The 72,089-nt window shown below is 39.0% G+C and overlaps 3 protein-coding genes across 4 annotated transcripts; all 3 read right to left on the bottom strand.

Moving 5' to 3' along the window:
• Positions 1-1,105: 1,105 nt before the first annotated feature.
• On the bottom strand, positions 1,106-43,343 carry LOC115232559 (probable beta-D-xylosidase 6). Its single transcript, XM_029802512.2, has 12 exons — positions 42,904-43,343; positions 31,109-31,268; positions 25,502-25,672; positions 22,218-22,309; positions 19,261-19,487; positions 16,430-16,680; positions 12,612-12,834; positions 9,829-9,918; positions 7,697-7,908; positions 6,310-6,510; positions 4,148-4,322; positions 1,106-1,382 (listed from the first exon to the last, which is right to left on the bottom strand). Exons 1-12 carry the CDS (start codon positions 43,233-43,235, stop codon positions 1,288-1,290), a joined length of 2,229 nt encoding a protein of 742 aa, XP_029658372.1. The 5' UTR covers positions 43,236-43,343; the 3' UTR covers positions 1,106-1,287.
• A 10,874-nt stretch (positions 43,344-54,217) lies between these two features.
• LOC115227305 (zinc finger protein 62 homolog) lies at positions 54,218-57,752 on the bottom strand. Its single transcript, XM_029798184.2, has 2 exons — positions 57,525-57,752; positions 54,218-57,171 (listed from the first exon to the last, which is right to left on the bottom strand). Exon 2 carries the CDS (start codon positions 55,873-55,875, stop codon positions 54,310-54,312), a length of 1,566 nt encoding a protein of 521 aa, XP_029654044.1. The 5' UTR covers positions 55,876-57,171; positions 57,525-57,752; the 3' UTR covers positions 54,218-54,309.
• A 7,693-nt stretch (positions 57,753-65,445) lies between these two features.
• On the bottom strand, positions 65,446-70,867 carry LOC118762181 (zinc finger protein 420-like). 2 transcript variants are annotated; one of them, XM_036500677.1, is made up of 4 exons: positions 70,781-70,867; positions 67,569-67,963; positions 66,081-67,259; positions 65,446-65,768 (listed from the first exon to the last, which is right to left on the bottom strand). In XM_036500677.1, the coding sequence occupies exon 3, from the start codon at positions 67,178-67,180 to the stop codon at positions 66,122-66,124; it is 1,059 nt and encodes a 352-aa protein (XP_036356570.1). In that variant the 5' UTR covers positions 67,181-67,259; positions 67,569-67,963; positions 70,781-70,867; the 3' UTR covers positions 65,446-65,768; positions 66,081-66,121. The 2 variants fall into 2 exon arrangements, with proteins under 2 accessions (XP_036356570.1, XP_036356569.1); XM_036500676.1 differs by lacking the exons at positions 65,446-65,768; positions 70,781-70,867 and adding an exon at positions 68,332-68,353 and having other exon boundaries at positions 65,970-67,259.
• Between the last annotated feature and the right edge of the window lie 1,222 nt (positions 70,868-72,089).

The raw sequence follows: 72,089 nt of genomic DNA on the forward strand, positions 1-72,089 counted from the left end.
GAGGGGAGAAAGATCAGGTGTAGTGTTGGCGAATCTAAGGAAGCATGGAAGTTTTGAAGGATGCAGTGCTCCGACAACTAACAACTGATGCTGGCAGTTTGTTCCATGCGTCAGCAACTCTTAGCGTGAAAAAAATGTTTCCGAAAGTCATGGGAGCTGTGCTGTTTTCTGACTTTGTAAACATGTTCACGGGTGTTAGACAGGTGGAGTTTGAAAAGGTGCTCAGAGTTATTGTTTGTAAGATGGTTAATAATTTTGAGTGTCTGCCAAGTCAGCTGCCAGACATTGGAGTTTCAATGTATCCATGCCCAGGGAAGTAAGGCGTTCAGAATATGGCAAATACATTTAGTACCCTATTTCCCCACCACCACCGCCACCATCATTATAATCATCATCAGTGTCTAAATACTTTCTTTGTGTCTTTGTTAACTGCCTAAAGCAATTTTTTACTATGTTTTGCTCATTCCTATCATTTGGCCATAAAATTTATTAATACCTACATTATACAACTGTGTGGGTTTCTTGTTTTTATAGCAAAATAGGCGCAGGAGTGGCTGTGTGGTAAGTAGCTTGTTTACCAACCACATGGTTCCAGGTTCAGTCCCACTGCGTGGCACCTTAGGCCAGTATCTTCTACTATAGCCTCGGGCCGACCAAAGCCTTGTGAGTGGATTTGGTAGACGGAAACTGAAAGAAGCCCATCATATATATGTATATATATATATATACATGTGTGTGTTTGTCCCCCTAGCATTGCTTGACAACCGATGCTGGTGTGTTTATGTCCCTGTTACTTAGCGGTTCGGCAAAAGAGACCGATAGAATAAGTACTTGGCTTACAAAAGAATAAGTCCCGGGGTCGAGTTGCTCGATTAAAGGCGGTGCTCCAGCATGGCCACAGTCAAATGACTGAAACAAGTAAAAGAGTAGAAGAGTAAAAGAGAGAGCCTCAGATTTTCTTAAGAGGAGTATCTGTTAAAACATTTCGCAGCAATTAGGGTATCATAAAGAAAGTCTGAACATCATATTTGTGAATTTAGATAAGATGACACTTGTCTTTGTCAATTGGTATTCTGAGCCCAAATGCAAAAATAACAGCATGAAATAACAGAAAATATAAGGCATTTAATGATAAAAATATATATTGTTACATATTTTTTTTTTATAAGTAAACAAATATAATGAAAAGAAACTCGAACATTGTGCAAATATGATTTCTTCGGCAATACTTCTTTTGCCCATCTTTTGACATTTTGCTTGAAATATGATAAAAACTGAAGTTTAGCCCTAAGCAACAATCTGTACAGATTTCTGGAGGATATTTGAACTAATTTTCCGGGCAGTATTTGGTTGTTGACCTCCAGCATATATAATTAGTTCACCTAGAAAATGAGAAATTAATCTTATTTTACTGAAGTCACAAAAATGGTTACATCACAACAACATAGCAACATATTGCACAGCATCTCACCTTGACCAGATTATGTCACATCCATGTTATGGTATTCCCCTTTATTATGACAATACACTAGCTGGTGAGTTTACAACAAATTTCTACCAATCTTTAGCCTTCAAGTGTCCTCACCAAATCAGTAGAATAATCATCTTCTCTTGACCTTCTGAATATATGCAGGCATTTTAAGTTTGTCCATGTTCCTGACAAGCAGCACTTCGGACAAAGGTCTTCTATCACAGCCTTAGATTGACCAAAGCTTTCTTAGTGAAATTTGACAGACAGAAACTGTGTAAAGGTGGCGAGCTGGTAGAAACATTAGCACGCCGGGCGAAATATTTAGTAGTAATTTGTCTGCCGCTACGTTCTAAGTTCAAATTCTGCCAAGGTCGACTTTGCCTTCCATCCTTTCAGGGTCAATAAATTAAGTGCCAGTTATGCACTGGTGTCAATATAATCGATTTAATCCATTTGTCTGTCCTTGTTTGTCCCCTCTGTGTGTATCCCCTTGTGGGCAATAAAGAAATAAGAAACTGTGTAAATGTATTAAAGGGACTGTTTCATTTCCCCATGGTAGATATAATATGTCACCCAGTTTTACACCACAGACTGGCCCTTGGCTGTATTTATCAGAGTCCACACTTTGCAAGCAATCAAGCTTCCTAGAAGCCCTGAATGAGCTCATAGATGATACCCTCTCTCCTAGATACATAGACAGAATGCTGAATGTACATTTTGCCAAAAGACAAGAAGCTGAATGGACACAATGCTGAAATGGACATAAAGCCAAAAAGATATACGGAAATTAAAATATATGATAAAATTGTCAAATTGGTGAATTGGTCATTAAACTATGTAGGTAGGAATGTTTTTTTTTTTTTTTTTTTTTTTTTTTTTTTTAAATATCATTGTGTCCATTTGGCTTCTTGTCTTTTGACAAAAGTGCATTCGCCATCCTGTCTGCACATGCTCTCTTATGTCTGAAGCCATTAAAAGCAAGTCGTATAGAAATAGCAGCTACAAACAGGTTACATAACAACAATTATTGTATAGCAAAGATATTTACACAAGTTATACCTATTTCTTTACTACCCACAAGGGGCTAAACATAGAGGGGACAAACAAGGACAGACATAGGTATTAAGCTGATTACATCAACCCCAGTGCGTAACTGGTACTTAATTTATCGACCCCCGAAAGGATGAAAGGCAAAGTCGACCTCGGTGGAATTTGAACTCAGAACCTAACGGCAGACGAAATACTTATTTCTTTACTACCCACAAGGGGCTAAACACAGATAGGACAGACATAGATATTAAGTCGATTACATCAACCCCAGTGTGTAACTGGTACTTAATTTATCGACCCCGAAAGGATGAAAGGTAAAGTCGACCTCGGCGGAATTTGAACTAAGAACGAAGCGGCAGACGAAATACCTATTTCTTTACTACCCACAAGGGGCTAAACACAGAGGAGACAAACAGGGACAGACAAACGGATTAAGTCAATTACATCGACCCCAGTGTGTAATAGGTATTTATCAACCCCGAAAGGATGAAAGGCAAAGTCGACCTCGGCGGAATTTGAACTCAGAACATAACGGCAGACGAAATACTGCTAAGCATTTCACCCGACGTCCTAACGTTTCTGCCAGCTCACCGTTTATACCACTATAGCAACAACAATGAATATACAATTGCAAAAGACCCATAGTAAAAACAAAGACATTCAAGGAAGTCAATGAGCCTGGGACTTTTTAGTAATGGAAGAAAACAGTCAGATATTATAAGAGGAAGATTCAGAACTGTCATGAGAAGTAAACTGAAATATTCAGCACAAATTCCTTGTTTAAAGCATTTAAGGGTCTTGTCCAAATATTTAGTCTTCCCTTCAAACAGCACATTGATATACCCAACATAGGAGTTTCTACTTTATCACAAGGCCTGCTGGAAATAGCAGCCTATTATTCCTCAAATCACATCCTACCATCTTGAAATATAGTCTCTTTAATGTAACCCTAGATATTAGATGGCTGAAAAAAATAATTGGATGGTCACAGCTGGAATATCTTTGGTCATACAATTACTTGATTGGGGTTAAAGAGCAACAACATCTCCATCTTTTGTTAAATCAGCTGACCAAATTAACTCTTTTCTTGAAAGAAAGAAAAGTAGATGTAAAAATTAATATATATGGAAATTGTAGTTGTGATACTTGTGCCGGTGGCACGTAAAAAGCACCAGCCGAACGTGGACGATGCCAGTGCCGCCTTGACTGGCTACTGTGCTGGTGGCACGTGACCTGCTGTGCTTGAGGAAACCTATTGAGTCAAGTACATCAACATCAAAAGAAATATCTAATGGAAATTGTAGTTGTGATACATGTGCCAGTGACACGTAAAAAGCACCATCTGAACGTGGCCGATGCCAGCGCCGCCTTGACTGGCTTCTGTGCTGGTGGCATGTAAAAAGCACCCACTACACTCACGGAATGGTTGGTGTTAGGAAGGGCATCCAGCTGTAGAAACACTGCCAGATCAGACTAGAGTCTGGTGTAGCCTCCTGGCTTCTCAGACCTCGGTCAAACCGTCCAACCCATGCTAGCATGGAAAACGGACGTTACATGATGATGATTATTATTAGTGATGTATTAAGTGATGTATTAGTGATGTATTAAGAATTAGAATTTGCTTACCTTCTTCAACGACAAATCCTCTTTTGCTGTCCCAAACTGCCATTTGATCTGGTTCGATAATGAAATTAATTTCAATTTGTTTCTTAACTGGGATGAAATTGCGACTGAATCCAGCTAATTGTAGCTTTGGCATCGGTACAGATGAATTGAGCCAGCAAATATAAATTTGGGTAACCTGTAAGAAATATTGATGAAATGTCTGAAATTATCTACAGAGTTATTGTTATAACAATTATAATCTTCACTGTACCTCAGAAATGTTCAACTCCCTTGAGTGACCCTACATGACAGAAATAACTACCAGATCGCTAGCTCTTCTGAAAATGTTATATGAAATAAACTAGTAGACTGTTAGAAGGTTTATCTTACTTCTGTTCAATGCACTGTCGTCTGGAAGCCGTTCAGCGATGTGCAACCAAGAGAATACCCTCCATCAGGCATTTGCCATATTCTGAACACCTTACTTCCCTGGGCATGGTTACATTGAAACTCCGACATCTGGCAGCTGACTTGGCAGAAACCCATAAAATTATTAACCATCTTACAAACAATAACTCTGAACACCTTTTCAAACTCCACCTGTCTAACACCCGTGGACATATTTACAAAGTCAGGAAACAGCACAGCTCCCATGACTTTCAGAAACATTTTTTCACACTAAGAGTTGCTGAAGCATGGAACAAACTGCCGGCATCAGTTGTTAGTTGTCGGAGCACTGCATCCTTCAAAACTTCCATGCTTCCTGAGATTCGCCAACACTACACCTGATTTTTCCCCCTCCATACACACACAGGCATGTATCTGACTCATACACTGTTCACTTCCCAGACATTTGTACATTACTGCATATGATTTATATGCACTTTTGACAAGTTGTGGTGCACCTGAGCACTGTATACAATAATATCATTATTATTATTATTATTATTATTATTATTATTATTAAAACTTCCATGCTTCCTGAGATTCGCCAACACTACACCTGATTCTCTCCCCTCCATACACAAGCAAGCATGTATCTGACTCATACACTGTTCACTTCCCAGACATTTGTACATTACTGCATATACTTTATATGCACTTTTGACAAGTTGTGGTGCACCTGAGCACTGTATACAATCATTTCATTATTATTATTATTATTATCACTTGAGAGCTTATGTACTTTTGAACAGTATACTCTCAAATTCCTATGACATAAAATATACCATCACCTCAACTTGCCTTCCTTTTTTCATAATGTATTTGATGTATTAACTCTTTTTCTCCCTCTGCCTTTATTCTTTCTGCAGTTGTCACTATACAATTATTTAGAAAGGGCATCAGTCTCATCAATCTCACTGGTCTTCAGAGACCTACAGCGGTCGTCAAGAATACAGCTCTTTCCTCTACATCATCATCATCATCATCATCGTTTAACGTCCGTTTTCCATGCTAGCACGGGTTGGACTGTTCGACCGGAATCTTGGAAGCCAGGAGGCTGCACCAGGCTCCAGTCTGATCTGGCAGTGTTTCTACAGCTGGATGCCCTTCCTAACGCCAACCACTCCGAGAGTGTAGTGGGTGCTTTTTACGTGCCACCGGCACAGGTGCCAGGCGAGGCTGGCAACGGCCACGATCGGATTGGTGCTTTTTATGTGCCACCAGCATGGAAGCCAGTCAAGGCGACGCTGGCATCGGCCACGTTCGGATGGTGCTTTTTACGTGCCACGGGCTCAGGGATCACAACTGCAGTTTCCATTGATTTTGATGTTGATGTACTTGACTCAATGGATCTCCTCAAGCAGAGGGTCGAAATGGTGTTTCTTCACTTGCCACCTGCACAGGAGTCAGTCCAGCGGTCCTGGCAACTGCCGGGTGCCAGTCATAGGATTGGTTCAATTTCGAATTCGCTTGCCTCAACAGGTCTTCGTGTGTCCAAGGAAGGAAAGGCATGCATAAGTGGGCTGGCTACATCCCTGGCAAGGGACACGGGATGGACTCACTTGTCCTGCCGGGTCTTTTCACGCACAGCATATTTCCAAAGGTCTCGGTCACTAGTCATTGTCTCGGTGAGGCCTAAAGTTCGAAAGATCATCTTATTCTTCAACTCCCTTGCACTGAGAATCTTACATACAAGTTAATGTTGCACATGAAATATTGCAGAATAACAATTTACTCACCTCATCCCCATCAAATGGTCCTTTGTTGCCCACGGTGACAGATAAATGGATAGGATTACCAACAGAAACTTTTCCTGGTACATTTAGCTGGGAGTAAGAAAACTCGGAATAAGAAAGACCATATCCGAAAGGATATAATGGTTCTCCATTAAAATAACGGTAAGTTCTACCATCCATGGAATAATTAATCATTGGAGGAACCTGAAACAGAAAAGACACAGATGTAGTTAATTGCAATAATTAACCTATAGTGTATTACAGGTATTTTTTCTTTATTAACTCAGGAGGGTTGAAAATCAAAAGTTAATCTCAATAACATTTAATTTTAAAAAGTTAAAATTTCTAATTAGCAAATACTCAAATTAAATAATTGAAAAAAAAGCATAATAGAATGCAAGCATGGGAAGTAGCATATTCCTCAATGTGGAAGCCCTGCTTCTAGAAGAATGTAAATGACAAATGTTGTGAAGTAAAAACATCATCTGGCCCCTGTGCCGGTGGCATGTAAAAAGCACCCACTACACTCACGGAGTGGTTGGCATTAGGAACGGCATCCAGCTGTAGAAACACTGCCAGACCAGACTGGAGCCTGGTGCAGCCTCCTGGCTTCCCAGACCCTGGTCAAACCGTCCAACCCGTGCTAGCACGGAGAACAGACGATGATGATGATGATGATGTGTCTTCTCAAGCACAGCAAACCACCTGATTTCCTTAACACAGTAGTCTCGTTAAAGACGTGATACTTTAGTCTTATCAAGGACATGACAACCTCTCAACCAGTATATTCTGTAAATTGGTTGGAGTAAGGAAGGGTATTCAACTGTAGAAACTGACTAGGAGGACAGTAAGTCTTGGTAAGGACTAACAGAGTTCATGATAACACATCTAAACCATCATCATCATCATCGTTTAACGTCCGTTTTCCATGCTAGCATGGGTTGGACGGTTCGACCGGGATCTGGGAAGCCAGGAGGCTGCACCAGGCTCCAGTCTGATCTGGCAGTGTTTCTACAGCTGGATGCCCTTCCTAACGCCAACCACTCCGTGAGTGTAGTGGGTGCTTTTTACGTGCCACCGGCACAGGTGCCAGGGGAGGCTGGCAGCAGCCACGATCGGTTGGTACTTTTTACATGCCACCGGCACAAAAGCCAGTCAAGGCGGCGCTGGCATCGACCACATACGGATGGTGCTTTTAATGTGCCAAGGGACGCTGGCAATGGCCACAATCGGTTGGTGACACGGAAGCCAGTCAAACCATATAAGCAAATAAAATAGATATAAAATGGTAAAGGAACAACGGAAGAAAACAGGAGTAATAGAACTTGAACCAGAAACTCAGTTGTTGCTTGTAGTCATACTGAGGATATGATAAAAAAAATAGACTTACTTGATTCATGGACGCAGGCCAAGTGATTGACAGGCGTCCTGCTGGATTAGAATCTGTTCCATTATGAGTGAGTATGTTGTAAATGGCTTGTCCACTGGTTTGTGCAGGAAAAAAACATTGAATCATGGCTGATACAAAGGGACTTTTATCAGCCCAAGAAACATCTAAGGGTCCAGCACTAAATAACAGCACCACAATTTGAGAGTATTTGGCTTTTGCAAAACAGAAAAGAAAAAAAAATTTTTCTATTACTTTATGAAGAATTTATACAAATTCTAATGTATTTTTTAATATGCTGGCCATTGATAAAATTTTTTTGGAAAAGAATTTCTTTCGAAAAAATTTTATCCTACATTAGATATAAATTTAAGCGTTCACTTCCGGACTCTTTCACTCTGTGAGAGCATCAGTTCAAATCGCACGTGTCTCGAATGGGCTAGAGTATTTCTATTTTGGATGTATTTGGAGTACTTAATTGTGCTCATGACTTAGTGTTTGCTTCTTCCATGGGTATGAGTGAGTATCTCATTTATTTCTTTTGCCACATGTATCACTGATGAAAGGAGGGCTGTTATAAGCTAACCCTGAAATCGGTCCGATATGGTAATAATGGAAATTTTTAGAAATTTCTGTCCACCTTTTTTCGAGTAGCGTGCGTGTTGTGAAAAAAATTATATGGTTAATGGACAATATGTCCAATTTTTCGGCATATTTGGCATAAGAAATTTTTTCGTTTGCCCTTATTTATGAATTGTTTACAAATTTTAATGTCTATAGAAAAATTGAGTTGGTACCAAAGTATACATTTTACAATATATTCTATATTCTTGTTATTTATCACTCACAATGTCTTCAAATTCCAGTACAAAAGATGCCTAACTTTATCCTGTAAGCAAATTTGGATAAATTAATATACTCTGGGAAGATGTGTCTACCGCTGTTCTTAGAGAGAGAAGAAATTAATTTAAAATACAAGTACTCTCATCTGCCTATAGATTACAAACCTGTCCAAATTTGCTAACTTCACTAAATATCTTTGCCAACACAGACCACCACTAGTTTCCTTAAAATCAGGTGTTTCAAAAGTTCTGTGAGGTCTTACTGTTGTTGAAGGATAGTCTAGAGGAGAAGGGTAGATATTAACAGTCATTATCAATACAAATGTAACAAAAGTGATATGTAACACAAGTCATCTTCATCATTGTTTAACGTCCGTTTTCCATGCTAGCATGGGTTGGACGGTTCGACAGGGGTCTGGGAAGCCAGGAGGCTGCGCTAGGCTCCTGTCTGATCTAACTTGTCTAATCCCTCACTTTATAAAACATTTAATACAATGTTGGCAACATCATTTTCCAAAGGTACCTCAGTTGTATATAACTGAATAAAGTTACTACAAATGTTTGAACACATCAGGAGCCACAAAGTACAGCCGTCAGACAAAGATGTAGTAATGTGGTGCAGATAGATATGAAAACATTCAAATGAAAGCTTGGCAAAATATAATTTAGAAATCGACTGGCATCCATGCCAGTGGCACATAAAAAGCACCATCCGATTGTGGCCGTTTGCCAGCCTAGCCTGGCCTCTGTGCCGGTGGCACGTAAAAAGAACCATCCAACCGTGACCGTTTCCAGCTTCATCTGGTCCCCGTGCCGGTGGCACATAAAAAGCACCATCCGATTGTGGCCGTTTGCCAGCCTCGCCTGGCCTCCGTGCCGGTGGCACATAAGAAGAACCATCCGACCGTGGCCGTTTGCCAGCTTCGTCTGGTCCCCGTGCCGGTGGCACATAAAAAGCACCATCCGATTGTGGCCGTTTGCCAGCTTCATCTGGTCCCCGTGCCGGTGGCACATAAAAAGCACCAACCGATCGTGGCCGTTTGCCAGCCTCCTCTGGCACCTGTGCCAGTGGCACGTAAAAAGCACCCACTACACTCATGGAGTGGTTGGCGTTAGGAAGGGCATCGGGCTGTAGAAACACTGCCAGATCTGACTGGGCCTGGTGCAGCCTTCTGGCTTCCCAGACCCCAGTTGAACCGTCCAACCCATGCTAGCATGGAAAGCGGATGCTAAACGATGATGATGATGATGAAAATATTAACTGGAAAGAAAATGGTCCTTGTAGAGACTTACCAAATTTTACAGCATCTTGAAGCAACTGCAACTGTTTTCCAGGTAGATCAAGGTTTTTCCTATCACATCCTTCTCGCTCCATTTGTTTACCTAAAACAGAAATCCAATTCTCTGAGACTAAATATTAACAATTAGGATCAGGTGTTGTACTACTGACAATAAAACCATTTGTTGAGTGGAAGCTGCTGTAACAGTTGTAACCTATTTCTTTACAACCCACAAGGGGCTAAACACAGAAGGGACAAATAAGGGCAGACAAATGGACCCCAGTGCATAATGGTACTTATTTAATCGACCCCTAAAGGACGAAAGGCAAAGTTGACCTTGGCGGAATTTGAACTCAGAACGTAGCGACAGACGAAATACTGCTAAGCATTTCACCCGGCATGCTAATGTTTCTGCTAGCTCGCCGCCTTCATAACAGTTGTAACCAACCATGGTGCAAGGTTCCAGTCTGCCAAGCTGAAAAATAAGAGTCACCTGCAGTTTGTTGCTGAGTGGTTAACAGTTATAAGACTTTCGTCTCCAACAATATCTGAAAGTCTAAATTAGTAAAAATCAATCTCATCGAGGTTATCACGGAATGATAATCACAAAGCAGAAATAAAAAGAGAAAACAAATGCAAAACCAGGATTTAAGCAATATCAGTTTGGAAGAAATAAAATAACTCAGATATGTTCCAGCCTCAAATCCAGTGGTATACTATCTTATTCTTCCTCTTCTCTCTCTCTCTCTTTCTCCTCATATATATATATATATATATTATATATATATATATCATTCAAAGAAATTCCAACTCTGTCTGTTTTTCATGTTTTATTTATATTCTTTATAATATTAATGTAGAATATAGAATATATAGTATAAATAATATATATACAGTAAAATGAAATGAAGTATTAATTGTCTTATTGAATAGAAGAAATGTTGAATATAAACACTCCTGTCACAACTTGGGACCTTGAAGACTGCTTTAATGCAAGAAATTATAATAGTCCCATAACATTTTATATTCAACATTTCATCTATTCAATAAGACAATCAATACTTCATTTCATTTTACTATATATATTATTTATACTATATATTCTATATTCTATATTAATATTATAAAGAATATAAAAAAAAACATAAAAAGCAGACAGAGTTGGAATTTCTTTGAATAACATATATCCCTCTATACACAATCATACAAACCACTTTTTATATACATATATATATATATATATATATATATATATATATTATATATATATATATATACATATATATATATACATATATATATATATTTTTTCTTCTAGTGCTACCATACTGGCTTCTACTCCTCGGAGCCTTCTGACCTCATACCACCCTGACTTAAGAACTTTCAGCTCACTTGTCCCTCTGCCTCTCTTCACTCCCATGTTGTATCCAAACATTCGGCTGTGTGGTAAGTAGCTTGCTAACCAGCCACATGGTTCCGGGTTCAGAACCACTGCGTGGCATCTTGGGCAAGTGTCTTCTGCTATAGCCCCGGGCCGACCAATGCCTTGTGAGTGGATTTGGTAGATGGAAACTGAAAGAAGCCTGTCGTATATATGTATATATATATATGTATATGTGTGTGTGTGTGTGTGTGTTTGTGAGTCTGTGTTTGTCCCCCTAGCATTGCTTGACAACCGATGCTGGTGTGTTTACATCCCCGTCACTTAGCGGTTCGGCAAAAGAGACCAATAGAATAAGTACTGGGCTTACAATGAATAAGTCCCAGGGTTGATTTGCTCGACTAAAGGCGGTGCTCCAGCATGGCTGCAGTCAAATGACTGAAACAAGTAAAAGAGAAAAGAGAAAGAGAACCCCTGAACTAAACAGAACCTTCTAGTCCTTCCTTCTCAAAATGTCATCATTCTTGAACACCTCCCTGCCCATATCCTTTTTGCAGGTAACAGCATGCCACATTTTAACCAGAACATTAACAGTATAATAATAATGAAATTATTGTATACAGTGCTCAGGTGCACCACAACTTGTCAAAAGTGCGTATAAAGTATATGCAGTAATGTACAAATGTCTGGGAAGTAAACAGTGTATGAATCAGATACATGCTTGCGTGTGTATGGAGGGGAGAAAATCAGGTGTAGTGTTGGCAAATCTCAGGAAGCATGGAAGCTTTGAAGGATGCAGTGCTCCGACAACTAACAACTGATGCTGGCAGCTGATAACTGATAACTGATCTGTCTCACCAACCTCAAAGCTTACTAGGGTCATGAGCACTATCTTTTCTTTCAGACTCAACAAGCAAAAAAATATATCTCTTTTTTACTCTCTTTTACTTGTTTCAGTCATTTGACTGTGGCCATGCTGGAGCACCGCCTTTAGTCGAGCAAATCGACCCCGGGACTTATTCTTCGTAAGCCCAGTACTTATTCTATCGGTCTCTTTTGCCGAACCGCTAAGTGACGGGAACGTAAACACACCAGCATCGGTTGTCAAGCAATGTTAGCGGGGACAAACACAGACACATAAACATATAAACACACACATACATATATATATATAAATATATATGACAGGCTTCTTTCAGTTTCCGTCTACCAAATCCACTCACAAGGCTTTGGTCGGCCCGAGGCTATAGCAGAAGACACTTGCCCAAGATGCCACACAGTGGGACTGAACCCGGAACCATGTGGTTGGTTAGCAAGCTACTTACCACACAGCCACTCCTGCGCCTATATAAATAAATTATGTGAAAAACTTATTTTTAAGGAAAACAAGGCCAAAAAACTGAAATAAAACTTACCAGTGCCAAGACAAACAATAACCAGTTCTGAAGATGAGACTGCATGTTCAATTTCAGAAGCATTGTAGGAAGTGCATTTATTTTCTTTACAACCAGCTGCATAGTTAACAGACTCAGCTAAAGCCTGTAAACCTTGAAGGGGAGTAGTTGTATATTTTGGATCAATTGTTGCACTATAATCACCAAACAGCTGATTTGTATTGTTAGCCATTGGACCAACAACCTGGAAGCATAATACATAATAGACATAGCACAAATTTAGAGGACTGTTACAGACATGTAAGAATGTAATATTTATCAAAGAGAAAAGCACTTCTTTTACATTACCACTTGTGAATAATGTCATTGGTTGCAGATTATTAAATGGGACAATCACTGGTTCATTGTAGTTCGGGTACCAGAGACAGTAGCAGTGTCTGTGTAACTCAATGTTGAACAAATATCAACAGGGGATTTCATCAAAGTGGACTGGTTTTTACTTATATACAAAGGTAAAAGACACACACACACACTTATGCATATATATATTTCTTTACTACCCACATGGGGCTAAACACAGAGGGGACAAACAAGGACAGACAAACGGATTAAGTCGATTACATCGACCCCAGTGCGCAACTGGTACTTATTTAATCAACCCTGAAAGGATGAAAGGCAAAATCAACCTCGGCAGAATTTGAACTCAGAACGTAACGGCAGACGAAATACCTATTTCTTTTACTACCCACAAGGGGCTAAACACAGAGAGAACAAACAAGGACAGACGTAGATATTAAGTCGATTACATCGACCCCAATGCATAACTGGTACTTATTTAATCGACCCCGAAAGGATGAAAGGCAAAGTCGACCTCGGCGGAATTTGAACTCAGAACGTAACGGCAGACGAAATACCTACTTCTTTTACTACCCACAAGGGGCTAAACACAGAGAGGACAAACATGGACAGACAAACGGATTACGTCGATTACATCGACCCCAGTGCACAACTGGTACTTATTTAATCAACCCCGAAAGGATGAAAGGCAAAATCGACCTTGGCGGAATTTGAACTCAGAACGTAACGGCAGACGAAATACCTACTTCTTTTACTACCCACAAGGGGCTAAACACAGAGAGAACAAACAAGGACAGACGTAGATATTAAGTCGATTACATCGACCCCAATGCATAACTGGTACTTATTTAATCGACCCCGAAAGGATGAAAGGCAAAATCAACCTCGGCGGAATTTGAACTCAGAACGTAACGGCAGACGAAATACCTACTTCTTTTACTACCCACATGGGGCTAAACACAGAGAGGACAAACATGGACAGACAAACGGATTACGTCGATTACATCGACCCCAGTGCGCAACTGGTACTTATTTAATCAACCCCGAAAGGATGAAAGGCAAAATCGACCTCGGCGGAATTTGAACTCAGAACGTAGCGGCAGACGAAATACCGCTAAGCATTACGCTCGGTGTGCTAATGCTTCTGCCAGCTCTCCGCCTTTGATAATGATAGTATATTTACATATGCATATACATATACAATCATTATCATCATCATTTAACATCCACTTTTCAATACTTGCATGGGTAGGACAAAATTTATTTGAGGCAGATTTTTTACAATCGATCACACTTTCCCGGTTACCTAGGGAGATTTACTTAGCTGGGGGGGGATGGAGGATATCTCTCTATATATAAACGGCAGTTTGTCTGTGTGTGTTTCTGTGTGTCTGTTAGGTTGTACCCTCACCCTGACCACGGCTTTCAACAGATTCTGATGAAACTTGACACACACATAGCCCAATGTCATAATTCAAAACTAACGCAGCGAAAATTTTGAAAAGTTCCCCCAGTTCTGAAAAAATCGATAAATTCGATATGGGGTCGAGAATCAGAAACACAAACCACAGACTGTCTAGGGGGCGCAACTCCACCTTTTTAACTCTCAAACAAAAATTTACCATAATTTTTTTCCATTTTTTGGCTATTTTTTGGCTATAACTCTCTAAAAATGCTTTATAGTTATTTCCCTTACAAACCCGAGCAACGCCGGGCGATACTGCTAGTTATGAAATATAGCAGCCAGATTAAGACCAAGCTGGGGAAAGTTCTGGGAGTTATTCTGCTCATGACATATTTTCTGTGAGAGTTAAAGGCAGAATATCTGAGGCTTTTGTACAAACTGCAACACTACACAGGAAAATTAAATCTGAAACCATATTGCTAGGAAACAAACTTCTCAACCACTATATATATATATATATATATATATATATATATGTACAAATATCCCGCCTTTTCAGTATGTGACCTCGTGAAGACCACTTGCATTTTTTTTCCCTCTGTCCTCCCACCTCGGGATCTTTCTTTCTCCTATGTTTCCGACGAAGAGCTCCGCTCGAAACGTTAAACCCTCCTTCTTCCCTTCTTTCCTGAGCGTCCAATAATACTTTATTTGTTCCACATCCTTGCGTTGTTGTCTTTTTGTTTTCTTGTTTGGATTAACTTTATATATATATGTATCTATATAAAGGATGGATGAACATAGAACAGGTCCATGACTATGTGTCAATAGCACAAGTCCTCAATAATTCTAGTTTGGTACCCAGCATACTGGAAGATCACTGGGAGTGAGGCATCTCTCAGCTTTTGCTAAAACATATCTCTAGGAGAAGGTCACTCAGATATAAAACCAGATATGCAGGGAATGGCATTAGCTGTTTGGGAGACCTTTGGTTTGTGCTTGAGATCACATTCCTCAGCCTCTAAAGCCCATACAGATGCAGAATATCCTCTACTCTGGCATGTCCCTGGATCATGTCAATAAAATGGATGGGGGTCTGTAAGGTACTGTATTTTGCATTTTCTTTATTGAAACTAAACTTAAATAAACATATATATATACCTATTTCTTTACTGCCCACAAGGGGCTAAACACAGAGAGGACAAACAAGGAGAGACAAACGGATTAAGTCGATTACGTCGACTCCAGTGCATAACTGGTACTTAATTTATCAACCCCGAAAGGATGAAAGGCAAAGTCGACCTCGGCGGAATTTGAACTCAGAACGTAGCGGCAGACGAAATACAGATACGCATTTCGCCTGGCGTGCAATAAACATATATATATACCGTGTCGCCTTACAAGCACTTGTGCTGGTGGCACGTGAAACATTCAAGTGAGGTCATCGCCAGTACCACTGGACTGGCTCCTGTACAGGTGGCACATAAAAAGCACCATTTGGGCGTGGCCGTTGCCAGTACCACCAGACTGGCCCTCGTGCCGGTGGCACGTAATAGCACCCACTAGACTCTCGGAGTGGTTGGCGTTAGGAAGGGCATCCAGCTGTAGAAACTATGCCAGATCAGATTGGAGTCTGGTGCAGCCATCTGGTTCACCAGCCCTCAGTCAAATCGTCCAACCCATGCTAGCATGGAAAGCGGACGTTAAATGATGATGATGATACACATACACATATATGTATCTCATAGAAAGGCAGCTAAATACAAGGAGACTTAATGCATATACTTACACAGAATATAAAGTATAGAGTGTTGAATAAACAATACAAAATAGGCAAAAGATGTTATATAATAATCTTATGTTGACAGCTTTTTACAGGCTAAACATTCTTCCTCTAAATTCATTCCCTAGTATTTTCTATTCTTTTACAAGCTGTCAACAAACCTATGTAAGCACACACAAACATGCACAAAAGCTAAGAATACTGCTTCTCCATCGCAAACTAAGCTTCTTTCTTAATGCTTTCAATTAAAAAAAAATAAAGAAAATGCAAAATATAAAGCACTTTGTACTCAACTGCAATTTTTTTGAAGTTTCTTCTGAGAGGTAAAATGTTGTGTGGATTCTTTAAAAGTACAAAAGTTTGCATGGCAGTTTTCAAAGACAGACGACGGTGTTCAGGGCTCTGAATGATGGAGAGATTTAAACTGGAATAAGGATTCATTGATGGCGGGTCAAACTCTCCAAGCTTCATTCGGGTGTAAAAGAGAGGTTTGACACTTTCAATTAAAGTTTCCTTAGTAACCAATCCTTGTTTGAGAGCATCAGCTAAAATATAAAAACAATGGTAAAATATATTATTTTAACTTTTTAACTTTTATTAAATCATCATCATCATCATCATCGTTTAGGATCCATTTTCCATGCTAGCATGGGTTGGACGGTTCAACTGGGGTCTGTGAAGCCAGAAGGCTTCATCAGGCCTAGTCAGATCTGGCAGTGTTTCTACGGCTGGATGCCCTTCCTATCGCCAACCACTCCGTGAGTGTAGTGGGTGCTTTTTGCGTGCCACCCGCACAGGTGCCAGACAGAGCTGGCAAACGGCCATGAACGGATGGTGATTTTTACGTGCCAGCGGCACGAGGCCAGTCGGGGCAGCGCTGGCAACGGTCACGAACAGATGGTTCTCTTACATGCCACCGGCACTGGTAACACATCTGCAATTTCCAAAATGATATTTTAAAATGAAAGCAACTAAATACCTCCTAGTGAAAACATGCCAGATCTTTAATTCTTTTGACACCAACCCATCCAAAACATGGCCTAGTGGTTAGAGCAGCGGACTCACAATCGAGGGATCGCCGGTTTGAATCTCAGACCGGATGATGTGTGTGTTTATGAGCGAAACACCTAAGCTCCACACAGAAGGTAATAGCGAACTTCTGCTGACTCTTTCGCCACAATTTCTCTCACTCTTTCCTCCTGCATCTTGCAGCTCACCTGTGACGGACCGACGTCCCGTCCAGGTGGGGAACCTATACACCAAGAAACCGGGAAAACCGGCCCTTAGGAGCCAGGCATGGCTCGAGAAGGAACAAACAAAAACATCCAAGACTACCCTGGGTTTTATAATACAAACATTTTGTTTTAAACTAATCTCAATTAAAACCATCCATTATTAAAATTTAATATTAATTTATGTTCCAATATCATATTACTAATGGCAAAGTTATTTTACTCAATTATAAACAGAAATGAAAGCAGTGAATTAAAAAATTGATAATAGTAACAAAAGGGCTTTAAATTTTAGCGGTTGAGGGAACCTGTGGAAGAGGCAGACCCAGGAAAACCTGGTACAAGGTGGTGAAGCACAACCTTGAACTTTAGGTCTCACTGAGGAAATGACTAGAGACCGAGACCTTTGGAAGTATGCTGTATGTGAGAAGACCCGGCAGGACAAGTGAGACCATAACCCATGGCCTCTACCTGGGATGTAGCCAGCCCACTTATGTATACCTTTCCTTCTTGGGACACAAAACTATACTTGTAAAGACCTGTTGAGGCAAGTGAGAACCGAAATCAATCAACATCAATGGAAATTGCAGCAGTGATACCAGTGCCGGTGGCACGTAAGAGAACCATCCAAACGTGACTGTTGCCAGCGCCGCCCCGACTGGCCTCATGCCAGTGGCACGTAAAAAGCACCATCCGTTTGTGGCCGTTGCCAGCCTCGCCTGGCCCCCATGCCGGTGGCACATAAAAAGCACCATCCGATCGTGGCCGTTTGCCAGCCTCGTCTGGCACCTGTGCCGGTGGCACATAAAAAGCACCCACTACACTCATGGAGTCGTTGGCATTAGGAAGGGCATCCAGCCATAGAAACATTGCCAGATCAGACTGGGCCTGGTGCAACCTTCTGGCTTCCCAGACCCCAGTTGAACCATCCAAGCCATGCTAGCATGGAAAACGGACGCTAAACGATGATGATGATGATGAATATCAGTGTATTTGCTATTGTTATCTCTGACATTCGATGTTCTATCTACATTGCCGTTACCATCTGTAACACATTGGTTTTCTACATATCAAACTATCCTAATCATAGAATTGTGATTTTGACTTCAATTTCACCAGCTTTGAACATTGGTCTCAACAACTGCACCAACAAATAATTTTCGGTAGATACTAACTCAGGGCATTCTTTCAATCACATTAAACAACTTTACTGAGAGAACATGTATAGTTCCATCAATACCAAAGCTAATGTGGCCCAATAAGGTAGAAACCATGATCCTTTGACTGCATAACTTTTATATTTTCTGTATATGTTATAACTTCAACTTTGTTAATCATAATAATAATAATAATAATTAATAATAATAATAATATAATAATAATGAAATTATTGTATACAGTGTTCAGGTGCACCACAACTTGTCAAAAGTGCCTATGAAGCATATGCAGTAATGTATAAATGTCTGGGAAGCGAACAGTGCATGAGTCAGATACATGCTTGCGTGTGTATGGAGGGGAGAAAGATCAGGTGTAGTGTTGGTGAATCTCAGGAAGCATGGAAGTTTTGAAGGATGCAGTGCTCCGACAACTAACAACTGATGCTGGCAGTTTGTTCCATGCGTCAGCAACTCTTAGCGTGAAAAAAATGTTTCCGAAAGTCATGGGAGCTGTGCTGTTTTCTGACTTTGTAAACATGTCCACGGGTGTTGTTAGACAGGTGGAGTTTGAAATGGTGCTCAGAGTTATTGTTTGCAAGATGGTTAATAATTTTATGTCTAACACTTTTTGATATGAAGTAAATAAGAATGAAATAAAAAACGGAAGAAAGAAAAGTAAAACTAGAGAAGGGAGGAAGAATTTTAAAAATTGAAACAATAATAGAAAATTCTTTACCAAGGTAATAATAGAATGGTTGTTTTAATGCTGGTGATAACTCGAGGTTACAACCAGCATTAATACTGGCAGCAGCAATCTCTACAGGACTCGTTTTATACATATGCCATACCAACATATATTCAATGGCACCTTCATCACTGATCACATATCCCTTGAAACCCCATTCTTTACGCAAAATATCAGTCAACAATCTTTTGTGGGCACATGCAGGGACACCGTTTACACTACAACAGGAAAAAGAAGATACAAAGAGAGATTTATTTAGATGATATATCATAATGTTCAAAATTTAGAAATCATAACCCATATATATATATATATATATATATATATATATATATATAATAACAATTTAACAAATAAAACATATGCATACACACATATATGTACATACCTACATCTATATGTATATATACATGCATATATGAGTACAGGACACCACAAATAAACGTCGAACACAACGAGAAACGAAAACATAAAAGCAAGCAAGGAAACGGACTTTTTTTAACAATGAAAACACAGAGAACAAGACCCCCTTCATCATTTTAACATTATATATATATAATGTTAAAATCTACAAATTTTAATGTAAATAAAGTTAAACATCTAGAAATTATAATATACTAATTATATAATGGTTTCAATTATTAAACTAAATTATATATCATAAATATAGCATGTAATATAATATGAAACTATAGACTTATTAATTATTAAATAATTATATTATAAATATATAGTATATATATATTAGACAATATATAAAATATTCTAAATATGATACAAAATATTCAATTATAACGCACAGGCATCGCTGTGTGATATGAAGCTTCCTTCCCAACCATATGGTTTCAAGTTTAGCCCCACTGCAATGGCACTTAGGGCAAGTATCTTCTACTATAGCCCCAAGTCAATCAAAGCCTTGTGAAAGGATTTGGCACACAGAAACAGAAAGAAGACCATCATATTTGGCTATTAGGAAATATGACCATTGCTTGGCAAAAAGTGAAGGTTGGTGATAGGAAGGGTATTTGGCTATAGAAAATCTGTCTCAACCAATTTCATCTAACCCATGCAGTCATGAAAAAGTGAATGTGTGTATCTTTGTATTTGTACCCCTACAGCTTGACAAACCTGTTGGTTTCTTCACATCCCCATAATTTAGTATCCCAGTATGACTGGTGACTGAAACAAGTATACGATAAAACCATAAATTTACCAGTTAATGGTTAAGGGACATTTCAGTCTGAGAAGGAAGCAGCAGTGCCCACATCCTTCAGGGGCCCACTCAGGATCTGATAACTTGCAATACAAAGTTCAACTATTGATGTGTTTAGAAGACACAAAAGGGTGAAAGATAAAGTTACCAACCATACAAATCATACCAGAGCAAAATCTCCTCCCTCCGACAAGTCATCCAAACGAGACGTCTGCTTTGGCTGGGTCATGCCTTCCGTCGTCAACCAGGAGAATTCATCTACGAAGCAATTGCCCCAGCTCCCCTTCAGGGTTGGCAAAAGCGATGTGGTGGACAACGAAAAAAACCTGGCTGATGACAGTCAAGGCTGATCTGGAATCCAACCTAGGCCCCCATGTCTGGACAGTAGTAGACAACAGCTGCCATAACTTCCACACAGTGAAACTGAACCCAAGACCACATGCTTAGGAATCAAGACAAGAACTTCACTGGATGTAAATACCATCACTCTCATTTATCAGCTGGAATTCCAGGTGGCCATGGGTTGGATGGGTCATATAACACCTTGCAGCTTTTTGTATGGCCTGTAGAGTCTACATCATTTCCATTTGTTATTTCCTTCCTCCTTTGGTTCACATGATTTTTACAGATGGATGCACTTCCAGTTGCCACCTACTGCACAGCACGGACTGTGTGCATTTTATCATGCCACCAGTATCTGCAGCATTTATTTAACATTCACTTTTTCATGACTGCATGGGTTAGATGCAATTGGCTGAGACAGATTTTCTATTGCCAAATGCCCTTCCTACCACCAACCTTTATTTTTTCCCAAGCAATGGTCATATTTCCTAATAGCCAAATATGATTTCCTTGGGAGACTGGAAACAAACAACATCACTTGTATGATGGTGATGCTTGCTTGCAACCACATAGTTACATATAACAGGCTTCTTTCAGTTACCATCTACCAAATCTGTTCACAAGGCTTTGGTCAGCCCTGGACAGTAGTAGACAACACCTACCATAACTTCCACACAGCGTAACTGAACCCAAGACCACATGCTTGGGAATCAAGCTTTGCAACCACATAGCCACACCTTTACCCTCAAGTATATGGTAACTTGATCTGCTTAAAACAGCTGCCAAATCTCCCTCAGGAATTACAACTGTGTTTCGTGGTCTGCTACCACAACAGCTCCTTTATAGGATCCAGTTATCTCAAGACATCATCAGGAGGAACCATGTCCAGTTTCGGCCCCTACTCCTCTAGCGTTTTGACGTGGAGCCCCCCACCCCTTTCGGAGGTGTCTTCAGCTCTGGTGTTGGGTGCATGTCTTCTTTCTTCTGTTCCCTGGCCTCTTCGGAGTAGCGTTAGCAAGTGTCAGCCGGTGACTGACTGTCTTGTCGAATTTTTCCCTTTAAATACCTGCCACAAGGCTCCAGCAGGCAGCCCCAGCAAGTTGTCACGTGACACTGTCTCACCTTAACTGACTAGTGAAGGCACATAGTTTTAGCCCAAGCTTTTTCTAAATGACCATCACCTGTCAGCAGGCAGCCCCAGCAAGTTGTCACATTCATTTTTAAAAAGAAAAGGAGAACACATTAGATAATGCAGTTCTAAGAACACTGTGTCTAAAGAAGATGGGATAGTCATAGATGAGATATTTGTGATCATAGGTCTGCCCAATCAGAATGACCTATGGCTAAAAAAAACAACAACAACAACACAATGTTATAGAACCAATACACTAACCTGTTGTAGCTACACATTATGTTATATGTTCCAGCTTCAACACACTTCTTGAAAGCAGGAAGGTAAGTAAGACGAAGATCTCGCTCTGGAACCTAATGATAAAAATAATAATAATAAGGGTTTCAAGCTTTGGTACAGGACCAGCAGTTTTTGTGGTGAGGGAACTAGTCGATTACATCAACCCCCAGTAATTAACTGGTACTTATTTTATCAACCTCAAAAGGGTGAAAGATAAAGTTAGCAATCATATCTATCATACCTATTTCTTTACTACCCACAAGGGGCTAAACACAGAGAAGACAAACAAGGACAGACAAAGGGATTAAGTCGATTACATCGATCCCAGTGCGTAACTGGTACTTCTTTAATCGACCCCGAAAGGATGAAAGGTAAAGTCGACCTCGGCGGAATTTGAACTCAGAACGTAACGGCAGACAAAATACCGCAAAGCATTTTGCCCGGCGTGCTAACGATTCTGCCAGCTCGCCGCCAATCATATCAATCATACCAATGCAAAATCACCTCCCTCCGACAAGTCATCCTAACGAGACGCCTGCGTTGGCTGGGTCATGTCCTCCGTCGTCAACCAGGAGAATTCATCATCTACGAAGCAATTGCCCCAGCTCCCCTTCAGGGTTTGCAAAAGCGATGTGGTGGACAACAAAAACCTGGTTGATGACAGTCAAGGCTGATCTGGAACCCAACCTAGGCCCCCGTATCTACGGCGTTTGCCGCTGTAATAAGGAGTGGTTAGAGATCACGCGGTCGTTAACCTCAAATTGTCAGGCCTGGTCGGCGTTTGGGAGAGATGCAGCATTGAGGACAAATGAAGCCAGCTCAACCCACCCCGGGTGAATGCTGTCTCAAGCAAGCAAGCAAAGGTAAAGTTAACCTCAGCAAAATTTGTGCTTAGAACATAAAACTGGAAGAATGCTACTAAGTATTTTGTGTGGTATCTTAATGATTCTACCTGCTCACCACCTTTTTATTGTTATTAATAATAATAATAATAATATGCTTGATCATAATAATAGTCCTCTCTACTATAGGCACGAGGCCTGAAGTTTCTTTGCAGAGGTGGTTAAGTTGATTACATTGACCCCAGTGTGTAACTGGTACTTGAGCAAGGGCCTTCTACTACAGATTTATGAGTGGATTTGGTAGATAGACACTGAAAGAGGTTAATCGCAAATGTCTATATATATATGTGTGTGTGTGTGTGTGTGTTTGCATGCAATCTTTGTTTTGACATGTTGAAAATAAGTGTAAATAAGCATCACCATCATGATCTTCCTTTAACGTCCGTTTTCCATGCTGGCATGGGTTGGACAGTTTGGCCAAAGATGGCAAGAATTTGGACCTGGAGATCTCCATTTCCAGCGACTTCGAGGGGCCACCTCCCAGTGGTGTCAGGCGTCAATGAAGAGCCCTCGACTACAACAAGACGACCAAAGTTTTGATTTTTTATCCAAGGTCTGGGGTCTCATGCCCCTAAGCCCTAAGCCCTTGACCATCACCTAACCATCCTTACCCGTCTTGTTGCTTAACAACAACAGCAGGAAAGCTGCACCAAGTTCCAAGTTTCATTTGGCTTGGTTTCAACAGCTGGATGCCCTTCCTGATGCCAACCACTTTACAATGGGTGTTGGGTGCTTTTAACGTGGCACTGGCATGAGTGCCTTTTACGTGGCACTGACACAGGGGTCTTGAACATCAATCCTTTTCTTCAGTGGAAACAGCATTAACAGTTCTGCTGTGGAGGTCAGGTCTTCATGAGTATAGCTAACTGCCATCATACAAGTGATATTGTTATTTAAAAGCCTTCCATGAAAAATGTGTGCGGCCATGTTGAAATGTTGCCTTGCTTGGAAACAGGTGAGGGTTGGCAGCTGGAAAGGCATTCAGCTGGGGAAAACCTACCACAACAAATTCCATCTGATCCATGCAAGTATGAAAAAATTAACATTAAACAATGATGTTCTAACATCTGAAAAATATATCTAAAAGCATCATAGGGAAAATCATCATCATCATCATCATTTAACGTCCACTTTCCATGCTAGCAGGGTTGCACCAGGTTTCAATCTTGATCTGGCACAGTTTCTACAGTTGGATGCCCTTCCTAATGCCAACCACTCCAAGAGTATAGTGGGTGCGTTTACGTGCCACTGGCATGGGGGCCAGTCAGGCGGTACTGGTAATGACCTCGCTCAAATCTTTTATATATGCCACCGGCACAAGTGCCAGTAAGGCGACGTTGGTAACGATCATGCTCGAATGGTGCCCTTTTATGTGCTACCGGCATGGAGGCCAGATAGCTGCTCTGGCAATGATCATGCTCGGATTGTGCTCTTAATACCCTACTAGCATGGGGTTCGAGTGCCAGTTAGGCAACGCTGGTAACAATCATGCTCGAATGGTGTCTTTTAAGTGTCACTGGCATGGAAGCCGGTAGCCACTCTGTGAATGATCACACTCGTATGGTGCTCTTTGGAAAATGTCAGCCAATATTTATTAAGTGTTCAGTATGTAAACTTCTGTACTAACAACTGATTTTCTGATAAAGATCTAAAAAAACACTAGGAAAGAAATTATACTGATTGTAAAGTTAAGGTACTCGGCTCCAAGTCAATGTAAGCAAAAGTTCAGATCTTGCGACGGTCATTATGTTGTATCTTAATAAGGTACCTAATTGTATTTATTCTAGTTTCCATAACTGAATGTAAAGAAACGAGTTCCAGTCTTACTTCATTGATAAATGTTTAGAATTAAGAAAAGCACTCAGCTGTAAAAAAAGTGTTATATACAAAAAAGGAAAAAGAAAAATAAACTCTTCATTCATGCAAAAATGAGAAAAAATAGAGACAAGTTTAACCCTTTAGCATTCAGATTAATCTGTCAAATGTAAAACCTGTTTAATTACATTGTTTTAAATTAATTGTACAGCATCTTGTAACTCTGGGATATTGATGATGTCCCTGTTTATTCTTAGAATGACTTTGTAGGGTAGGTGTGAGAGGTCAGAGCTGGCTGGTTTGAGCATAAAACAGGAAGACAATTTTGGCCTGGTATGGCCGGTTTAAACACTAAAGGGTAAAAAAGGAAAAAGTGGTGGTCATTTTAGCAATATATGTATCAGGGTACAATATACGACTGCCTCTGAAAATAGAAAATATACAGTAGTCAACAATAAGAAGAAGAAGGCCAAGGGAATTTTCCTAGGTAGAATCAAATAATTTTAATTAGTAATTAGTAGAAGAAATTAATGACTTTAAATGATTTACTTTAGCATTAAATCCAAGTCGAGATACAGGAATATTTTCTGGTCCAGAATAAGCATCAAAATGTTTGCAACCTGAACTGGCCCTGATGTAACGGGGATGATTGCCTTGAAGCCCTTGCACGTAGCTGGTGGCATAACTGCTGGTCAAGTAGGGGTCTTCACCATAGGTTTCCTGCAAAAGCAATAACACTGAAATGTAGTTAAATGTAAGCAAACAAAATGAATGTCAGGCGCAGGAGTGGCTGTGTGGTAAGTAGCTTGTTTACCAACCACATGGTTCCGGGTTCAGTCCCACTGCATGGCACCTTCGGCAAGTGTTTTCTACTATAGCCTCGGGCCGACCAAAGCCTTGTCAGTGGATTTGGTAGACGGAAACTGAAAGAAGCCCGTCGTATATATGTATATATATGTATGTGCGTGTATGTTTGTGTGTCTGTGTTTGTCCCCCTAGCATTGCTTGACAACCGATGCTGGTGTGTTTATGTCCCCGTCACTTAGCGGTTCGGCAAAAGAGACCGGTAGAATAAGTCCTGGGCTTACAAAAGAATAAGTCCAGCATGGCCGCAGTCAAAATGACTGAAACAAGTAAAAAGAAAAAAAAGAAAAAGAAAGAAAGAAAGAATATGTTGAATTAAGATGAGAAAGCCCAGAAGCGTTAATCTTCAACAATACACACGTTTGCCTTTCAGGAAAATATTCTACACCACACATACAAGCATGACCTTCGTACGTTGAGTCTCACAGAGGCTATGACGAAAGACCAAGACCTCTGGAGATATGCTATGACTTCGAAGACCCGACAAATAAAGTGAGTCCATGGTTCGCAGGACAGTCTGCTGTGCTATCCTTGGATCGTAGAGTGACCCGCTGTTCTCGAGGAGACCTATTGAGTCAAGTACATTAACTCCAACATCAAAATGAGAATCAAATGGAAATTGTAGTTAAGATACCCATGCCGGTGACACATAAAAAGCACCGTCCGAACGTGGCAATTGCCAGCACCGCCTGACTAGCGTCCGTGTCAGTGACACGTAAAAGCATCAACTGATCATGGCTGTTTGCCAGCCTCACCTGGCCCCTGTGCCGGCGGCACGTAAAAAGTACCCACTACACTCACGGAGTGGTTGGCGTTAGGAAGGGCATCCAGCTGTAGAAACACTGCCAAATCAGACTAGAGCCTGGTGCAGCCTCCTGGCTTCCCAAACCCCGGTCGAACTGTCCAACCCATGCTAGCATGGAAAACGGACATTAAATGATGATGATGATGATACAAGGTCTGATCAATAAGTATCTAGACTGTTGCCATAGTAACAAAGCTAAAGCATGCAGAATGAAGCCGCTTGGCAGAGATTGACCTTGAACTTTGTGCATGCACATTAAGTTTTACAGTTCTAGCTCATTTCTGCTGTTTACAGCAGTGCTTGGAAGGAAGGTGTGTAGTGTGTAATTGTTCCATTGACCATAACAGAGAAATTTGTCACGGCAATACCTGCTCAGAGACCTACACAAAGTTGCAGAAAGCGTATGGAGAGGAGCATGTGAGCTGCATGCAAGTGTACAAGAGGTTCAGATGTTTCCAAGAAGGCCAAAATAATGTCAATATTGATGAACGTATGCGTTAGCTTCATTACTATGACAACAGTCCGGATACTTATTGATCAGACTCTCTCTTTCTCTTTTTCTTTTACTTGTTTCAGTCATTTGACTGCGGCCATGCTGGAGCACTGCCTTTTAGTCGAGCAAATCGACCCCGGGACTTATTCTTCGTAAGCCTAGTACTTATTCTATCGGTCTCCTTTGCCGAACCGCTAAGTGACAGGAACGTAAACACACCAGCATCGGTTGTCAAGCAATGCTAGGGGGACAAACACACACACACACACACACATATATATATATATATATATATATATATATATATTATATATACGACAGGCCTCTTTCAGTTTCCGTCTACCAAATCCACTCACAAGGCATTGGTTGGCCCGGGGCTTAGGCAGAAGACACTTGCCCAAGATGCCATGCAGTGGGACTGAACCCGGAACCATGTGGTTGGTTAGCAAGCTACTTACCACACAGCCACTCCTGCGCCTATATATTGGCCTCGTTGTCGAACTGCTAAGTTACGGAGATGTAAACATACCAGCATCGGTTGTCAAGCGATGTTGGGTGGGGGGGGGGGCAAATACACACACACACATATATATATATATATATATAATATAATATATATATATATATATATATACATACGGCGGGTTTCTTTCAGTTCCCGTCTACCAAATCCACTCACAAGGCATTTGGTCGGCCCGGGGCTATAGCAGAAGACACTTGCCCAAGATGCCATGCAGTGGGACTGAACCCGGAACCATGTGGTTGGTTAGCAAGCTACTTACCACACAGCCACTCCTGCGCCTGTATGATATACAGACTACGTATGATATATGAAAGAAATGTTGCATACAAGAACATATATATATATATAGGTGCAGGAGTGGCTATGTGGTAAAAAGCTTGCTTCCCAACCATATGGTTTCAGGTTCAGACCCTATTTACCAGCATGAACATCAGACTTCAAAAAGTAGTTAACCATTTAACGGTTTTAGTAAATTTATGCAAAAAAAGTAAGCATTTTAAAATCCAGTATAAATAAAAGTCAACTTCATCATAATTAAGTCATTATTTTTTCTCTAAAAACTTATTCTGACATTAAACGAGTCAACTTCCAGTACAAATGTTTACATTTTCTAAATCTATTTTCAAACAAAAAATTTCAAAATAATTCTGGAAACGATCTACCCATGTAATTTACGCAAAAAAAAAGTACGTAAAGTACATGGGTTTTTACAGTATATATATATGTGTCCCTGTTGAAAACAATTTCACCTCGCGAGTAAAAGTTATTTACTTGCTAAACTAAAATCAGAAACCAATTAGTCCAGGAAATTAGATGGTAAAATATTTTTATTTTTTCATTTCATTCCTGTCGAATTTTTTCCCTAATTTTGTGGTTATAGAACCTAGCTGTTCTTTCTAGCATGTTGAATCCCATGAGTGGATTCCTTATGTGTTTAAATGTACACTATATCGTATGACTAATACATAGTCTTTGGACTAAATTTTTACACGTTAGACCACTGGAAATGAAAATTTCTATTAATTTCTATTTCCCTTTGATATGATTAAACATATATATATATATATATATATATATATATATATATATATATATATATATACATATATAGAGAGAGAGAGAGCAGAAGCGAGAGAGAGAGAGAGAGAGAGAGAGAGAGATGGAGCGATCAATCAATTTTGAGGAAATACACACATCCACACACACATATATATTTCTATATTGGCTTATAAAACAAGTTTCCTTGCTATTAAATCCCTCAATGCCTTCAATTAATTACCATTACATCTCATAGCATTTTAGAGTCTTCTTTGCAAAAGTGCAGAAGTAGGAAGTTCATATCAAAATATATGAATAAGACACAGCATCATCTTCATCATCGTTTAACATCCATTTCCCGTGCTACCGTACGTGATTCTTTTTATATTCTACAAATTAAAAGAACTTATTTAGTAAGGAATTTTTTTTCAAATGTCACTGAACGATAAATTATAGTTTGTAATTTTATCTTACAGTTGTGGTGGACAGTTTTTGAAAATGGCCTGAAGTGCATAAATGTAAAAAGCCGACATCTGCAGTTACAGTAAGTTTTTACATGAATTGTTTGCCAGATATGGTATTACTGATACCATTGTGCCTGACAATGGAATTCAATTTACTTCAGACAAGTTCAAACAAGTTTGTAAAATGCTCATTATCAAACATGTGACCACTCTGCTGTCTCATCCGAGGTCAAATGGACAAGCAGGCCATTTTGTTGATACTTTTAAGAGAGTTTTAAAAAAGGCGAACAATGAAGTAATGGATGACCTTGCACTTCAACAATTTCTAAGAGTGTACTAAATGTGTACTAAACAAACTGCCGGCATCAGTTGTTAGTTGTCAGAGCACTGCATCCTTCAAAACTTCCATGCTTCCTGAGATTCGCCAACACTACACCTCATTTTCTCCCCTCCATACACACGCAAGCATGTATCTGACTCATACACTGTTCACTTTCCAGACATTTGTAAATTTCTGCATATGCTTTATACGCACTTTTGACAAGTTGTGGTGCACCTGAGCACTGTATACAATAATTTCATTATTATTATATTATATAAATAACACCCAATCTGAATACGCAGCCTGGAATGTCACCTGCAGAATTGATGTTTGCTAGAAAGATCAGATCCTTCTTTGAGAAGCTGGTACTGAGTGAAAATAGCAAAAAAAGGCAAACAACAAATATACTTCAAAATTCTTCCAGTTAGGTGACAAAGTTGTTTTTAAAACCTCTAGATATGGTAAAGGAAGCTAGTAGGACAGTAATTATTAAACAGATTGGAAGAATGTTATTCCTGGTAAAAGGAAAAAATGTTGAACATAACAGACATATCATCATCATCATCATCATCATCATCGTTTACCGTCCGTTTTCCATGCTAGCATGGGTTGAACAGTTCAACTGGGGTCTGGGAAGCCGGAAGGCTGCACCAGGCCCAGTCTGATCTGGCAATGTTTCTACGGCCGGATGCCCTTCCTAACGCCAACCACTCCATGAGTGTAGTGGGTGCTTTTTATGTGCCACCAGCACGAGGCCAGTCGGGGCGGCGCTGGCAACGGCCACGTTTGGATGGTTCTCTTACGTGCCACCAGCACTGGTATCTCAGCTGCAATTTCCATAGATCGATTTCGATTCTGATTCTGACTTGCCTCAACAGGTCTACACAAGTAGAGTTTTGTGTCCCAAGAAGGGAAGGTATGCATAGAAGGGAAAAAAGATTCACAAAAGAAACAGTCATGAGAGATGAAATTCCCATGGACACGTTTGAGGTACCAACACCCAAACAAATTGAAACTACATGTTCATGCACCAAAAAAAGGAGAAGAATGGAACAGTGGAATTAAACCCTAAGTGTAAGAGATATGAAAACTCTAAATGGAATTTAATTCTCCAAAAGGGGAGAGTAGATTAGAGAGCCTGGTTATGAACATTTTGAATGTAAAATGGGCAGAATACTTTGGCCAGATGCTACAGAAGTTATGGGAGGCTAACTCTCAAAAGGGGAGATGTTGTGGAAGGATTCCTACCACCCCCATGTGACTAAAAGTGAACTGACGCATTTCAATAAAATAAAGAATTGTTTGAGTTGACAGGAGCAATTGATTAGGAGCGACTGATTGTGAACAGTAACGAGAGAGTGTTGAGCCCCATGTAACGGTTATTGTAGTACATCGTGTGAACAGTTTCTTTCCCACCACTTTGATAAATTATTCATCCAACACCACAATATGAAACTTACTAATGTCAACAAGTACAATAATAATACAAGTTAATAATTATAGAAGTGGATATACTGGTATAAGTAGGCCATGAACAAAGCTGGTCTAAATTTAATAGAAAAATTGCAATAAATGGATGGTAAAATAAAACATTTTAATAAATAAACAAGAAGTTTTTTTAAAGAATTATTTGAAGTTTAATTTTACCTGTGTTCTTCCCCACAGTGGGTGCCTGACAATGTTGATGACGGGACTAAAGCAACTCATCCCGGTGTGTGTACCCATCTGATGTTTCCGCATGTAATCAATATGTTTGGCCCGCACTTCACTGCCAACAGCTTCAGCGACATCGTAGAGCAAATGGGTGCTACAATGACAGAGAGAGCATGAAAAGCAATCGCAGAAAAGCTTGATGACAAAATCATTGTTAAAAGGTGAAATCAAAGGAATACAATGAACTTGTAGGGTACCCTGAGTGTAACAACATATTAGTTGTTGTTGTTGTTGTTGTTTCAAATAAACCTTGATTGAGCAAAACCTATAATTGAAAGCGTTCCAGTTTCAACCATCCTAACTTTTTCGGTAGTATCTGCATCTATGTAATCTAATGTGTTTTTCAGTGCTTAAGACAAAGGGGTGATGTATGAAGGAGATTCTTCAGCATCTTTGAGTAAGCTAAGTAACCACCATGAAGAACCTTTATGAAAACAGAAGTGTTATACTGTATACATTGCTAAAATTGCCAAGAAGGCTGAGTGTGTCTTGGCATCACTTACCAAATCCTTTGTGAGCCACTCTCCGGCTATCTATCTGAGGATTTATATAGCTATGGTGCGGCCTCACCTGGAATTTGCATCACCTTTCTGGAGCCCCTATCTTGCCCAGGATATTAATCGTCTGGAAACTGCTCAGCGACATGCAACCAAGAGAATACCCACCATCGGGCATTTGCCATATTCTGAACGCCTTACTTCCCTGGGCGTGGACACATTGAAACTCCAACGTCTGGCAGCTGATTTGGCAGACACCCATAAAATTATCAACCATCTTACAAACAATAACTCTGAGTACCTTTTCAAACTCAACCTGTCTAACACCCGTGGACATGTTTACAAAGTTAGAAAACAGCACAGCTCCCATGACTTTCGGAAACATTTTTTCACTCTAAGAGTTGTTGAAGCATGGAACAAACTGCCGGCATCAGTTGTTAGTTGTCGGAGCACTGCATCCTTCAAAACTTCCATGCTTCCTGAGATTCGACAACACTACACCTGATTTTCTCCCTTCCATACACATGCAAGCATGTATCTGACTCATACACTGTTCACTTCCCAGACATTTGTACATTACTGCATATGCTTTATACGCACTTTCTGACAAGTTGTGGTGCACCTGAGCACTGTACACAATAATTTCATTATTATTTAAGAAGGTCCTTTAATCAGGCCAAGGACCTAACAACTTCCCTAGTGTTAGTGCTATGATTAACTGCACCCACTAAACTCTGTAAAGTGGTTGAGGTTAGAAAGGACAGCCAGTCATGGAATTAGAAACCATGCCAAAATAGAAGATACAAATGAAACATAGTCCTCCAACTGACATTCCCCCTTACACTGTGTGCTTCAGCATACACACATGTTTTACAAGGAGCACAAAAGGTTTTCAAAATAAATACTCTCTCTCTCTTTTACTCTTTTACTTGTTTCAGTCATTTGACTGCGGCCATGCCGGAGCACCACCTTTAATCGAGCAACTCAACCCCGAGACTTATTCTTTTGTAAGCCTAGTACTTATTCTATTGGTCTCTTTTGCCGAACCGCTAAGTAGCGAGGACATAAACACACTAGCATCGGTTGTCAAGCAATGCTAGGGGAACAAACACAAACACACACACGTACATATATATATATATATATACATATATACGACGGGCTTCTTTTAGTTTCCGTCTACCAAATCCACTCACAAGGCTTTGATCGGCCCGATGCTATATTAGAAGACACTTGCCCAAGGTGCCACGCAGTGGGACTGAACCCAGAACAATGTGGTTGGTAAGCAAGCTACTTACCACACAGCCACTCCTGCGCCTATATAAGTTGTTTTTTTCTCTTTGAAGAAATTAATCTTTTTTTATTTTTTATCTTTTACTTGTTTCACTCATTAGACTGTGGCCATGCTGCAGTAACACCTTGAAGAATTTCTAGTTGAATGAATTGACCCCAATACTTATTTTTTAAAAGCTTGGTACTCATTCTATCAATCTATTTTGCCAAATCGCCAAGTTATAGGGGTGTAAACCAACCAGCACTGGTTGTCAAGCAATTGTGTTAGGAGACTTCCTGTTGACCATTGTCTGAAAGCCAGAGCAGCATCCAAGCATTGCTGGAGCACCATCGGTGCACACTCCAACAATGACCAAACCCACATTTAAGAGCAATTTTCGAAGGGAATGCAAAACAAAAACTTTTACCTTGCGGTTACTGATGAGGATTCACCTCGCAAATTATTTTATTTCCTAAAGAAATCTGAAACCTTAGTATAACCATAAAAAAATAACAAGGTAAAAGTTTTTATTTTTCATTCCCTTCGAAAATTGCTCTTAAATGTGGTTTTGGTCGTTTTGACTGCTTCTTCTAGCGTGTGAAAATTACCTGTAAAAGGGCAGTTTTCTCTTGTGTTTAAATGTACACTATTTTATATTGAGAATATGTTGTCTATTGACTTTTTATACATGCTAGGTCACTGGTGGTGAAGTTTCTAAAAATATTCACCACCCTATATATATATATATATATATATACAAATTGAGATAGGGGTTGTAAATGCAACCCTTATGTGGTGATTTAATAAAGTATGTGATTGGGTATTATCTGGTAATTGATATTTGATTTGGATGTATTTCTCCATCTTCTTATTTTGTATATATATATATATATATATAAAAATGGGCGGGGGTTGTTTGTATACATTTATCTATATGCATGTGCTTGTAGATGTTCATATTTGAAGTTAGTATTTCTGTATAGAAGCATTAGTGTCATATCAGTTTATTAGCCAAAGAACTTTATCCTCTTTGTTGTTTATCACTATCAGTTTGACTATTTTCAGGACAGCTTTACCCAGGGTTAGGTGGACTTATGTTACTCGATTAAAAAATATAACAAACACTATTGTGTTTGTGTGGGTGTGTGAGCAAATTATTCTGTTGGACGTATGAACTCAAAGAGACACCCAAGTAGTTAAGACTGGTTCATGGCAATAATTTATTGGTTCTCTTTTTTTAGTTATTTTAGTTATTTTAAGAGATGAAAACACAAAATATAGATTAAGCTCTACATAACCAGTTTTATCTCCACAACTTGCAACTGCCAACAGATGAATTACAATAAATATTGATTCTTATCAGAGGTGCAAGGCCTCAACAGTTTAGGGAAGTATAGGCGGTCACTTTGACCGCAGTACTCAACTAGGTATTTTATTTTACTGATCTAGGAAAGATGAAAAGCAAAGCTAATCTTAGCTGTATTTGAACTATGATCGTAAGCAGTGAAATAGCTGGGTCATTAGAGTTTAGGATAAAATGTTTTGCTGTATTTGTTCTGACTCAGAACACTGAGTTCAAATTCAACTTAGGTCAGTTTTGTTTTTTGTGTGTTCAGGGTTGATAAAGTATCGGTTGAAGAAGGCAGAGGCATCGATTGACAAGAATTGTTAAAATTTTAGATAAATAGGCGCAGGAGTGGCTGTGTGGTAAGTAGCTTGCTAACCAACTACATGGTTCCAGGTTCAGTCCCACTGCATGGCATCTTGGGCAAGTGTCTTCTGCTATAGCACCGGGCCGACCAATGCCTTGTGAGTGGATTTTGTAGACGGAAACTGAAAGAAGCCTGTCGTATATATGTATATATATATATATATATATATATATGTATGTGTGTGTATATGTTTGTGTGTCTGTGTTTGTCCCCCTAGCATCGCTTGACAACCGATGCTGGTGTGTTTACGTCCCCGTCACTTAGCGGTTCGGCAAAAGAGACCGATAGAATAAGTACTGGGCTTACAAAGAATAAGTCCCAGGGTCGATTTGCTCGACTAAAGCCGGTGCTCCAGCATGGCCGCAGTCAAATGACTGAAACAAGTAAAAAGAGTAAAAAAAAAAAAAAAAAAAAAGGAGTAAATTGTCCTACAGTATCTTTTCTGGTTCTTTGTATTCTGAGGGTAATGCTTTTGATGGCACTGGTGCCAAGCTGTATTAACACTGGGAAAACCTTTCCCAGGTCTGCATCTTAGAGGAGAACTTTCCAGCTGCAGAAACCCATGATCAGCCAGGATTGAAGGAGTTCCCTGTTCGACAATGTTTGTTTTTCCTCACTACAGATATAGCCGTCACTAACTGAAGTTTTATTGCTTTCCACATTCAGTGTATTGGCACTTGTTTCCAAATGTATCAAAGTAGTTGTTTGCTGTAGATCTGATAATCTATTTGCATTTAAAAATGTTTTTCTTCATGTAATATTCAGAAGCTAAGTCAGCTTAGTGGAGCCCATCTTTCTCCATTTCTTGAAGGACTTGAACTCAGAACTGAAAGCTAATGAGACACTTGTAAATCTTTATATATAAAAGTAAGGTTGTGTGTCTGTCTCCTACGATTTAGATTCCTAACTACTCCCACATTTTGCGGTGCAGTTTAACCAAAACCAGGTATCTTATAGTCGTGATTCATATTGAGCCCTTCTGGGTACTAGCGCGCATCTACGATGAGTCTACGATTTAAAAAAAAATTTACCATCATTTTTTCCCATTTTAATGCATTTTTTTGCTATTACATAAGGGAAGAAACTCTCTAAAAATGTCTACGATGAGTCAACGATTTAAAAAAAAATTTACCATCATTTTTTTTCCATTTTTAATGCATTTATTTGCTATTTTTTGGCTATAACTCTCTAAAAATGCTTATATAGTTATTTCCCTTACAAACCCGAGCAACGCCGGGCGATACTGCTAGTTAATTATAAAGAAGTATTGCTCGACTACTGCCTTAGTTAAATTTACCTTGTAGCTTTGTGCCAATTAAGTACTAGTTGCAATTTAATTGACTACATGTTTCCTGTAAAGTCTGTGGCCTTGAGCCATTATTAGAAATAGGTTGCATTTCTGCTGCTGCTGCTGCTTACAATGGTGAGCGAGGTAGATTGAGTTAATGAGTTGTGTTGGTGTTATTGTTTAGCCCCAGGTTAACTCCAATTCAGCAGATCTATGATAAAATGTATTTCATATATGACCACCATGACCACCCTGTCTTTTTAAGGGAGATTTTGTGTTGTTTGACGAAAATCATCATCATCATCATCGTTTAACGTCTGTTTTCCGTGCTAGCATGGGTTGGACGGTTCAACTGGGGTCTGGGAAGCCTGGAGCCTGCACTAGGCTCCAGTCTGATCTGGAAGTGTTTCTACAGCTGGATGGTCTTCCTAACGCCAACCACTCCGTGAGTGTAGTGGGTGCTTTTTATGTGCCACCAGTACAGGTGCCTGGGGAAAACTTGGCTACTATTTCTAGTAGAACATGTGATTGTTTAAAGACATTCTTTGTAAAATACTGGGGAATAGATATCAACTGCTGATGCTTTAGCCTAAAGATTAACTCTGTTGCTTCTACTATCTGTGACTTAGTGAGAAAAAACATTTGTTAGATTAATAAGAATTATGTTCTCACATTTTACATAGTTATTCTAAGTATTTATCAAAAGCTTTCCAAATTTTTATTGTATTTTATAATCTAAAAGAAGAATCTTAACAGTTCAATGAATTTTGTAATCTCCATAATAAACTAGTTAAAAGTCTAAGTTGTTCTTAATCCTTTGACCCGTGAACCCTCTACCAGGTGTGCATGTAAAGAACAACAGTGATTAGCAACGTGGCAGAATGGAATCTAGTCTGGCAGGAAATGGTTAAAAAAAAAAGATCATTGTTTCTAGAACTTTCAGTTGGCAAGTCCAAAGGGTTAATAAGATTATTGTTTTGGGATTATTAACCACTAGCAGTATCGCCCGGCGTTGCTCGCGTTTGTAAGGGAAATAACTATATAAGCATTTTTAGAGATGTAAAGTATAATAGCCATCTCAATATGGTTAACCACAAAGGGGGGGGGGGGTGTTACTGTAGCTTTTTACGTTCTGAGATTTAATAATAAATCTTTAGAGAGTTACTTCCCTTATATATGCCAAAAATGCATTAAAAATGGGAAAAATTGATGGTAAATTTTTTTTTAAATCATTGACTCATCGTAGACATTTTTAGAGAGTTACTTCCCTTATATAATAGCGAAAAAATGCATTAAAATGGAAAAAAATGATAGTAAATTTTTTTTTAAATCGTAGACTCATCGTAGACGTGCGCTAATACCCAGAAGGGCTCGATATGAATCACGACTATAAGATACCCGGTTTTGGTTACACTGCACCGCAAAATGTGGGAGTAGTTAGGAATCTAAATCGTAGGAGACAGACACACAACCTTACTTTTATATATAAAGATTTGTGTCTATAAAAGAATTTGTGTGTCAACTGTTTAGTAGATAAGAGAATTAGTTTACAAATAAATGGTTCTAGTTTGAATCCAGTCTGATGCCATCTACATAACCTGATGAAGACTTGAAATCAAACCAGTTGAAACATAGTGAAGATGAAAGAACAAATTCTGAGTGATTCATGCAAACATGGAAATTTACTATTTACTCTTTTACTTGTTTCAGTCATTTGACTGCGGCCATGCTGGAGCACCGCCTTTAATCGAGCATCTCGACCCCGGGACTTATTCTTTTTGTAAGCCCTGTACTTATTCTATCGGCCTCTTTTGCCGAACCGCTAAATAATGGGGACATAAACACACCAGCATCGGTTGTCAAGCAATGCTAGGGGGACAAACACAGACACACAAACATACATGCACGCATATATATATATATATATACATATATACGACGGGCTTCTTTCAGTTTCCGTCTACTAAATCCACTCACAAGGCTTTGGTCGGCCCGAGGCTATAGTAGAAGACACTTGCCCAAGATGCCACGCAGTGGGACTGAACTCGGAATCATGTGGGTGGTAAACAAGCTACTTACCACACAGCCACTCCTGTGCCTATGTGGACCTTAAATAATGATGATGGTGATTTTCATCTAGAAAGATGAGATTAATAGTCTGAAAAATTACTATTTTATTCACAATAAAATATTCTTTAACTATAGCCGAGGATACAAAAGAATTGCAATGGTTTAAATGATGAAGGGGTATGAAAACTAGTAACAAATGACCCCAGAAACAATTTTTTACACTGGAAGTGGGGAATCCCTTCATAAACGGGAAAGTTTTTCTACATCCCAATACTTTAACAGCTAATTTTTACACACTTGAAGAAGCAGCCAAAACGCCCAAAACCACATTTAAGAGCAATTTTCGAAGGCAATAAAAAATAAAAACTTTTACCTTGTTATTTTTTTATGGTTATACCTAGGTTTCAGATTTCTTTAGCAAATAAAATAATTTGCTAGGCGAATCCTCATCAGTAACAGCAAGGTAAAAGTTTTTGCTTTGCATTCCCTTCGAAAATTGCTCTTAAATGTGGGTTTGGTCATTGTTGGAGTGTGCACCGATGGTGCTCCATCAATGCTTGGTTGCTGCTCTGGCTTTCAGACAATGGTGAATGGGAAGTCTCCTAACGCAACTGGTACACATTGTACACTTCATCGCCAAGCATTGATGGTTAAAACAATGCCCGACCATTTGAAGAATGTTTTGAATGGATGTAAATTTTATCAAAGCTAATTCTTTAAACTTGCCTCTTTTTGCTAACTTGTGCAAGAACAATGGCTCCAATTTTGAAATGCTTTTACTGTGAGGTGGTTATCTTGTATGTGAGGTGGTTATCCAAGTGGGGAGTACTGAAAAGAGTCTTCATTCAATGAGAGGAGATACACGAATTTCTTCGTGGTGCTAAAAAAAGAACTGCACACAAAATTCTCCAGTATTCAGTTCCTTAAAAGTCTCACCTTTTTGAATCAGTTAATTCTGTTAAGATAGCACTACAAAGAAAGGACATCATGATTGTCCATTGGCGTGAAAAAATGACTGCATTTAAATTGAAGCTCCATTTGTGGCATTCTAAATTGGAATGTGAGAATTTTGCACCATTTCCAAACTCCAATACTTTCCTTGATGAAGATGGCCTTCAAGTTGATGCTGATATCCTTGATATAATGAAAGAGCACGTCTTAATTCTTCTCACTGAAATTCATAGATACTCTGGCCTACAAAAATTAAAAAAAGTTCATTTCATCACCAATCCCTCTGCAATCTCTGTTGTTGACATTCCATCCAAAGATTACGTCATTCAAGAACAGTTCATCGACATGAATGATGGAGGTGCAAAAAACGCCTTCTGTCACATGTGTTGCAGTGAATTCTAGATTGAAATAATGCAATCTAATCCAGATGTCACCAAATTGGCCCTCAAATTCATCATTCCATTTGCAACAACATACAAATGTGAGATGGCTTTTGCAACTTTATTCGCAATTAAAACAAAGGCTTGCAATAAACTGGATGTTGCGCATGACATGAGGGTCGCATTATCAAAAATGCAGCCTAACATTGAGGACATATTATAGACCAAACAAGTCCACCAATCTCACTGAAATTTTTTATTTTATCAGTAAAATTTTATCTCATTTTGCTTTGTTCGTCTTCTCTGATTTTTTTTTACATTTTCATTTTGGGGCAGAGATGGGGAGGCCACGAAGCCTCGAAAAAATGGGAGGACAAAAATTTTGAAAAAGTTTGGGAACCAAGACGTTAAACTGTGTGGATGCAACCAGTTGCTGTGATAAAAAAATTCTTTAAAATTCCCCACAAATGGTTTCAATACAGTTTCAATACAAAGATTTGGAAGAATTAGATGAAAGGTAGAGGTTAAGGACATGGACCACACCCCCTTTGGGGTGTTTTGTGTTGGGGTTTTTTTTTCATATAGAAACAGGTTTTTTCGACTGCAGATTCCAAATCTGCAAAAAAAAAATCAGCATTTCAAAATTTTAATCCCCTCCACTACCTATGTTTCACTTTTTTTAGAAATTTTTTGGGAGAAATATGCAGAAAAATACGGAGATTATGATTCTGGAAAAAATTTAGTAAAATTTCAATTTTTTCAAAAATAAATAAATAAATAAACACCTCCCCCTCCGCCAGAGCATGCAACAGAAAATGAACATGTGGTTGAGGGTTATCTGGAATTAAGAGAGGTATGTGAAAATTAGCTTTTTGCACACACACACACACACACACACACACACACACACACAGAACTAAATGACATTTAACATTTTTTTTCCTTTTTTGGTAATTCGTATTTAGAAAGTGGATCTTCAGTTTGGCTGTTGTTTCTAGCTTGTCGGACTTTCCGGTTGCAGCATACTTAAAAATTGAAGATTTTGAAAAAACACCAAAAACACGTTTTCAAAATGTTTAGTTTCTCCCTCTCCACCCCTCTGGCAAAGAAAAAAAAGGGGTGGGAGAAATTTAAATTTTGGAAACGCGATTCGTTGTTTAGCTGCTGTTTCTACCATATCGAGTTTTCAGTTTAGATACTTTTTACGTCTGCTATTTTAGTAGAAAGGGAGGGGTATTTATTTACTCTTTTACTTGTTTCAGTCATTTGACTGTGGCCATGCTGGAGCACCGCCTTTTAGTCGAGCAAATCGACCCCAGGACTTATTCTTTGCAAGCCTAGTACTTATTCTATCAGTCTCTTTTGCCGAACCGCTAAGTAACGGGGACGTAAACACACCACCATCGGTTGTCAAGCGATGTTGAGGAGACACACAAACACACATACATATATATATACATACATACGATGGGCTTCTTTCAGTTTCCGTCTACCAAATCCAATCACAAGGCTTTGGTCAGCCCGAGGCTATAGTAGAAGACACTTGCCCAAGATGCCACGCAGTGGGACTGAACCCGGAACCATGTGGTTCGTAAGCAAGCTACTTACCACACAGCCACTCCCACGCCTTATTTATTTTTATTTTTCAAAAATTGAAATTTTAAAAAATTTTCTTTTTTTAGCATCACAATCTCCGCATCTTTCTACGTATTTCGCCCCTCCCCCCCCCAAAAAAAATTCTAAAATAAGTGAAAAACATGATGCGGGGGGGGGGCATTAAAGTTTTGAAATGACGATTCTTTTTTATTTTTTTTTTGGCAGATTCCGCAGTCGGAAAAGTGGGTGTCTGTAAGGGGCAAAAGGGTGGAGTGCGGTCCATGTCCTTTACCTCCGCCGAAAGTTCTTCGGTAATTTTTCTTCATATAAATAAATGTTTATGTGGTACTACTAGCGAACAGTGGTCCCGGTGCGCGCACTCGCGCATCCGCGCTAGCTAGTCGTAAGTAGTCGATCCTACAACGACTTGCGTGTATGTTTGTATTTTAAGGCTGAATACATATCAAAGAAAATTAAATAATATTTTTCGAACAAAGTAAATAAAACGTAAAGTAAATAATTTTTAAAACCAAGTAAATAAATTATTTTTTTAAAACAATGTATATAATTTTTTTACACAAATTAAATATTTTTCGAACAAAGTAAATAATTTTTTAAACTAAGTAAATAAATTATTTTTATAAACAAACTAAGGTTAGGGTTAGGGTTAAAAAGTCGTTGTAGGATCGACTACTTACGACTAATTAGCGCAGATGCGCGAGTGCGCGCGCTGGGACCACTGTTCGCTAGTAGTACCTATTTATGTTAATTTAAAAATTTGACAGCAAAATCTTATTAAAAAATGCTCTAAAAGATGTACATTACATATTCATATGTTATATATGGAAAAAAAATTCTTTATTAGCACTACATTATCCACAGTGTCTTGTCTTAGGGGAGAGATTTATTATAATAAAAAAACATATTTCTTTAAAGTAACAGGTGTCATTTGGGGGAGATTTGACTACGTTTTCTAGCAGGTCGAGCTTGAGGGTCCCGCCTCGTCGGCTTGGGTGTGTTGGGACAATGGAAGGACAGTAAAAGGAAGGAGTAACTTTATACTTCTGCAGACTGTTACAGTCTAAAGTTCGCAATTTGGAAGTAAAATACGTTAAAAAAAAAAAACCCAGGTCGGCAAGTTCAGTAGCAAGATGTTTCCAATACGACTTGAAAGGGTGAATGACGGACAATAAAAGGGAAGAGTGCTCTACGGCCAGTGAAAACTGTTGCTGAAATGCGGGAATATAATTCGTCAATATACCAATGTCTGAAAAGTGTCAGTAAATAAACAAATATTACTACCTAAAACCTTGTATTATGATAAAAGGAAGTATATAATCGCAATGGCTGTATTTTACGATATATATGAGCAATATATGTATATATTTTTTTTTGTTTAGCTCCAGAACTGCCCAGAGGGAGCAAACCTGTAAGGATATCTAGAATTATATAACCCAATGTGCCTTTGTAAGATAGGACATGGTAAAATGCGCTGCTATTTCTAGCAGGTCGTATTACCACATAAAGGTCCTTTGTTTATACACAAATATAAGAGAGTGTCCACTATGTGGTCGACTCTTGCGCTAAAAATAGATCCGCTATGGTTCAACCACCAAAAATTGTTTCCAAGGAGAATTAGCACAACTTATGGTCCTTTGTTTATATATATATTCATATGTGAAACAAGATTTTAGAGAAAAATAAAATGTGCTTTTGGAATGGTTTATAGGGATAGCTAGATTAATTTAATGAGGTCCTAGTAGTTCAAAGGTCATATATCACCGAGATCGAGTATCTTTTCGAGGGCGATAAATTACCAGTAGATGGGTAATGCTGAGAGAGCAGATAAAACCCCTCCTACCAAACTTGTGGAAATGTGCTTCTATTAAAAATGAAAGACGACGAAAACAAAATAGAAAAAAGAAGGGAGATGCAATAAGATATTAGATTAACGATACTTACTTAAAAGCTGCGGACAGTCCAATGGCTTGAGGGAAAGAAGTAGCCGGCCCTGCGTCAGCATCTCCACGGAGACATTCCGTGTCCCATTGATATGGTTTTATTCCAAGTCTGGGAATGGCAGGACCCGGATACACAGACCCACCCCTTGAAAGCTGCAAAATAGTTTCATTTATAGTTAAGCGACTGACTAAATCGTCCACCCGGGCGGAAAAACTCAAGGATGTGTTTTGGAATGGATATATTCCATTATGTTCGGCCAGCACGGGATATTTCCCACTGGGATCTAACAAAAGTAGGATGAATACAGAGATTATAACACTTGCTGTGTGCATCGTTGAAAGCTCTCACTGTTTGTGTCACATTTATTTTCCGCCAAATAGAGTTATCTGCCCATGTTTTGAAACTGCATTCGGGGGAGAAAGACTTCTTTGGCATTAAACAGTTTCAATTTCAAAATTCCTTCATCCTTCTTCTTGACTCGGTTTCCGCGTGACTTCTTGAAGGTTGTATTTTTTAAGGCGGCGAACTGGCAGAAACGTTAGCACGCCGGGCGAAATGCTTAGTGGTATTTCGTCTGCGTTACGTTGTGAGTTCAAATTCCGCCGAGGTCGACTTTGCCTTTCATCCTTTCGGGGTCGATAAATTAAGTACCAGTTACGAACTGAGGTCGATGTAATCGACTTAATACCTATGTCTGTCCTTGTTTGTCCTCTCTGTGTTTAGCCCCTTGTGGGTAATAAAGAAATAGGTTGTATTTTTTTTTTTTTTGATTCGAGAGTGTAGATTACAAATATGGGATCTTTTCGGTTTGAACGGCAGTTTTTTAAAAATAATTTCCACCTAAGTGGCTGTGTGGTAAGTAGCTTGCTAACCAACCACATGGTTACGGGTTCAGTCCCACTGCGTGGCATCTTGGGCAAGTGTCTTCTGCTATAGTCCCGGGCCGACCAATGCCTTGTGAGTGGATTTGGTAGACGGAAACTGAAAGAAGCCTGTCGTATATATGTATATATATATATATATGTGTGTGTGTGTGTGTGTGTTTGTGTGTCTGTGTTTGTCCCCCTAGCATTGCTTGACAACCGATGCTGGTGTGTTTACGTCCCCGTCACTTAGCGGTTCGGCAAAAGAGACCGATAGAATAATTACTGGGCTTACAAAGAATAAGTCCCGGGGTCGATTTGATCGACTAAAGGCGATGCTCCAGCATGGCCGCAGTCAAATGACTGAAACAAGTAAAAGAGTAAAGAGTAAGAGAGTAACTAAGCACTTTTAAACTTCGTATACTGGTAGAATGTGTTTATAAAACATCTTTTTTCTCTTGGCTTTATTGAGAAAATTCTATAGTTTGTAAGATATTTGTTGTTTTTTTTTTGTTCAATTTCTGCAGTTTCAACCAATCAATGACGTCTATTGAGGTAAGAAAAACATTCTGCGGCGTATGAATATGTCCCTCGTTTAAGAAACAGATTGGGTTTATTTACATTTCTGAAGAAAAAAGATACCCTTCTCCCCACCTCTAGCCCTAACCCTAAAACAGATTGAAATGCAATAGATCGATACTATGGTCATAATTACGGGTGACAATTTCATATGACACCACTACAAAAAACTGCCGTTCAAACTGTAAAGATTCCAAATATGTTAGTTTTTTTCTTTTTTTTTGGGGGGGGGGGGTTTCTAAAACACGTATTTTAAACATTTGGCAGAAATCTATTTTCCAAAGTGTGGATTACATAATATTGATGTTAGAAACATAAATCAGAAAATAAGAAAAATGTGGTTAGAAACTTGCTTCCCAACCTCATGATTCTGTGTTCAGTCCCACTGTGTAGCCTTGAACAACACAAGCTGACCAAAGCTTTGTGGGTAGATTTGGTGGTCGGAAACTGAAAGAAGTCCGTCGTATGGGTATGTGTGTGTGTGTGTTTGATTACCACCGCCACTTGACTTCAGGTGTATTGTGTGTTTACATTCTTGTAACCTAGCAGTTCAGCAAAAGTACCGGGCTTAAAGAAACATACACTTGACTACAAAGTTCTTTCCCACCCAGCTTATTCCCCCGACTACCACTTTTTCAAGCACCTTGATGGTTTCCCCAAGAGGAGTTCAAAATTCAAACTGATGCTGAAAGTGCATTCAAAAAGTCCATCGGCTCCAGAACTCCAGATTTTGATGTTACCGGAATAAACAAACTTGTAACTCATTGGCAAAAATGTGTTGATTGTAATGGTACTTGCTTTGATGAATAAAATTTCTACATTGTTGAAATAAATTGTGATGAATTTCATGTTTCAAAATGTTGCTCACTTTTTACTTAGCCTCATATATAAATATCATCATCATCATCATCATTTTAACATCCATTTTTCCATGTTCACATGGGTTGTTAAGGTGGGTTTTCAACAGCCAGATGCTCTTCCTGTCTCCAACCTTCTCCTGTTTCCAAGTAAGATATTTCCCTATGACCAGATATGTTTTTATATCATTATTATTATTATCTCTGTATGTATGCATTTGCATACATGTACAGTAATACCTCGCCATATTTCAGTTCACCTATCATGGTTTATTATTTAAGCTTACACCGATTCCTCCGTGGTGTTGTTTTGCATTTATAATAAAATAAATATAAACAAATTATAAAAATAATTCTATGAATATACAGTATTGTTTCTACTTCACAGATTTTCACAGCTAGTGCATCTTTAAGTGAAGGACATTCAGCCATAGAAACCAAGCCAAAATAGACTATGGAACCTGGTACAGCCCCTGGCCTTACCAGTTCTTGTCGAGCCATCCAACCCATGCCAGCATGGAAAACAGACTGTATACGTTGATGTTGATGATGATGAGGTTAACATTTACATCAGTGCTTTCAGTTAAACTCTACCCTACATTGAATTTGAATAGTTTAGACATGTTTTTCACAGACCTGGATCTCATTTTAAACCAAACTATAAAACACATAGGTTAAATGTTATATAGTTATGCTTAATAACATTAGTTTAAAAGTTGAAACAGGGTATAAGAAAATGCTTCTTATTTGTTTAAAAATCCTAATTTGGCTAATTGGAAATGATTAGCATTTTGGTATCTGTATACTAGTAATCTATATTGTCTAGAAAAAAATAAACATCATGCATGCACTGGCATTACATACCCAGCAAAGCGTACTAGCCTCATTTCTTACAAACCTACACATGTCCTCAGTGGACACAGCCCATGTTTCACTGACATGTAGCATGGCTGTTCACACACAGGTATTACACAATCTACCTTTCACTCTGAGAGAGGTCCTTTGTTACCAGCAGAGGTAGGAGCTTTCTGAACTTTGCCCAGCCTATTCTTATTCTAGCAGCTATGCACTCGGAGCATCTATCCTCACTACTGACTTGGTTACCTAGGTAACAGAAGCCATCAACTACTTCTCATAAATTTGAAATCCAAATATTCGGAATTGAAATCAAATTCGATGACTGGCATCCGTGCTAGTGGAGCATTAAGAGCACCATCTGAGTGTGATCGTTGCCAGAGTGGCTAACTGATGTTCGTGCCGGTGGCACATAAAAAGCACCATTCAAGCATGATCATTACCAGTGTTGCCGTACTGGCACTCGTGCCGGTGTGCAGGTGATACGTAAAAACAGAAAAAAAACATGATTTTCCATGACCGTTGCCAGTACCGCCTGACTGGACCTAGTGCTGGTGGCACATAAAAAGCACCCACTACACTCTCGAAGTGGTTGGTGTTAGGAAGGGCATCCAGCTGTAGAAACTCTGCCAGATCAAGACTGGAGCCTGGTGCAGCCATCTGGTTCACCAGTCCTCAGTCAAATCGTCCAACCCATGCTAGCATGGAAAGCGGACGTTAAACGATGATCATGATGATGATGAATATTATGTCTTTAAAACCATATATAGACATAATTTCTTGACTATTCCAAACTGCAATAGTCAATGACTTGCAATATTTGATAAGAAAAGAAAGGTTCAATGCCTTTTTAGCCATTCTATTATTCTATAATTTTTTTATTTTGTCTGTTTCAATCATTGAACTGCTCTACCTTCAAGGGTTTAATCACTACCTTCAAGTCAAATTTTGGCACAAGGCCAGCAATTTCAGGAGAGAGAGAGAGTAATCCGATTACACTGACTCCATTACTCAACTGGTGCTTTTTTTATCAACCCTGAAAGGATGAAAAATGAGGTCAGGTCAACCTCAGGGGAATTTGAATCCAAATGTGCAATCCTGATTAAAAACAATCAACAATGTAACAAATAAACTTGACCATAACAGCAACAAATAAAAAAGAAAGTATGCTACTCGACAAACCCCATCCAAATATGGATGTTATTATAAAGCAGGAGCGGCTGTGTGGTAAGTAGCTTGCTTACCAACCACATGGTTCTGGGTTCAGTCCCACTGCGTGACACCTTGGGCAAGTGTCTTCTACTATAGCCTTGGGCCGACCAAAGCCTTGTGAGTGGATTTGGTATATGGAAACTGAAAGAAGCCTGTCATATATATGTATATATATATATATACATGTATGTGTGTGTGTTTGTGTGTCTGTGTTTGTTCCCCTAGCATTGCTTGACAACCGATGCTGGTGTGTTTACATCCCCGTAACTTAGTGGTTCGGCAAAAGAGACCAATAGAATAAGTACTAGGCTTACAAAGAATAAGTCCTGGAGTCGATTTGCTCGACTAAAGGCGTTGCTCCAGCATGGCCCCAGTCAAATGACTGAAACAAGTAAAAGAGTAAAATGAGTATAACCTAGAAAAAGGTAAAAAAAAAAAATATATATATGAGAATTCCCACTTACCTGCAGAATGCTAGCATCACCAGAATGAGGTAGACCATAAAAGCAAACATAGAATCGGCATTTCAACCATTTCTACAAAATCTGAAGTAAAAAACACATTTAAGCCTCATGCTCTGCTTTCACAAATCCACTCTGCTATCAACCTTACAGTTTATGTCCAAGACATTTATTTGACCATCCAGTTAGTGGAAGAAATAACAAAATGCCCCCCCCCCAATTAAACCCACCCGTCTTCAAAAAAGGAACCATCTATCATCATCATCATCATCATCCTCATCATTGTTTAATGTCCACTTTCCATGCTTGCATGGGTTGGATTGTTTGACCGGGGTCTGGGAAGCCAGGAGGCTGCACCAGGCCCAGTCTGATCTGGAAGTGTTTCTACAGCTGGATGCCCTTCCTAACGCCAACCACTCCAAGAGTGTACTGGGTGCTTTTTACGTACTACCCGCACAGGTCCCAGTCGAGGCTGGCAACGGTCACGATCGGTTGGTGCTTTTTACATGCCACTGGCACGGAGGCCAGTCGAGGCAGCGCTAGCAATAGCCATGTTCAGATGTTTCTTTTACATGCCACCAGCACTGGTATCACAACTACAGTTTCCATTAATTTTTGATCGATTTCAATTTCAATATACAAAGATATACAAAAATATGGAAATTTTTAAGTTGGAACACTTGATCGTGGGTCAGTTCAATCAGAACTAACCTTGACAATGGCATATTGCACAAAGAGAGATCTTTGGATTTTGCGAAACTAGTTGAAAAATAGCAGCAGAACATGGAGATTTTTAACTGATCAATCATTTAAAATCTGGCTTCCATGCTAGTATGGGTTGGATGGTTTGACATGGTCTGATGAGTTGAAGGATTGCATTGTTCACTAATGTCCCCTTCAGCACGGTTTCTATCACTGGATTCCCTTTCTAATGCCAACCACTTTACAGAATGTACTGGGTGCTTTTTTGTAGCACCATCACAGGTGATTATTACCTCAAAGACTAAGGCCCTAAAGTGGCCCCTTCAACTGAGGGGGACTGAAGGATTGCATTGTTCATTAATGGCCCCTTCAGCATGGTTTCTGTCACTGGATCCTTTTTCTAATGCCAACCACTTTACAGAATGTACTGGGTGCATTTTTGTAGTGCCATCACTGGTGATTATTACCTCAAAGACTAAAGCCCTAAAGTGGCCCTTTAAACTGAGGGGGAGTGAAGAGAGAGTGAGCAATGATCCTAGGAGAGCAACAAGTATAGCAAGGAATATGGAGAATTAAGGGATTTATGGCAGGTTGAGAAAAAGAGAAGGATAGTGTTGAAAAGGTGATGAGGAAGATTGTGTAAAAGGGGAGTCTAGAGCTATCCAACATGTATAAAGAGTGAGTATGGACAGGCATGAGAGAATGGGGGCAGGAAATGGTCAAGAGGAATCTTAAATCATTGAAAGAGAAATGTAAAAAGGGTGTGCCGGTAGGTCAGAGAGGGGGAAATGAGGAGTGGATTGGGACATTGCAGAGGCAGAGAAGCTGGAGAGACTGTGTGACAAAAAGAGGCAGAGGGAGCATGGCAAGTAGAATACTGCAGAGTGCTACAGAGGTAGGACGAAGAAGAAGAGCAGAGTGAGAGTACTGTAGAAGTAAAGTAGATAAGGAGATGGTGGAAATGAAGGAAAGAGTGAAAGAAATGAGAGAAACAGTGGGTGGGGTACATCATCATCATCCTTATCAATTAACGTCCGTTTTCCATGCTAGCATGGGTTGGACAGTTCAACCGGGGTCTGGAAGCCATGGAGGCTGCACCAGGCTCCAGTCTGATATGGCAATGTTTCTACAGCTGGATGCCCTTCCTAACGCCAACTACTCCGTGAGTGTAGTGCCCCTGTGCCACGGGCACAGGGGCCAGAGCAGGCTGGCAAATGCAACCACGATCAGTTGGTGCTTTTTATGTACCACCAACATGGGTGCCAGTCAGGCAGCGCTGGCATCTGCCACGCTCGGACGGTGCTTTTTACGTGTCACCAGCACGGGTGTCTTAACTACAATTTCCATTTGGATTTTTATTTTGATGTACTTGACTCAATAGGTCTCCTCAAGAACAGCGGGTACAAGGGAAAGAAATGCTAGAGGGCATCCTAGATGTAAGAGGGGTACTGAGATAAAGGTAAGAGATGTTGCTGGGTGGCAAGAGAGGGAACTCAGGAGTATGTACTGTGAGTGATGAAGAGATGAGATTCTTGAAGGGATATATATGGTGACAGGCAGTAAGATGGGGTTGGAGGAGAATAGTATACAAGCATATAGATGCACACCCATACATGTATTATGGATTCTTAATCACTACCCTTTCCATAGGTGGACATGTCTTCTGTAGCACCACCCATCACCAGTCAGTATGATTCTTTATCATCTCCTCTGTGAGATGTATCTTCAGGTCAGTCTTTGTTACTTTGTCCTAAGTCTTCCTTAGTTTCACCTGTCCACAAGTTCCACTGTCTTGGAGAGAGTAGAACTTATGGAAGAGGGATACCAAAGAATTTTGAAAAAGATACTTTGAGCTGCTCAGAAAATACCTATTTCTTTACTACCCACAAGGGGCTAAACACAGAGAGGACAAACAAGGACAGACAAAGGGATTAAGTCGATTACATCGACCCCAGTGCATAACTGGTACTTGATTTATCGACCTCGAAAGGATGAAAGGCAAAGTTGATCTTGGCGGAATTTGAACTCAGAACATAGCGGCAGACGAAATACCTATTTGTTTACTAACCACAAGGGACTAAACACAGAGAGGACAAACGGATTCAGTCGATTACATCGATCCCAGTGCATAACTGGTACTTAATTTATCGACCCCGAAAGTATGAAAGGCAAAGTCGACCTCAGCGGAATTTGAACTCAGAACGTAATGACAGACAAAATACGGCTACGCATTTCGCCCGGCGTGCTAACGTTTCTGCCAGCTCGCTGCCTTACTGCTCAGAAAATACCAATCAACAAATATCAAGGTTACAAGGTTTTAATTATAAGTTTCTAATTTACATATAAATATATATTTCAACAATTATTTTGCAAGTATGTCTCAGTTATTTGTTCTATTCGTTGAGAATATTTTTTCAGTAAGTCACCTCGGTAATTTTTTTTTTCTCTGGTACAGATTTGTTTGTTTACCATGTCTTTTGTAGGAGAATGAATTTCAGAAATTTCCCAAGTGTAAAGCTTTACTCCATAGTTTTGTTCATCATAATGAAACGTTCTTTCTAAGATGCTTTAATGGCAAAAGTGAATTAATTTATCAACTATAAGTTTATAATTCACAAAGATTTTTTTCTTATTTTAATGGAAGGACATCTCACAAATACTAACACACACACAGATATTACAGTCATACAATTTATATATATATATATATATACTTTATATTATATAGAGGGCATTATTACACATATATATAATATAAATTAATATGTTCAAAAGAAAAAAATTATTTTCGAATTTTTCTCTTATGAGGTTTTTCACGCTAACTACCTGATAATTTCTTGTTAAGATTCCTTAAGAAGTTATCCTTAATTGTTATATATATATATATATATATATATATATATATATAATACCAAGTAAGTTAGGGGTTATGGATCCAACTCACTAAGGGATAATACTTATCCAATATACTGTTGGTATAATACCCAAATTATTAATACACAAGTGTTTTTAATTGCAATGCAATTAACTTACTTATTGTATTAAATTGGTGAAGATAAATAAATATTTTACCATTAATTTATATAACAAATAAGAAAATGGAGAAGCACATTAGTTGGTTTATCAGCTTTCGAATATTAGAATGTTGAATTATTTATTTCGTTTTGTTAAATAAGCCAACATTCTAATATCCTAAAGCTGATAAACCAACTAATGTGTTTCTCCATTTTCTTATTTGTAATATAAATTATATATATATGTATATATATATATGGCACAGTGGTTAGAGAGTCTGGTTCACAATCATGAGGTAGTAAGTTCAATTCCCGGGCCAAGCTTGTGTTGTGTTCTTGAGCAAGACACTTTATTTCACGTTGCTCCAGTTCACTCAGCTGTACAAAATGAGTTGCGGCATCACTGGTGCCAAGCTGTATAATCCTTTGCTTTCCCTAACATCGGTGGCATGGAGAGGAAAGGCAAGTGCGCATGGGCGACTGCTGATCCTCCACAAACAACCTTGCCCTGACTTGTACCTCGGAGGGTAACTCTAGGCACAATCCTGCAATCTTATGGTCATTCATGACCAAAGGGGGTCTTTTACCCTTTATCCTCAACAGATAAAGATAGTTACGGCCGGTTTATAGGGTTACTAGGGTTTCCCATCCATAAAGCGCTTAATTCTAAATACATCACGTCAGATCCTAATGACCAGTGGCTTATAACCTCTCTTCAAAACGGAGGGAGAAAAGGCTTCATGGCTTGTTATTGACCACACAAACAAGAAAGTGCAAGAGATTGCCTCCCTTAGACCACTAACTGGAATCCATCCAATCAGTGTGTGGGTCCCAGGATTTCAGTAAGAATCGCCTGAAGTGTAAGCATGGTCTGAAGACTTCATCTAGGATTCTAAGATGTTCCTCGGATCGAGGGAGTTCTTCAAAATCCTTGCCCATTCTGCTATGTACGGCTGACAACACATGCTGCCGTTGATGTAGGGATCTTCCATGTGATTGCAATTGGGGTCCCTTTGTTCTTCAGGTGCCATACATATAAGGGCGTTTGGTGTTAGGAAGGACATCCAGCTGTAAAAATCCTGCCAAAATAGTCAGTGAAATCTGGTGCAGGCTTCTGCGAGGCTGGCTCCTGTTAAACCGTTCCATCCATGCCAGCATGGGAGGCAGACGTTAAACGATAAGGATGATGATGTACAAGATGAAAATCCAAAGAGAAAAATCAAAACTTTCAACATAACATAATTGTTGGAAAAAACAAAAAGTTTAGTTTGCCATGGAAGGATTTATATAACACTAGCACTATGACCCAGCAACGCCAGGTCATAGTGCTAGTGCATGCATATACAGCTGCGTGCGTGTGCACATACATGTGAGTACTGTCCAAATCTCCGACCAATCACATACAGCTAACTGGCATTCAATTGGCGTATCAAGTTTCGGGCATTTTGATTGAGTTTTGGATAGAAAATTCACAAAAAGTCAATTCTATTGATTTTTCAATGGCTTTGCTGGGTGACTGGGGAAATGTAAAGATGTGCACAACCACCCTTGGACGGTTTTGAATGACCATAGAAAGTGCGAGCCTTCTAACTGAAAAATTGTGGATTTGTACAAAGGATACGCACACACACACACAGACAGGCATTTTGCTGTTTATATATATATAGAGATGTATTTCTACTTTTACAAGTGATTTTACAAGTGATAAGGGATTTCTCAAATATTTCAGTGGTAGGGTTTTCCTGCATGATTCAAGACATTTTAAACTGTTATCAAGACCAAAGATTTCCAACACATTTCACAGCAATTTCCTAGACATTTTATAATGGTAAAATTTTCTTTTTCCAATGCATATTCTTTTCTGAATTACAAAAATAAAATTTTCTATGATAGTTTTTCCATATTTCACAATGAACTGAGTTTTTCCAGAGTGTTTCCATTTTTAAACTAGACACGAATTAACAGAGAATAGTTTTTCACATCAGTTAGTAAGGATAGAATTTTCCTCAGGTGTGAAATTCTTGTGTTATTAAATACTGTTAAAGACAGAAAATTTCTTGTGTTATTAAATACTGTTAAAGACAGAAAATTTCTTGCATATTCCATAACAATATGACATTTTACCTGCCTGTGTCCATTCACAAATTGCAATATAAGAATTTTCAACTGATTATTTCCCACTTATCTCATAACGGTTTTTTAAATTTTGGCACAAAGCCAGCAATTTCGAGGAAGTGGGAAAGTTGATTATATTGACCACAATATTCAACTGGTACTTATTTCATTGACCCCCACATAGGATGAAAAGCAAAGTGAAGCTTGGCGGAACTTGAACTCAGAACATAAAGACAGACAAAATGCTGTGAAGAACTTCACTCCGCAGGTTTATAATTCTTATTTCTTTACTACCCAGAAGGGGCTAAACACAGAGGGAACAAACAAGGACAGACAAAGGGATTAAATCGATTACATCGACCCCAGTGCGTAACTGGTACTTATTTAATCGACCCCGAAAGGACGAAAGGCAAAGTCGACCTCGGCGGAATTTGAACTCAGAACATAGCGGCAGATGAAATTCCTATTTCTTTACTACCCACAAAGGGCTAAACACAGAGAGGACAAACAAGGACAGACAAAGGGATTAAGTCGATTACATCGACCCCAGTGCGTGACTGGTACTTAATTTATCGACCCCCCGAAAGGATGAAAGGCAAAGTCGACCTCGGCGGAATTTGAACTCAGAACGTAACGTCAGACGAAATACGGCTACGCATTTCGCCCGACGTGCTAACGTCTCTGCCAGCTCGCCGCAGGTTTATAATCCTGCCAGCTTGTTGCCTTCTACATATAACGAAACGAGTCGTTATCCAGTGTGTATTTTTGTGTGTATCGTTAATTTACTGTTCGAGACAAAACATTTCCCGCAGATCTCACAGTGGTAAGGTTTTTCGCCCGTATGAATTCTTTTGTGAACGACAAGACTAGAAGTCTGAGTGAAAGATTTTCCGCAGATCTCACAATGAAACGGGTTTTCCCCAGTATGTCTCCTTTTGTGAACTACGAGGCTTGAATTAACAGAGAACGACTTTCCACACACATCGCAGGGATACGGCTTTTCCCCGCTATGTGCTCGTTTGTGAATAACAACATCCGAATTGTTCATGAAAGACTTCCCACAGATTTCACAATGATACCGTTTCTCTCTCGTATGAATTCTATTATGTGCTGTTAAATTACTGTTGGACACAAAAGATTTTCCACAGATTTCACAGTGATAAGGTTTTTCTCCAGTATGACTACGTTTGTGAATTGTAAGCCTACCGTTTGTGGTAAAAGACGTTCCGCAGATCTCGCAGTGGAAAAGGTTTTCTCCAGTATGAACCCTATTGTGCGTTGTTAGGCTGCTGCTAGCAGCGAAGGATTTTCCGCAGATCTGACAGCAATATGGCTTTTCTCCGGTGTGGCTACGTTTGTGGATCGAAAGTTTGTAGTTATTGATAAACGACTTTCCGCAAATTTCGCAACAATATGAGTTTCCGCCGGTGTGGCTACGTTTGTGTATTGTAAGCTTAGAATTATAAATGAAAGATTTTCCACACGTTTCGCACTGGAACGGTTTTTCCCCCGTATGGATCCTGCCGTGTGTCTTTAAGTGTCCGTTCGTGAAGAAAGATTGTCCGCATATTTCGCAATTAAAGGGTTTTTCGCCCGTGTGTCGACTTATGTGGATGACAAGATGGGAATTGTGGGTGAATGATTTTCCGCAAATTTCGCAGTGGAACAGACTTTTCGCAGTGTGTATTCGTTCGTGTATTTTCAAGTCACCGTTAGCAACGAAAGATTTTCCGCACACTTTACAATGATACGTTTTTTCCCCCGTGTGTCTACGAATGTGGACAACAAGATGCGAACTATTTACAAAAGATTTTCCGCAGATTTCACAGTGGAACGGTTTTTCCCCCGTGTGAACCCTCTCGTGTACTTTTAAGTCACCATTGGTAATAAATGATTTTCCGCACACCTCACAATGATAAGTTTTTTCCCCCGTGTGTCTCCGTACGTGGACAACAAGCTGGGATCTATTAACAAATGCTTTTCCACATATTTCACAGTGGAAAGGCCTTTCCCCAGTATGTATCCGTTCATGTATTTTTAAATCACCATTCGTAATAAAAGATTTTCCACACACCTCACATTGGTAAGCCTTTTCTCCTTTGTGTCTACGGATGTGGATAGCGAGTTCTGAACTATTTATGAAGGATTTTCCGCAGATCTCACAATGGAACGGTTTTTCCCCTGTATGTATTTTCTTATGTGTTGTCAAATTACTATTGGAAACAAAATATTTTCCACATATTTCGCAGTGGTATAGTTTTTTCTTGTTGTGTGTTTCTTTGCGTGTGATGACTTCACATTTCGAAGAAAGCATTTTTTTTTTACAAATGTCACTCTGATATTCAATAATCCTTCCACCGGTCGATATTGTAATGGGCTCACTCTGTAAAGATTTTTCACTTTTGTAAATCCTTGGAACTGAGTCTATATTGTTCAAAAACAGTGGTATAAGAAGTGTCTAATGATTAATGTCCTCCATATTAATTATTTTAAAAGTTGAGAATTCTATGCAAGTATCAATTTTAATTGGGTTCAGTTTCTTGGCTTGTATCTGAAAGGATTCCATTTACATTTGTAGAAATTATGCATTGTTTTTCTGTTACACTCGAATGTTTTTTGCTGACTGGATCCTTTTCAAACGACAAACATTGTAATATACAAATATACTTATAATTCTGTCATGAAATGTAGATATTGTAAATGGATTCTATGTACGTTAAGAATATAGAGTATGTATAAATGACAGATATACACAAGTTTTTTTTATATTCATGTTGTGTCATGGAAAACGGAATAATCAGTTAGAAAAAGGATAAGATAGAAGACAGATTAGAGAGAAAAGAAAACTCTGTGTGTTGTCCTAATAGACCAGGGTTGTCCACCCAGATAGTAAAAAAGCGTACAACGTGTGAAGAGATGGCAATATATATAAAACTCTCTTTTCCATTTAAACATTAAAAAAAGTCAGGAATATTAGTCACTCATTGGATTGTGATTAAAATCCATTTCCAAAGCACTTGTAAAATTGGTGCAACGAATTCGTGTTGTAGTGGTCCATGACGAAATGAAAGACATAATATATGAAGGTGGTGGACCTGCGACTCTTGTATTAATGTTCATTATAGCATGACATAATATAATTACAAATATCAACGTTCACCTCAAGATGATACAATTATAAATATTACTGTTCACCAAACACAGTATACTGCTTATGGACTTTAACGTTCAACCTAACGTGGTACATTTATAAACATCATCGTTCACCTCAGACATGATATAAACATTAATGATATAATTACTAACAATCGTTAACGACGATCTTCCCAACGATAATTAATGAAAGAAACGGGCACCGGTTGGAAGAGGAAAGACTGGCGAACTTTTGGACTTTCAGGAAATAATCATAAACGTTGTTACATCACAGTAGTGGTCCGATGACTGAAATAAATACAAGGATTCACTTTCAACCTAAACAAAGATGCAATTAAGTCGGTCGACGTAACATTAATTGAATGAACGGTGTCGGTGACTCTTTGTCCCTCTGCTTGAATAACACCGGTGCTATAGCTTTAAAGGTCCCAAACTTAGTTCAATACACCCAGAACACCTATTTCTTTATTACCCACAAGGGGCTAAACATAGAGGGGACAAACAAGGACAGACATAGGTATTAAGTCGATTATATCGACCCGAGTGCGTAACTGCTACTTAATTTATCGACCCCGAAAGGATGAAAGGTAAAGTCGACCTCGGCGAAATTTGAACTCACAACGTAACGGCAGACGAAGTACCGCAAAGCATTTCGCTGGGTGTGCTAACGCTTCTGAGAGCTCAGAACACCTTTTATTTAGTGTGTCTAGGGAGAGTCATTTTATTTTTGTGCCTTATTATGTAACAACATAATAAGGCACACCGAACTCTTATAAAGAATCTTGCAAACCAAATCCAAAAACGAAATACCTTTTATTTAACTTTGTTCAAATGTATAACCCCGGTTATAGACCAAAACACATCGCCTAACAAATTAACTTTTAATGTAGGAGACTCTGTGTAGTTGTTCAACTTGGTAGAAATAGCTACCAAACTACCCCTTCTACCTGAGAAACGAAAATAACGACACATCGCCAGTGTAGTCCTTGAAATACAAAAAATGTGAGAGACTCCTCTGAATCATAATTCTGTGCTGAATAAGTTAATTCTTCACACATCCTTTCGGGGTCGATAAATTAAGTACCAGTTACGCACTGGAGTAATATAATTGGCTTAATCCCTTTGTCTGTCCTTGTTTGTCCCCTTGTGGGTAGTAAAGAAATATAATTCTTCATTCAGAACGTGTAACAAAGGAAATAAAATTGATGACACACACAAAAGATCAGCCTGATATTAGGGGAAAATTGTCAAATATCTTTATATTCGTGTTTTAAAGACAATGAAAGGCGATAGCATTTCAATTGTGTTATTCAAGTAAATCATTCCTCTTCTGTAATAATTTACATCTAAAATGTTTTATACTGACTTTACCATAATGTAATACCAGTAAACGGTTGTGTTATACAGAGATACCGACACATTTATTACTAGAGATATGTCTCTCATGCACCACATCTATTTCTTTCGTCTACCTACACACAGGTTACCTCCCTTTCTCCTTCTTCCAACGTAGTCTCCCATTCATTATATCTACTCCTCAATCCTACTCAATCTCTATAGACATCGCCAACGCTTCCCTCCGGCATTTCTTTATTATTGACCATTTTTCTTCATCCATTCCCATTCCCCATCTATAACCATCCCTCACTTTCCTCATATACTCTTACAACATCTACCCACCCATACGCCCTATTCTTCTGTCTCTATTCATTTTTATTCACTAATAGCAGTATCGCCCGGCGTTGCTCGGGTTTGTTTCGACCCTTTAGAATTGGAATTTTTGAAAAGTAAAAATTTTGCATTATGTAGCTTGTTATTCTCTTTAAGTGAACATTTTTCTGGCTGAAATACACCGAAAAATGGCAACACAGCAGTCAAAAAATCGTAAAAAATAGGGATTTTCATTGAAAAAAAAGCACCTTTTTGATGTAGATAATTTTTGGTGTTAAGATGGTCCGATTTGAATTTTATCTTCTACGGAATGAAGAGCAAGCCTTCTTCTATCATACTCTCAATTTTGGCCAACTTGTGCCACAGGATCTCAGAGGAGATAGTTGAAAGCTACCAAACCTGCCATACACAGACAACTTCAGCTTTATATAGAGAGAGATTTTAACCTTGATGGTCCACACTGACACCTTGTTACCACTATTTTATCTTTCCAGTTCCAACCTAGTTACTCTCATCCTCTCTTCTATAATGTGAGTATCCATGTACTCCTTTACAGCAAGAAACTTGTTCTGTTTTGGTCCCTTCTTTTATACTTTGTCTTCACATCTAGCAGAAAGCCAACTTCATCTCCACTGTAGCCCCCACTCAACCAAAGGGGATCTTAGACTTGCTAGCTGCAGAGCGACATCATTATAGGAGCTAAAAAAAAGCACCCAGAACACTCTGTAAAGGGGTTGCCATAAGAAAGGGCATCCAGATGTAGAAACCATACTAAAGCAGACATCGGAGCACAATGCAGTCCTTGACTCTATTGGATCCTGTCAAACCATCCAATCCAAGCCAACATGAAAGATGGATGTATAGATGATGACTTTGATATTCCTTCTTCTAATCACTCAGTGTGAAGGTACACTAAATGATTAAACAAGACAATTTAATATATAATATATTATCATCATCATCGTTTAACGTCCACTTTTCATGCTAGCATGGGTTGGACGATTTTGACTGAGGGCTGGTGAACCAGATGACTGGACCAGGTTCCAATCTTGATCTGGCAGAGTTTCTACAGCTGGATGCCCTTCCTAACGCCAACCACTCTGAGAGTGTAGTGGGTGCTTTTTTACGTGCCACTGGCACAGAGCCAGTCAGGCGGTACTGGCAACGACCTCGCTCGAATTTATCCTTAACTTTAACTTGTCTTTGAAACCAACTTACAAAACAAAGGGTCTGATAGTCTTGTCTCATTTTAATATCAACATCTGTGTTCCATAAGTTTAATTATGTATTATCTTCATTATTCTCAATTTTACAATTATCATTTTCACATGCTTCAAGATGTGCTTTCCTGATTTGGTAAGTGTTGAGACAAGGATCAAATTGTTTTATTTGGCAAAAGCATTCGCCTTCAATATTCTAAAAGGTTTCACAATAAAACAAACCAGATGCCTCATAAATAAAAGGATTTGATTCTTGCCTCATCACTGATGAAATTATGGAAATGACTATTTAGGAAACAAGTTGCAGGTTGAATGAAGACATGTCAAGTGATCTTCGGAAAAAAGAACATATACAAGAGGAAGAAATGATAAAGTCTGTTCTCGGGGTACATTTCATCATCATCATCATCATCGTTTAACATCCGCTTTCCATGCTAGCATGGGTTGGGTGATTTTGACTGAGGGATGGCAAACCAGATGGCTGCACCAGGCTCCAATATTGATCTGGCAGAGTTTCTACAGCTGGATACCCTTCCTGGTAAAAGGAAAAAATGTTGAACATAAAAGACATATAAACATCATCATCATCATCATCATCATCATCGTTTAGCGTCCGCTTTCTATGCTAACATGGGTTGAACAGTTCAACTGAGGTCTGGGAAGCCAGAAGGCTGCACCAGGCCCAGTCTGATCTGGCAATGTTTCTACGGCTGGATGCCCTTCCTAACGCCAACCACTCCAAGAGTGTGGTGGGTGCTTTTTATGTGCCACAGGCACAGGGCCAGTCAGGCGATGCTGGTAATGATCACGCTCGAATGGTGCCCTTTTACATGCCCCCGGCACGGAAGCCAGTTAGCCGCTCTGGTAACGATCACGCTCGGATGGTGCTCTTGGCACTCTACTAGCACTGTCACAAGTTTCAATAAGGCGACACTGGTAATGATCACACTTGAATGGTGCCCTTTTATGTGCCACTGCCATGGAAGCCAGTTAGCCGCTCTGTCAACGATCACACTCGTATGGTGCTGTCAGCACATAGTAGTTCCTAGTAGTCAATGGTTAGTGACATTCTAAGTGCAAGTCTTACCTTTTTAATTCTGCTTTTGACTGTTTTATCGATGTTCTCAATTCTGAAATGGGACATGGTAGTCATCTTGCACACCTACATAAGACACCATGAGCAAATGTGGCAATTGGAGAGGAATGACTTCTGTCAATAAACATGGAAAGTGTACATGAATGATATGACCTCAAAGGTCATGTACAGAGCAAACTTTACCCCTGTAATACATGACTTGCAAGTATACTAGGGGCCACACACAACTGGTCTCATCAACTTGGCTCACTCTCAATGAGTGTCAACTAAGTTGATTATTCTCAGTCGGGAGTCGGTTGTAGGTTCTTGTAAAAGTACAACAGAGACTAACTTTTCCTTAATTGTCAACTATTACAATTCAGAAACATGCTGGTGCCTGTTTCTATAGTAACAAGTTAAGGATAGTCTGCTTAAATCTTCAAGTGCCTATTTTCTGAATGTTTGTACCACCTCGTTTTTGTCACTTTCACCTGTATGCTTTTGAGAAACAATCAGATATTTTCGGTTGCCGTCCTGTCACTACCTCATGTTCATAATTTTGAACTGTGTTTTTCTGGACCTTTGCAACCTTAATGGAAGTATGACTGCAGCCAACTCATTTAACCTTTCAAATATGATGGAGAAATTAAAAACCAAGGCAGATGCAGTTCCTGGAATAACCAACTGATGTATGCATTCCTCTAGTGCATTACATTTCTGACATGGAACAAAATAAGGAACATATATAGTCTTGTGACACACTCCTCTGAAAACCTGTTGCTCAGATTTTAAGCACCCTTCCTCTCGGTTGTGTTTACATCTTGAGAAGACTGCTTCATCAGTCTCAACAATCTTCCCAAGACTGCCTATCTGAACGGGTCCTCCACATATATTTCATGAACATAGAAGGTGGCAAGCTGGCAGAAACGTTCGCGCACTGGGCAAAATGCTTAGCGGTACTTCGTCTGTCGTTATGTTCTGAGTTCAAATTCCTCCGAGGTCGACTTTGCCTTTCATCCTTTCGGGGTTGATTAAATAAGTACCAGTTATGCACTGGGGTCGATGTAATCGACTTAATTCCTTTGTCTGTCCTTATTTGTCTCCTCTGTGTTTAGCCCCTTGTGGGTAGTAAAGAAATAGGTATTTCGTCTGTCGTTACATTCTGAGTTCAAATTCCGCCGAGGTCGACTTTGCCTTTCATCCTTTCGGGGTCAATAAATAAAGTACCAGTTTCGCACTTGGGTCGATGTAATTGACTTAATCCCTTTGTCAGTCCTTGTTTGTCCCCTCTATGTGTAGCCCCTTGTGGGCAGTAAAGAAATATATTTCATGAAAATAGCTGTTGTAATCAACAGCTGAACTGCAGTTCCTCCCCAGTTCTTCAACTCAAAAGCAGACTGAAATCAATTCCTTGATCCATGAGTAAAGGGAAAAAAAGCAGTACAGTCTTTGGAGGGAGAGTGCTTCCTCCCAACGATATAACTTTCCTGACAGACACTCTTTGCATGCTTTTCAGGAGCACCACCAGTAAATTTTACCCACATAGTATCTTGTTCATATATCTTTTTGTACATAACATTCTTTTAATATAGATTTTTCCATCTATATATACATATATATATATATATATATATATATATATATATACAAAATGAGAAAATGGAGAAACATACCTAAATCAATCATCAACCATCAGATAATACCCAATCAATACTTTATTAAACCATTACACAACGTTATCCCATGGAGGGTTGAATTTACAACCCCTATCTCATTTTATATATATATATATATACACGATATAGTGTATATTTAAACACATGAGGAATTCAACACACTAGAAAGAACAGCTAGGTTCTATAACCACAAAAAAGCATGTTGAATTCCTATGAGTGGATTTCTCGTGTGTTTAAATATACACTATATCATATGACTAATATATAGTCTTCTGGACTAAATTTTTACACGTTGGATCACTGGAAATGTAAATCTTGATTAATTTCCATTTCCTTTGATATGATTGAATATTGTAAGTTTTTGGATAATTTTCGGTTTTAAAAGTTGGCATTTTTTTATTGCCGGCGAAGGACTGCGGCTGCGCATTAGATTTTGAAAAAGTTAGGACGTATAAATATGGGGCAAGTAGTTTGATCACCTAGTGTGTATGCATTTAACCCTAGGTGGTCCTGCTGAAGAAGATTGCACCTGGTATTTTGCACAAGCTGAAAGTTGGCAACACCTTGAAAGAGAGTTGAAAGTGACACCTGAATGCAGATTGTCCCATACTCTCTGCTTCCGTCTATCCTCAAATGTAACAGGAACTGACAAACCCAGCTCTCGCCATTGTAATAGAGCTTAACTAAAGCATGTTTGTAGAAAATTTCGGTAAAAATATCCATTTTTTTTTTGGAAGTTATGAGGAAACAAAGCCGGGGGGATTCACTTGTGTAGATATGCCAGTTAGGTGCAGAAAACTATTTATTTGAGAATTTTCTTACAGATTCGAATTTTATTTTAAAAACGTCATTGCAACTCAAATCGAGACAATGGGGAACAAAATATTATTTATGTTACTATAAAGCACAAATGACAAACTACAGAATTGTCGATCTTGTCTGTTATATGATAATTTAGTGTTAACATAATTAACGTTGGGAGTATCAAAAGGCTAACTAGAAAACTTGTGCACTGAAAGAACACGATTCACAAAAGAAAATAGTAAGAAAATGGAAAGGAACGATAAGAGAATAGTTAAAAATAAAAAAAATAGGGGTATGCACACACCTTTAATTATACGTTGCATCAGAGAAAACTGGTGATCCTCTCAAAGAAATTTAGGACATACCACCGAAACAGTCGCGGGCAGTCCACCTCATCACTTTTCTTTATACTGTTGTTCGGTATAATGCTGGGTTTTTCGTACCAGCTGTGAAGGAAACAGCCATCTGCTACGGACTATTTAAGCCCAACCTTTACTCCAGAGAATGCCAGAAAGGCGATCACTCCCCTTCTTGTAGGAACTGGTTCTAGGATTGGTAATATTTGCTCTTCAACAGTTTAAAGACGGCATCTCTGTCGTTGGTAGCGATGGTTTTTCATCTTTTGAAATGTCTCACACAGTTCGTGAACAAATTTTCTTCTGAGAGTATTCTCCCCTACATTCGTTCTCTGCTCTGTGACGCTAAGATTGGAGCCTGTTGCAGCCATCTGGTTCGCCAGCCCTCAGTCAAAATCGTCCAACCCATGCTAGCATGGAAAGCGAACGTTAAACAATGATGATGAATTAGGTGAAGCATGTTTGAAAATCTGGTATCAGCCAAGGATGCAGGAGTTGCATAATTGTAATTTCATTTAACTGAAATAGTTCTTTTTGGCTCATTATACTGCGTATGTTAGCCTACATTTAACTGTTTGATACTGTTAATGCATTGTTGTAAATGCTTGGGTTGTTTAAAGTACTCATCATTATTATTATTATTATTATTATTATTATTGCAGGCCAAATAAGCATACAGAGAGCCACTTTCTGGAGACAATTTTTTCTTGGTTGTAAGCATATCACATTGCCTGGTTTAAAACAATCCACTGATCCATGAGTACCTTTAGCTAAATTTGCTTTGTAACAAACCAGCAGGAAGTTATAGCTATTGTGACTGCCAAAGCAATAATCCAAAACCACCGAAAAATCCTCCCTTCTTTAATGTCTGTAGGCTCTGGTCCAACTTATATTCAACCTATGACCTCGGACAGCACTGAAAACACATCTTATTTTTCTTTGAGACAACACTTTCACCTCTTATCTTTTTGTCCAGAGTACACTGAAAAGCAATGTCTGCAAATCATCATCATCATCATCGTTTAACATCCACCTTCTATGCAAACCAGATGGCTGCACCAGACTCCAATCTGATCTGGCAGAGTTTCTACAGCTGAATGCCCTTCCTAATGCCAACCACTCAGAGAGTGTAGTGGGTGCTTTTAAAGTGCCACCGGCACGAGGGCCAGTCTGGCGGTACTGGCAATATCCACGCTTGAAAATGGTGTTTTTTACGTGCCACCTGCACAGGAGTCAGTCCAGATGTTAGGAACAATGACTTCCAGTAACTCTGGCTCAAAGTCTCCTTCCTCCACCCTTCAAAATATATCTGTCTCCAATACTGCTTTCTGAATCCTTCAACCCTTTGACAGTGTCTGTTTTTTGCACCAAGGTCATACACTTCACCAAAAACTAGTCTTCAGTGACTTCAACACTTAGAATTCTTCTAGAATCTCACACTAACCCCACACGGATACCACTGTCCAGAAAATAATTATTTCACAGTCTGAGCATCACTTAGTTTCATTCCTGTTCAGAGGCATTTGCTATTAAAGAATATTTTATCAAACATTTTATACATTCAAAGTGTTTTCAGAGGTTAATCAATTTTGAAAAACTGAAAAAAAAAAAAAAAGAAAAAAATCAACAAATATCGTTACAAGATTTTAATTAAAACCAATTACAAATTTACATAAAAATGTGAATTTTTCATGATAAGTATCACTGAAAAAAATTTAACAAGCATTTTTCATTTCTTATTTACATTGTTAAAAGAAAGCTCGACTTTGTCTTTCATCCTTTCAGGGTCGATTAAATAAGTACCAGTTACACACTGGGGTCAATATAATCGACTTAATCCGTTTGTCCTCTCTGTGTTTAGCCCCTTGTGGGTAGTAAAGAAATAGGTATTTCATCCGTTTTTATGGTGAGTTCAAATTTCTTTGAGGTTGACTTTGCCTTTTGTGGTCAATAAAATAAGTACAAGTTGAGCACTGGAGTCAATGTAATCAACTTATCCCACCTCTGAAATTGCTGGCCTTGTCCCAAAATTTGAAACCAATATTTTTCCTCTTGTGTATATCTGCTGATGCTTAACAGCATGACTGTGAATGACAAGCAACAAGATTTCACATTTATAAGGATGTACCACAGACTTTTCCAAATCATGATTAATGAGAATGGCACTGAATGATCCTTCACACATTTCACATGTAGAGACAACAAAATGAGAATTCTATAGAGATTTGCTACACAGAATTCACTCTGATAAATGTTCCTTCCTTCTCGTGCCACGCCTGGCTCATAAGGGCCAGTTTCCCGGTTTCTTTGGCATATAGGTTCCCCACCTGGATGGGACGCCAGTCCGTCGCAGGTGAGCTGCCAGATGCAGGAGGAAAGAATGAGAGAATATTGTGGCGAAAGAGTCAGCAGAAGTTCGCTATTGCTTTCTGCCGGAGTTGCTTGGAGCTTAGGTGTTTTGCTCATAAACACACACACATCGCCCGGTCGGAGATTCGAACCTGCGATCTCTTGACTGTAAGTCCGCTGCTCTAAGCACTAGGTCATGTGCCTCCACTGACAAACGTTCTTCAATGTGTTGCTAGACTTGCAAGAGATAGTTGTCTCACATTTCAATGGATATTCCTCCTGTGTGTATCCGTTCATGTTTCTTCAAGTGACTTCGAGCGATAAAGGACTTCTCACAGATTCCACAGTGATAAGGCCTTTCCCCACTGTGCAATAGTTCGTGACGTTTTAAATCACTATTATTGACAAAAGACTTCTCACACATTTCACAGCGGTAAGGCTTTTCCCCAGTGTGTCTACGTTTGTGGATTCTAAGCTGAGAATTTTCAACGAAGGGTTTCCCACAAATATCACAGCGAAACGGATTTTCCCCAGTATGAATTCGTTTGTGAGTCGTCAAATGACTGTTACACACAAAACATTTCCCGCAGATCTCACAGTGGTATGGTTTCTCTCCCGTATGGATTCTTCTGTGAACTACAAGACTGAAGTTAACAGAGAACGATTTTCCGCAGATCTCACAGCGATAGGGTCTCTCCCCTGTGTGTGCCCGTTGGTGAATTATAACATTCGAACTGTTAATAAAAGACTTCCCGCATACATCACATCGAAATGGTTTCTCTCCGTTGTGTTTTTTAACGTGTGTCGTCAAATTACTGTTAGACACGAATGCTTTTCCGCACGTTTGACAGCAATATGGTTTTTCTCCCGTATGGCTACGGATGTGGATTGTAAGGCTGGAATTTTCAACGAAGGACGTCCCGCATATTTCACAGTGAAACAGATTCTGTCCAGAGTGTATCCGTTTATGCGTTGTTAAATTACTGTTGGAGACAAAGCACTTCCCACATACATCACAATTGAACGGTTTTTCTCCAGAGTGCATTCTTCTGTGTGCCTTCAAGTGGTCATTAGACACGAACGATTTGGCACAAGTTTCACAACGAAATGGTCTTTCACCAGTATGTACTCTCTTATGGACTGTCAGCCTAGAATTTTTAATGAAAGATTTACCACATATTTCACAGCATAACAGGTTTTCCCCGCTATGTAATCTGTTGTGTGTTTTCAAATTTCCCTTGCTCACAAAAGATTTTCCACAAATTTCACAGCGATAAGGTTTTTCCCTATTTCCCTCAGGTTTTGAAGAAAACATCTTCCTTCTGGATGCTGATCTTTGATTAGGAAAAAATGATTCATTTAATTAAAGCTTTCTCACCACTATATTTCCTTGCCTTTCATCCTTTCGGGGTCGATAAATAAAGTACCAGTTCCGCACTAGGGTCGATGTAATCGACTTAATCCCTTTGTCTGTCCTTGCTTGTCTCCTCTATGTTTAACCCCTTGTGGGCAATAAAGAAATATCATCATCATCATCGTTTAACGTCCGTTTTCCGTGCTAGCACGGGTTGGACGGTTCGACCGGGGATCTGGGAAGCCAGAAGGCTGCACCAGGCTCCAGTCTGATCTGGCAGTGTTTCTACAGCTGGATGCCCTTCCTAACGCCAACCACTCCGCGAGTGTAGTGGGTGCTTTTTACGTGCCACCTGCACAGAAATATATATTGGTACAAACAGTTGTATTAGATGAACCAAATAGATTAATGTCCACTGTTGATTGACAAAGTTTTCTTAAAACTTGAAAAATGTCCGTCAGTATAAATATATTTTGTTAATCACTTTCTTGTAATTAACAGCATGGCACTGTTTATAAGTGAAAATTATCCAATCATTTTATGCTTACCCCAAGAATGCTCATTGCTCACAGGACACTCTGCAAGTCGTAGGCATTGTTGTACTCAAAAACATTTTTAGTTTTACATTAAGTTTTTGGTTATACTTGATGGTTGTTATGTAAGAAATTAAATAATATATCAATGTCTATAAATAAATGGTAGCAGACATTCTAGTGAAATCGGCATTCTTCGAATGGTATGAGGCTGTAAAAGTAAAAAAAGATAACGGTGTAAAACTGATGTCTGGGAAAAGAATGGCGTGTGTTTCCAAATAAATAATGGGCATGCACAAGTGTATGTGAGCCAATAAATTAGGACGGTTCACCACGAATAATGTGGAATGATATTAACTAGCACTCTGTTGGTTATGACGGCGATTGTTCCACTTTATCTGATCAACGTGAAATTAACAGGCAAGTGGCTGACCACTCCACAAACATGAGTACCCTTAACGTAGTTATCAGGGAGATTGAGCGCGACACAGAATGTCATAAGGTTGGCCCTAAGAATTACAGTTACAACTCATTTTTGTTAGCAGAGTGGATTAGAGCAACGTGAAATAAAATTCTTACCAGATGATTTAATTCCACAGGGATAGGCGTAGGAGTGGCTGTGTGGTAAGTAGCTTGCTTAAAAACCACATGGTTCCGGGTTCAGTCCCACTGCGTGGCACCTTGGGCAAGTGTCTTCTACTATAACCTCGGGCCGACCAAAGCCTTGTGAGTGGATTTGGTAGATGGAAACTGAAAGAAGCCTGTCGTATATATGTATATATATATATATATAAGTGTGTGTGTGTATGTTTGTGTGTCTGTGTTTGTCCCCCTAGCATTGTTTGACAACCGATGCTGGTGTGTTTATGTCCCCGTCACTTAGCGGTTCGGCAAAAGAGACCGATAGAATAAGTACTGGGCTTACAAAAGAATAAGTCCCGGGGTCGAGTTGCTCGATTAAAGGCGGTGCTCCAGCATGGCCGCAGTCAAAATGACTGAAACAAGGAAAAGTTAAAAGAGGGTGTTAATAAAGACATTCTGATGGGACAAGACGTAAGTTTATGAAACAACTTTATAATTTACATTAGAATATAATACACCGTTGTGTCTTACAGGTCGAACCATTCTGAACGACATCAGAAATTTGACACTGTCGAGTGCTCCCAAAGAGTTTTGTTATGAACCAAATAATTCATCCTGGAATGATTGCATTTCCCTGTGGTTGTTTTAGGGGGTAAAGAAAATCAACAATATACAGACGGATAGGTATATAGGCTATAAGAACAAACACATATGGAGACACGGATCCACACATATAAAGATGCACATCCATACATACAAACATGGTACATGGTTGCATAAGCACACACACACACAAGGAGACAGAGGTGCATACATATACAAACACATGCTTACACACACACATACATAGAAAATACACAAACACGGACATACAAGCACATAAATATGCAGGATATGTACATACAGATGCACACACATACATACATATATACATATGCATATACACACATACATACATATACATATATATACATATGCATACACACATACATACATACATATATATATACATATGCATACACACATACATACATACATACATGCATGCACAGGCACACACACACACTGACCCACACACATGCACACAAACAAACAAAAGGGAACACAGTGTAAATAAGGGACAGTGTCAAAACTATTGAAAAGGTTGCAAGACGCAACGAAAATTTTAGGAAAATAAAAATAAGGGCGTAACTTCGGTATAGGTACCGGAAGTACCGGATACATTTCAAGAAAGTGGTTTTTATATATATATATATATATATATATAAGTGTGTGTGTGTATGTTTGTGTGTCTGTGTTTGTCCCCCTAGCATTGTTTGGCAACCGATGCTGGTGTGTTTATGTCCCCGTCACTTAGCGGTTCGGCAAAAGAGACCGATAGAATAAGTACTGGGCTTACAAAAAAATAAGTCCCGGGGTCGAGTTGCTCGATTGAAGGCGGTGCTCCAGCATGGCCGCAGTCAAAATGACTGAAACAAGGAAAAGAGAAAAGAGGGTGTTAATAAAGACATTCTGATGGGACAAGACGTAAGTTTATGAAACAACTTTAAAATTTACATTAGAATATAATACACCGTTGTGTCTTACAGGTCGAACCATTCTGAACGACATCAGAAATTTGACACTGTCGAGTGCTCCCAAAGAGTTTTGTTATGAACCAAATAATTCATCCTGGAATGATTGCATTTCCCTGTTGGTTGTTTTAGGGGGTAAAGAAAATCAACAATATACAGACGGATAGGTATATAGGCTATAAGAACAAACACATATGGAGACACGGATCCACACATATAAAGATGCACATCCATACATACAAACATGGTACATGGTTGCATAAGCACACACACACACAAGGAGACAGAGGTGCATACATATACAAACACATGCTTACACACACACATACATAGAAAATACACAAACACGGACATACAAGCACATAAATATGCAGGATATGTACATACAGATGCACACACATACATACATATATACATATGCATATACATACATACATACATATACATATATATACATATGCATACACACATACATACATACATATATATATACATATGCATACACACATACATACATGCATGCACAGGCACGCACACTGACCCACACACATGCACACAAACAAACAAAAGGGAACACAGTGTAAATAAGGGACAGTGTCAAAACTATTGAAAAGGTTGCAAGACGCAACGAAAATTTTAGGAAAATAAAAATAAGGGCGTAACTTCGGTATAGGTACCGGAAGTACCGGATACATTTCAAGAAAGTGGTTTTTTATATATATATATATATGGGAGGATTAGGATTAGGATTAGAGTCAGGGGTGGGAGAAAAGGGTTTCTGTTATCTTCAGAAACGTAAACAAAGCCACATCCGGTACTTACGGTACCTATACCGAAGGATCACCAAAATAAGAAAAGAGTGGAAATTTTACCGGTGATTGTGTTACATAATAAGGCACAAAAAGAAGCTGACTCTCCCCAGACACAACAGAACATCAACAATGTGTTGCCAATTAAAGGTCTATAAATGCAGAGGCACAAATTTATTATTAGCGACACTTTCGCATTCTTTTTAGCAGTTCCCTGAACGCACTCAAAATGAAATAATGCGTATAAAAAAACTGTATGTAAATAAATGAGATTTTATTTAGATTCATTTCTTTCGCTTTATTTAATGACAAATTAGTTTCGTTATCCTTGAGTTTACCGTCAGAATTTTTTTTTTTTTTAATCAAAATAGAAAATGGATAAAAAAAAAAAGAAAAGAAAAGCAGTCCCCTACACCGAACAGGTATGCAAAAATGAGTGTAGGACAAAAGCCCCCTAAGACGTTAAAGTGTGAAAGTGGCCAAAAAAGACCCACGGTTATATTTTTCGATAATTTTTTTCGTTTTTTTCACCTTTGAAGAATTTTTAATTGAACGTATCAGCCCCAGAATTTCTATTTTTTTTTATTTTTACCTTTTTCACTTGTTACAGTTATTAGACTGCGGCCATGCTGGAGCATCACCTTGGAGTATTTTTAGTTGAATGTAAAGACACCAGAATTTTTTTTAAAGGAATTTCAACCAGCGCTTGAAGTTAAGCTAAGAAATAACAGCCAAATCTCTTGAATTTTTTTTATAACCCCTTGTTTTTTTTTGTTTTTTTTTTTCTAAAAATCTTTTTACTTGTTTCACTCATTGGACTGCGGCCATGCTGGGGCACTAGCCTGAAGAATTTTGGTCGCAGAAAAATCAGCATTTTAAAATATATATTTAAAGTCTTTTATTTACTTCTCTCAGCACTTTCAGATTAGTGAGAATAAGTTGATCTTTTGAACTTTCTCCGACCGTCGAAGGTCTAACAGAAGGCTAGTCATTCAAACGTACTTCTTGTCGCTTTTGTTAGAATTCAGACAATTTGTACATTGAGTACCAAAGAGTCTTGTGTTCTGTTATTCTATTTTTGATGTTAACGTTGATTTATTTTCATTTTCGAATTTCAAAATTATTCTAAAAACGCGGAAAATAACTGAAACACACGGAAATTACCATTGTGAGGGACATAGATGTTTTGATACCCTTTTTCGATTCAATATATTTTGTTTACTTAAAAATTGGAATTTTGGAAAATAATTTTTTTTTTACAACCGCAATTTCTGTTTTTGTTTACATGAAATTATAAGAAAAAATTTGTTAGATTTGGCTGTTATTTCTAGCATGTGGAGAGACCTTCGAGGCTTAACTTTATGTGGTGGTT

Source organism: Octopus sinensis, linkage group LG2, assembly GCF_006345805.1.
Source record: "Octopus sinensis linkage group LG2, ASM634580v1, whole genome shotgun sequence".
NCBI classification, from domain to species: Eukaryota; Metazoa; Mollusca; class Cephalopoda; order Octopoda; family Octopodidae; genus Octopus; species Octopus sinensis.

Coding starts and splice junctions, on each gene's coding strand:
- LOC115232559 (XM_029802512.2), bottom strand. CDS start 43,235: ATGCACACAGCAAGTGTTATAATCTCTGTATTCATCCTACTTTTGTTA. Junction 7,909..9,828: donor TCAAGATGCTGTAAAATTTG/GTAAGTCTCTAC, acceptor GTTTTGCAAAAG/CCAAATACTCTCAAATTGTG. Junction 4,323..6,309: donor GACCATTTGATGGGGATGAG/GTGAGTAAATTG, acceptor TATTTCTTACAG/GTTACCCAAATTTATATTTG.
- LOC115227305 (XM_029798184.2), bottom strand. CDS start 55,875: ATGCTTTCTTCGAAATGTGAAGTCATCACACGCAAAGAAACACACAAC.
- LOC118762181 (XM_036500677.1), bottom strand. CDS start 67,180: ATGTTTTCTTCAAAACCTGAGGGAAATAGGGAAAAACCTTATCGCTGT.